The 72,089-nt window shown below is 36.5% G+C and overlaps 3 protein-coding genes across 5 annotated transcripts; all 3 read left to right on the top strand.

Annotated features, from left to right (window-relative positions):
- Positions 1–16,181: 16,181 nt before the first annotated feature.
- Positions 16,182–22,826, top strand: LOC131622401 (nucleobase-ascorbate transporter 6-like). 3 transcript variants are annotated; one of them, XM_058893432.1, is made up of 15 exons: positions 16,182–16,401; positions 16,592–16,747; positions 17,182–17,279; positions 17,375–17,551; positions 18,000–18,100; positions 18,594–18,669; positions 18,763–18,822; positions 18,940–19,124; positions 20,047–20,143; positions 20,994–21,080; positions 21,190–21,248; positions 21,341–21,432; positions 21,539–21,616; positions 22,134–22,294; positions 22,378–22,826. In XM_058893432.1, exons 2-15 carry the CDS (start codon positions 16,630–16,632, stop codon positions 22,594–22,596), a joined length of 1,608 nt encoding a protein of 535 aa, XP_058749415.1. In that variant the 5' UTR covers positions 16,182–16,401; positions 16,592–16,629; the 3' UTR covers positions 22,597–22,826. The 3 variants fall into 3 exon arrangements, with proteins under 3 accessions (XP_058749415.1, XP_058749416.1, XP_058749417.1); XM_058893433.1 differs by having other exon boundaries at positions 16,620–16,747; XM_058893434.1 differs by having other exon boundaries at positions 16,624–16,747.
- A 2,116-nt stretch (positions 22,827–24,942) lies between these two features.
- Positions 24,943–25,860, top strand: LOC131622377 (uncharacterized). The gene has a single exon (XM_058893404.1). The coding sequence runs from the start codon at positions 24,943–24,945 to the stop codon at positions 25,858–25,860; it is 918 nt and encodes a 305-aa protein (XP_058749387.1).
- Positions 25,861–26,192: 332 nt separating this feature from the next.
- LOC131622378 (uncharacterized) lies at positions 26,193–58,191 on the top strand. The gene is made up of 2 exons (XM_058893405.1): positions 26,193–26,922; positions 54,986–58,191. The coding sequence occupies exons 1-2, from the start codon at positions 26,193–26,195 to the stop codon at positions 58,189–58,191; spliced, it is 3,936 nt and encodes a 1,311-aa protein (XP_058749388.1).
- The last annotated feature ends 13,898 nt before the right edge of the window (positions 58,192–72,089 follow it).

Genomic DNA, 72,089 nt, shown 5'->3' on the forward strand with positions numbered 1-72,089 from the left:
GTTTGGATTAGCTTTTTGCCTTTGATTGGATAATACAAAGACTTTTGTCTGGTGTGCAAGCTGACACAGCATATTAAGAGGTTGAGTATGTTAAGAGAGAACAATGAGTTTCTGGTGAATACTAGAAAGGGCTGGAAGTTGGATATGTAATTGGTAAATCTGTTTGTTGTGGGAAATCAGAGTGCGCATCGGAAGCGTGAAATGACGCGGTTCGTAAGTATATGAATTGTTAGAGTTCAAATTATGGACAGTGGATGTGGTAGGAATGATAAGACCACCAGATGTTTTGGTTACATGTTTGACTGCTATGTCTGGGCATGGTTGTTTGGATGTTGTGCGACCGGATTGTTGTCTGTGTCTTGATTATTTCTTGTGTTTTGGTGTTAGTCGATGAGTGCATTGTATGGGCATTGCATCTCGTTGTCGTTGTTGTGTTTTGGTTGTTTTGCTTTTAGCTAGAGTGGTTTGTTGTTTGGCGCTGATTGTGTCGTTGCTTTCGTAGCTTGATAGTTGGTTAGTCGGAGGCGATAGCGTATCCGAGTTTGTTTGTATTTGGGATATTTCCGAGGACGGAAATCTTCTAAGTGGGGGAGAGTTGTAACGCTCGGAAAAATAAGTATATACTTGATTTGGACGTTTGTGACATCTATTGGAATTTTACCGTTTTTGGAGTCATTTCAGTCGGTATTAGTTCAGGATGGCGGACTAATATTTAATTGAAGGTTTTCATATTTTTGGTACTTGAAATATTAGTAAGGTAATATTCCGCGTTTTGGGGCGTTTGAACGATATTTGAGCGTAGGGGCATTTTGGTCATTTCCGCGAGGAAGATATTTTCTTTATAAAGAAAACAAAGATAGAAAGAAGAGAAAGAAAGGAAGAGAGAAAGAAGAAGAGGAAAAGAAGGAAAAAGTGTAGATTGGTGGATTCTCGACCGATTCGAGTTCCGATCGTTGCTATAGCAAGGTAAGGGGGTGAATCTAATTTATCTTGGATGTATGATTCTTATAGTCTTGTTCTTGTTCTTGTTTGTGTTCTTGTTCTCCTTGTTCCAATTTCCACAATTTTCTTATGTGATCTTTGCTTGATCTAAGTTTGTTTGAGAATGATTGTATGATGAATAAATGATATCCTTGTTGTGTTGTGGTGATTGATCATGTTTGTTTTCCTTTTCTATGGCTTGATTGAGTTTGTATAAAAAGTTAGGTTTTGGGATAGATTGGTGAATTAACCATGAAAAGTGTGATAATAGGTTGTTTCTATGGTTTGTATGTGTTGTATTGGTGTTGTAATGATGTTTTGGAGTGGTTTTGGTGGGTATAGGGGGCCTGGAACAGTTCTGGTGCGTTCTGGTTTTTTCTGGGTTTACGCAGGTCCGCTGAGCGGAGGTGGGTCCGCTGAGCGGAGGTCCTGTTGCAGAAAATCCTCTGCCAAGGTCCGCTGAGCGGAGCTGAAGCGGATGACAGTTTTTTCTGTTTTTCCAAAACTTCGAAACTTCGAAACTCTTGAACCGTAACTCCGATTTTGTCGCCGTTCGAAGCGTTAGAAAGCTAACGCAATGAACTATGCTATGATTTAATTAAATGATTCATAGGATGTAGTATCCTATCATCTTTATTAGGATTTAGTGATAGAACTATGTAGGGTTAACTTATGAAGTATGTTTATATTATCCAAACTTTGAAACCTTGTAACTTTTGATCCGTAGCTCCGTTTCGTACGCCGTTCGAAGTGTTAGGAAGCTAGTTGGATGTTCTATATGATAGTATAGGCTTGGTTAGCTTGTTGTTAATTGGTTATGAGGGTTGTTGATGAAAACACATAATTGGTTATATGCGCAATATGATTGGTAAATAATCATAGTGCTTGGTTGCAATTGTTGATGTAGGATGTAGTAGTGGTTGGTTGATTTTCATAAATGGTTTTGTGAACTAGTGCATGATAAATCATGATGATGTGTTGTGTGAATGTTATCGTATTGATACGAGGTATGTGATTAATTATCGATAACATGAGATCATGTTCATATGTGTTATGTATTATTGAATGTTCATTCTTGATATGTGACGATGTTTGGTTGTTTGTTGTTAACATGATGTGTGGCCTTATGGCAAGTAATTGTTGTTATGAGAATGATGTATTGATGGAGTTGTGGGCCAATGTCCAATATTAATTTGATGTGATGCAATTATGCGATCATTTATGCCGATGTGGCTAGTATGTTTTGACGGTGAATGTGTGCTATGTGCTTATTAATGCCTGTGTGGTAATTATGGTGTGATGTAATTGATAACGATGTTATTAATTGGTGATGTATCCTTTTGGATAGAATATAAACGATGTAACGTGAGTGTATGATCGTGTTATATTGTTGATGATGTTGTTGTAGTGTAAAAGAGTCTTATATTTGCACAGCATAACATTTCAATACGTTAATGGCGGAATGCTGTTAACAGATGGCCTGCGGGCACGGTTACCAGTAGGGGCTTAATGCTCGGTAATGGAATGAGCCTTATTGGCAAGAGGTCATCAGTGGGAGCTGCGTGCTCGATGACGACAGCGTGCGCGCTTCCTGAGTGGAATAAAGTCCCAGCATAATGCTCGGCAGGTGTATTTGTCATAATGACAAGGAGGAGTTTTACTCCGGATTTGGTACCACATGCATATGCATAGTTGAGTCTCATTCATCATCGTCTGTCTTTATAGTTATGTTATCATTCATGTGTCACATTACTTATATATGGATTGTGGTTGAATGAGTGGATTACTTTGTTGTATGATTATTGATGATACTTGTTGGCATTACTATAATTGTCATGCTTTCATTATGAATTATATTCTCACCCTTCTGCTGATTTGATGCTTGAGTGGCATCCTGCAGATTAGCCGCTTTGGGAGTCTTTTGGAAGAGGTAGTTCTCCAGTTGGTCTTGTCGGTCGCTCTGATACGTAACACCGGGTAGTCGGGAGTCTGTTGTTATTTATTTGTATATGACTCTTTTGAACATGTATATGTGATGACGTGCCATTGTGTATTGTAAACACTTTATTTTGGAAAACTCCTCTTTGAGAGTGAGAGCTATATGTATATATATATGTTCACATCTTCCGTGTGTTATGTATCATTTTATTGGCAGGTGTGTATGCTTTTGGCATCGTTGATGTCCGTTTGTTTTCTAGGTGTTTGTTTGGTTACTTAGTGTAACATCCTAATTGTGTTGTATGAAATTTTAATACTCTGATGTTTTCTTGCCTAAATGCTTTGGGTAGAATTGGGGTGTTACATTAGTGGTATCAGAGCAGGTCGGTCTGTCCGGCCAGTGTTGTCTAATGTTGTTTAATTCCTCAGTACGTGATAAGTGTGTGGAGCACTGTCAGTACTTGTTGTGCCTCTAGTCGGTTGTGTGCAGGAATGGTTTGAAGCTAAGTGGGGGAGAAGATATGCTTCTCGGATATGTTTCAGTTGCAAGATGTTAGTATGCTATTGAGGGCAGCAGTACTAGTGTTGTTGGACTTTGTTGTTTTCTGAAGTGAAGGCGACTTGGACTTAAGACTTTGGTTGTTAATCAAGTTGGAGTGTCACGGAGTAGATGTTGGTTAATTCTAAGGAACGGAATTTAGAGAGTTGTGATGCTCTAACGCTACTGATGGACTATGAAGTTGTTGTTTGAGTAGCCTTGTGTGAAGTGTCATTGTTGGATCAATGATTAAGGAAAGTTTTGTGGTAGACTTTGTTGTAGGAGTTATTGACGTTGTTGGAAACGTTTTGGAACTCGAGTAAGAATTAGGAGTATGAAGAGATGAGTAGGATCTCAGGTATTTTGTTTTGAGATATTGTTAGAAGTGTTTTAGTACGTAGCTACAAGATGTCGGGTTGGCTGGTTCAGATGATCTTGAGAGATTTGTGAATTATGGAATCATAGTGCTTCTGTGCTATGAGCAAAAGTTGGAAAAGAATATTATTAATGTTGGTACTGATAGTTTATACTCTATTATGATTGTCGGCTACCTATTGACAAATTGAGGACTTGATCACCCTTAATCTCTTGTTGATAGTAGACGGGATCGTATTGGACGTGATAGGCTTATCTGACTAGTTTGATAATATTGGAAGTGAATGAGTTGGTGCAAGGTGGTACGACGTTGTTTATGTTGTCGACGATTTTAGATGTCCTTGAGAAAGAGCAATTGTGGGAATTGCGGATAGTTGTGCATTTGTATAAGTGTTTCTTGAAGGTTTCATCGATTCATCGTCGAAAGGAGGAATTCTGTCTTGGAGTTCTGTTTTGACGGATTTAGTTCCTAGGAATATTGTTGTGTCGAGGATTCCGTGTCGGATGCCATCTTTTGAGTTGAAAGAGTTGAGGAGTCAACTTAAGGATTTTCTTGAGAAGAGGTTTGTTCGTTCAAGTGTGTCGCCGTAGGGTGCATGTGTTTTGTTGGTTAAGAAGGAAGGTTCTATCAGGCTTCGTGTCGATTTTAGACAATTGAGAAAAGTGACAATTAAGGAAAAGTATCCACTTTCGAGGATTGATATTTTGACGGATCGGGTTGGTTTGAGCTTGTTTATTTTGCAAGTTTAATTTGAGGTATGGGTATCATCAGTATGAAGATGAGCATGCTAAGTACTTGAGAATTGTTTTGTCCGTGTTGGGAAGAAGAAGTTGTTTGCTAAGTCTCCTTATGTGAGTTTTTGGTCGAGTGAAGTGAATGTTCAAGGGGTAAGTGATGGTTTATGCTTTTATGCAAGTTAAGATTTTTGAAAGGATTTATCTGTCACAAGATTTAGAGTTGGCAGTTGTTATTTCTGTTTGGGAAATTTGAAGGCACTAATTATTCGGATCGAGATTTGTGTGTGTAAGTGACTACAAGAGTTTGAAGTATTTGTTTGATCAGAACGAGTTGGTTATGAGAAACCATTGCATACGTCTATGTTGATGATTCGAGTATTGTGATTGTTGAAATAGTTGTGAGATTTGAGTTTGGTTCGTAAAGCGACTTCTTCAAGTGTTGAGCTTTTTATGTGAAAGCTTACTTATGGTATTCTTGATGAGATTAGAAAAGGTCAGGAATCGAATTTGAATGGGTTGATAAGATGACATTTATTAGTCAAAGATAAATATGGTGATCTTCGGATTGATAAGAACAATGTCACGGGATGTCATGATCAAGGTTGTATTCCTAATGTTCGGATTTGAAAAGAGGACTTTGGATGAAGTGCGTCATAGTGATTTGAGTATTCATCCTGATGCTACTAAGATGTATCAAGATTTGAGAAGGTCATTTTTAGTGGCAAAGTAATGAAGAAGGATATGAAGGGATTTGTTTATTTGTGTTTGACTTGTCAGGAGTCGTCTGGTTTCATGTAACTGTTATCCATTCCTGAGTAGAAGTGGAATAGCATTTCTATGGATTTTGTTTCTGGTTTGCCGAGGACGTCGAGTAATTGTGAGGTGATTTGGGTTATTATGGATATATTGACGAAGTCTGCTCACGTTATTTCGATAAGAATGGATTAACCGATGGAAGTACTGGTGAGTGGTATGTTGATAAAATTGTTTGTTGGTTTGTTTGTTTGCATGGTGTTTCGAAAGGTATTGTTCAGAATGAGATCCGAGATTTATTTCCGAAAATTTTGAGAAGGTTCGCAAAGTACTTTGGGTACAAAGTTGCGTTGAGTTTGGCGTCTAATCCTCAAACGGATGGTCAGACTGAGAGGACGGTTTGGTCACTTAAGGATCTATGAGGGCTTGTGTTGTGAAACAAGGATGTGTTTGGATTAGCTTTTTGCCTTTGATTGGATAATACAAAGACTTTTGTCTGGTGTGCAAGCTGACACAGCATATTAAGAGGTTGAGTATGTTAAGAGAGAACAATGAGTTTCTGGTGAATACTAGAAAGGGCTGGAAGTTGGATATGTAATTGGTAAATCTGTTTGTTGTGGGAAATCAGAGTGGGCATCGGAAGCGTGAAATGACGCGGTTCGTAAGTATATGAATTGTTAGAGTTCAAATTATGGACAGTGGATGTGGTAGGAATGATAAGACCACCAGATGTTTTGGTTACATGTTTGACTGCTATGTCTGGGCATGGTTGTTTGGATGTTGTGCGACCGGATTGTTGTCTGTGTCTTGATTATTTCTTGTGTTTTGGTGTTAGTCGATGAGTGCATTGTATGGGCATTGCATCTCGTTGTCGTTGTTGTGTTTTGGTTGTTTTGCTTTTAGCTAGAGTGGTTTGTTGTTTGGCGCTGATTGTGTCGTTGCTTTCGTAGCTTGATAGTTGGTTAGTCGGAGGCGATAGCGTATCCGAGTTTGTTTGTATTTGGGATATTTCCGAGGACGGAAATCTTCTAAGTGGGGGAGAGTTGTAACGCTCGGAAAAATAAGTATATACTTGATTTGGACGTTTGTGACATCTATTGGAATTTTACCGTTTTTGGAGTCATTTCAGTCGGTATTAGTTCAGGATGGCGGACTAATATTTAATTGAAGGTTTTCATATTTTTGGTACTTGAAATATTAGTAAGGTAATATTCCGCGTTTTGGGGCGTTTGAATGATATTTGAGCGTAGGGGCATTTTGGTCATTTCCGCGAGGAAGATATTTTCTTTATAAAGAAAACAAAGATAGAAAGAAGAGAAAGAAAGGAAGAGAGAAAGAAGAAGAGGAAAAGAAGGAAAAAGTGTAGATTGGTGGATTCTCGACCGATTCGAGTTCCGATCGTTGCTATAGCAAGGTAAGGGGGTGAATCTAATTTATCTTGGATGTATGATTCTTATAGTCTTGTTCTTGTTCTTGTTTGTGTTCTTGTTCTCCTTGTTCCAATTTCCACAATTTTCTTATGTGATCTTTGCTTGATCTAAGTTTGTTTGAGAATGATTGTATGATGAATAAATGATATCCTTGTTGTGTTGTGGTGATTGATCATGTTTGTTTTCCTTTTCTATGGCTTGATTGAGTTTGTATAAAAAGTTAGGTTTTGGGATAGATTGGTGAATTAACCATGAAAAGTGTGATAATAGGTTGTTTCTATGGTTTGTATGTGTTGTATTGGTGTTGTAATGATGTTTTGGAGTGGTTTTGGTGGGTATAGGGGGCCTGGAACAGTTCTGGTGCGTTCTGGTTTTTTCTGGGTTTACGCAGGTCCGCTGAGCGGAGGTGGGTCCGCTGAGCGGAGGTCCTGTTGCAGAAAATCCTCTGCCAAGGTCCGCTGAGCGGAGCTGAAGCGGATGACAGTTTTTTCTGTTTTTCCAAAACTTCGAAACTTCGAAACTCTTGAACCGTAACTCCGATTTTGTCGCCGTTCGAAGCGTTAGAAAGCTAACGCAATGAACTATGCTATGATTTAATTAAATGATTCATAGGATGTAGTATCCTATCATCTTTATTAGGATTTAGTGATAGAACTATGTAGGGTTAACTTATGAAGTATGTTTATATTATCCAAACTTTGAAACCTTGTAACTTTTGATCCGTAGCTCCGTTTCGTACGCCGTTCGAAGTGTTAGGAAGCTAGTTGGATGTTCTATATGATAGTATAGGCTTGGTTAGCTTGTTGTTAATTGGTTATGAGGGTTGTTGATGAAAACACATAATTGGTTATATGCGCAATATGATTGGTAAATAATCATAGTGCTTGGTTGCAATTGTTGATGTAGGATGTAGTAGTGGTTGGTTGATTTTCATAAATGGTTTTGTGAACTAGTGCATGATAAATCATGATGATGTGTTGTGTGAATGTTATCGTATTGATACGAGGTATGTGATTAATTATCGATAACATGAGATCATGTTCATATGTGTTATGTATTATTGAATGTTCATTCTTGATATGTGACGATGTTTGGTTGTTTGTTGTTAACATGATGTGTGGCCTTATGGCAAGTAATTGTTGTTATGAGAATGATGTATTGATGGAGTTGTGGGCCAATGTCCAATATTAATTTGATGTGATGCAATTATGCGATCATTTATGCCGATGTGGCTAGTATGTTTTGACGGTGAATGTGTGCTATGTGCTTATTAATGCCTGTGTGGTAATTATGGTGTGATGTAATTGATAACGATGTTATTAATTGGTGATGTATCCTTTTGGATAGAATATAAACGATGTAACGTGAGTGTATGATCGTGTTATATTGTTGATGATGTTGTTGTAGTGTAAAAGAGTCTTATATTTGCACAGCATAACATTTCAATACGTTAATGGCGGAATGCTGTTAACAGATGGCCTGCGGGCACGGTTACCAGTAGGGGCTTAATGCTCGGTAATGGAATGAGCCTTATTGGCAAGAGGTCATCAGTGGGAGCTGCGTGCTCGATGACGACAGCGTGCGCGCTTCCTGAGTGGAATAAAGTCCCAGCATAATGCTCGGCAGGTGTATTTGTCATAATGACAAGGAGGAGTTTTACTCCGGATTTGGTACCACATGCATATGCATAGTTGAGTCTCATTCATCATCGTCTGTCTTTATAGTTATGTTATCATTCATGTGTCACATTACTTATATATGGATTGTGGTTGAATGAGTGGATTACTTTGTTGTATGATTATTGATGATACTTGTTGGCATTACTATAATTGTCATGCTTTCATTATGAATTATATTCTCACCCTTCTGCTGATTTGATGCTTGAGTGGCATCCTGCAGATTAGCCGCTTTGGGAGTCTTTTGGAAGAGGTAGTTCTCCAGTTGGTCTTGTCGGTCGCTCTGATACGTAACACCGGGTAGTCGGGAGTCTGTTGTTATTTATTTGTATATGACTCTTTTGAACATGTATATGTGATGACGTGCCATTGTGTATTGTAAACACTTTATTTTGGAAAACTCCTCTTTGAGAGTGAGAGCTATATGTATATATATATGTTCACATCTTCCGTGTGTTATGTATCATTTTATTGGCAGGTGTGTATGCTTTTGGCATCGTTGATGTCCGTTTGTTTTCTAGGTGTTTGTTTGGTTACTTAGTGTAACATCCTAATTGTGTTGTATGAAATTTTAATACTCTGATGTTTTCTTGCCTAAATGCTTTGGGTAGAATTGGGGTGTTACATTAGTGGTATCAGAGCAGGTCGGTCTGTCCGGCCAGTGTTGTCTAATGTTGTTTAATTCCTCAGTACGTGATAAGTGTGTGGAGCACTGTCAGTACTTGTTGTGCCTCTAGTCGGTTGTGTGCAGGAATGGTTTGAAGCTAAGTGGGGGAGAAGATATGCTTCTCGGATATGTTTCAGTTGCAAGATGTTAGTATGCTATTGAGGGCAGCAGTACTAGTGTTGTTGGACTTTGTTGTTTTCTGAAGTGAAGGCGACTTGGACTTAAGACTTTGGTTGTTAATCAAGTTGGAGTGTCACGGAGTAGATGTTGGTTAATTCTAAGGAACGGAATTTAGAGAGTTGTGATGCTCTAACGCTACTGATGGACTATGAAGTTGTTGTTTGAGTAGCCTTGTGTGAAGTGTCATTGTTGGATCAATGATTAAGGAAAGTTTTATGGTAGACTTTGTTGTAGGAGTTATTGACGTTGTTGGAAACGTTTTGGAACTCGAGTAAGAATTAGGAGTATGAAGAGATGAGTAGGATCTCAGGTATTTTGTTTTGAGATATTGTTAGAAGTGTTTTAGTACGTAGCTACAAGATGTCGGGTTGGCTGGTTCAGATGATCTTGAGAGATTTGTGAATTATGGAATCATAGTGCTTCTGTGCTATGAGCAAAAGTTGGAAAAGAATATTATTAATGTTGGTACTGATAGTTTATACTCTATTATGATTGTCGGCTACCTATTGACAAATTGAGGACTTGATCACCCTTAATCTCTTGTTGATAGTAGACGGGATCGTATTGGACGTGATAGGCTTATCTGACTAGTTTGATAATATTGGAAGTGAATGAGTTGGTGCAAGGTGGTACGACGTTGTTTATGTTGTCGACGATTTTAGATGTCCTTGAGAAAGAGCAATTGTGGGAATTGCGGATAGTTGTGCATTTGTATAAGTGTTTCTTGAAGGTTTCATCGATTCATCGTCGAAAGGAGGAATTCTGTCTTGGAGTTCTGTTTTGACGGATTTAGTTCCTAGGAATATTGTTGTGTCGAGGATTCCGTGTCGGATGCCATCTTTTGAGTTGAAAGAGTTGAGGAGTCAACTTAAGGATTTTCTTGAGAAGAGGTTTGTTCGTTCAAGTGTGTCGCCGTAGGGTGCATGTGTTTTGTTGGTTAAGAAGGAAGGTTCTATCAGGCTTCGTGTCGATTTTAGACAATTGAGAAAAGTGACAATTAAGGAAAAGTATCCACTTTCGAGGATTGATATTTTGACGGATCGGGTTGGTTTGAGCTTGTTTATTTTGCAAGTTTAATTTGAGGTATGGGTATCATCAGTATGAAGATGAGCATGCTAAGTACTTGAGAATTGTTTTGTCCGTGTTGGGAAGAAGAAGTTGTCTGCTAAGTCTCCTTATGTGAGTTTTTGGTCGAGTGAAGTGAATGTTCAAGGGGTAAGTGATGGTTTATGCTTTTATGCAAGTTAAGATTTTTGAAAGGATTTATCTGTCACAAGATTTAGAGTTGGCAGTTGTTATTTCTGTTTGGGAAATTTGAAGGCACTAATTATTCGGATCGAGATTTGTGTGTGTAAGTGACTACAAGAGTTTGAAGTATTTGTTTGATCAGAACGAGTTGGTTATGAGAAACCATTGCATACGTCTATGTTGATGATTCGAGTATTGTGATTGTTGAAATAGTTGTGAGATTTGAGTTTGGTTCGTAAAGCGACTTCTTCAAGTGTTGAGCTTTTTATGTGAAAGCTTACTTATGGTATTCTTGATGAGATTAGAAAAGGTCAGGAATCGAATTTGAATGGGTTGATAAGATGACATTTATTAGTCAAAGATAAATATGGTGATCTTCGGATTGATAAGAACAATGTCACGGGATGTCATGATCAAGGTTGTATTCCTAATGTTCGGATTTGAAAAGAGGACTTTGGATGAAGTGCGTCATAGTGATTTGAGTATTCATCCTGATGCTACTAAGATGTATCAAGATTTGAGAAGGTCATTTTTAGTGGCAAAGTAATGAAGAAGGATATGAAGGGATTTGTTTATTTGTGTTTGACTTGTCAGGAGTCGTCTGGTTTCATGTAACTGTTATCCATTCCTGAGTAGAAGTGGAATAGCATTTCTATGGATTTTGTTTCTGGTTTGCCGAGGACGTCGAGTAATTGTGAGGTGATTTGGGTTATTATGGATATATTGACGAAGTCTGCTCACGTTATTTCGATAAGAATGGATTAACCGATGGAAGTACTGGTGAGTGGTATGTTGATAAAATTGTTTGTTGGTTTGTTTGTTTGCATGGTGTTTCGAAAGGTATTGTTCAGAATGAGATCCGAGATTTATTTCCGAAAATTTTGAGAAGGTTCGCAAAGTACTTTGGGTACAAAGTTGCGTTGAGTTTGGCGTCTAATCCTCAAACGGATGGTCAGACTGAGAGGACGGTTTGGTCACTTAAGGATCTATGAGGGCTTGTGTTGTGAAACAAGGATGTGTTTGGATTAGCTTTTTGCCTTTGATTGGATAATACAAAGACTTTTGTCTGGTGTGCAAGCTGACACAGCATATTAAGAGGTTGAGTATGTTAAGAGAGAACAATGAGTTTCTGGTGAATACTAGAAAGGGCTGGAAGTTGGATATGTAATTGGTAAATCTGTTTGTTGTGGGAAATCAGAGTGCGCATCGGAAGCGTGAAATGACGCGGTTCGTAAGTATATGAATTGTTAGAGTTCAAATTATGGACAGTGGATGTGGTAGGAATGATAAGACCACCAGATGTTTTGGTTACATGTTTGACTGCTATGTCTGGGCATGGTTGTTTGGATGTTGTGCGACCGGATTGTTGTCTGTGTCTTGATTATTTCTTGTGTTTTGGTGTTAGTCGATGAGTGCATTGTATGGGCATTGCATCTCGTTGTCGTTGTTGTGTTTTGGTTGTTTTGCTTTTAGCTAGAGTGGTTTGTTGTTTGGCGCTGATTGTGTCGTTGCTTTCGTAGCTTGATAGTTGGTTAGTCGGAGGCGATAGCGTATCCGAGTTTGTTTGTATTTGGGATATTTCCGAGGACGGAAATCTTCTAAGTGGGGGAGAGTTGTAACGCTCGGAAAAATAAGTATATACTTGATTTGGACGTTTGTGACATCTATTGGAATTTTACCGTTTTTGGAGTCATTTCAGTCGGTATTAGTTCAGGATGGCGGACTAATATTTAATTGAAGGTTTTCATATTTTTGGTACTTGAAATATTAGTAAGGTAATATTCCGCGTTTTGGGGCGTTTGAACGATATTTGAGCGTAGGGGCATTTTGGTCATTTCCGCGAGGAAGATATTTTCTTTATAAAGAAAACAAAGATAGAAAGAAGAGAAAGAAAGGAAGAGAGAAAGAAGAAGAGGAAAAGAAGGAAAAAGTGTAGATTGGTGGATTCTCGACCGATTCGAGTTCCGATCGTTGCTATAGCAAGGTAAGGGGGTGAATCTAATTTATCTTGGATGTATGATTCTTATAGTCTTGTTCTTGTTCTTGTTTGTGTTCTTGTTCTCCTTGTTCCAATTTCCACAATTTTCTTATGTGATCTTTGCTTGATCTAAGTTTGTTTGAGAATGATTGTATGATGAATAAATGATATCCTTGTTGTGTTGTGGTGATTGATCATGTTTGTTTTCCTTTTCTATGGCTTGATTGAGTTTGTATAAAAAGTTAGGTTTTGGGATAGATTGGTGAATTAACCATGAAAAGTGTGATAATAGGTTGTTTCTATGGTTTGTATGTGTTGTATTGGTGTTGTAATGATGTTTTGGAGTGGTTTTGGTGGGTATAGGGGGCCTGGAACAGTTCTGGTGCGTTCTGGTTTTTTCTGGGTTTACGCAGGTCCGCTGAGCGGAGGTGGGTCCGCTGAGCGGAGGTCCTGTTGCAGAAAATCCTCTGCCAAGGTCCGCTGAGCGGAGCTGAAGCGGATGACAGTTTTTTCTGTTTTTCCAAAACTTCGAAACTTCGAAACTCTTGAACCGTAACTCCGATTTTGTCGCCGTTCGAAGCGTTAGAAAGCTAACGCAATGAACTATGCTATGATTTAATTAAATGATTCATAGGATGTAGTATCCTATCATCTTTATTAGGATTTAGTGATAGAACTATGTAGGGTTAACTTATGAAGTATGTTTATATTATCCAAACTTTGAAACCTTGTAACTTTTGATCCGTAGCTCCGTTTCGTACGCCGTTCGAAGTGTTAGGAAGCTAGTTGGATGTTCTATATGATAGTATAGGCTTGGTTAGCTTGTTGTTAATTGGTTATGAGGGTTGTTGATGAAAACACATAATTGGTTATATGCGCAATATGATTGGTAAATAATCATAGTGCTTGGTTGCAATTGTTGATGTAGGATGTAGTAGTGGTTGGTTGATTTTCATAAATGGTTTTGTGAACTAGTGCATGATAAATCATGATGATGTGTTGTGTGAATGTTATCGTATTGATACGAGGTATGTGATTAATTATCGATAACATGAGATCATGTTCATATGTGTTATGTATTATTGAATGTTCATTCTTGATATGTGACGATGTTTGGTTGTTTGTTGTTAACATGATGTGTGGCCTTATGGCAAGTAATTGTTGTTATGAGAATGATGTATTGATGGAGTTGTGGGCCAATGTCCAATATTAATTTGATGTGATGCAATTATGCGATCATTTATGCCGATGTGGCTAGTATGTTTTGACGGTGAATGTGTGCTATGTGCTTATTAATGCCTGTGTGGTAATTATGGTGTGATGTAATTGATAACGATGTTATTAATTGGTGATGTATCCTTTTGGATAGAATATAAACGATGTAACGTGAGTGTATGATCGTGTTATATTGTTGATGATGTTGTTGTAGTGTAAAAGAGTCTTATATTTGCACAGCATAACATTTCAATACGTTAATGGCGGAATGCTGTTAACAGATGGCCTGCGGGCACGGTTACCAGTAGGGGCTTAATGCTCGGTAATGGAATGAGCCTTATTGGCAAGAGGTCATCAGTGGGAGCTGCGTGCTCGATGACGACAGCGTGCGCGCTTCCTGAGTGGAATAAAGTCCCAGCATAATGCTCGGCAGGTGTATTTGTCATAATGACAAGGAGGAGTTTTACTCCGGATTTGGTACCACATGCATATGCATAGTTGAGTCTCATTCATCATCGTCTGTCTTTATAGTTATGTTATCATTCATGTGTCACATTACTTATATATGGATTGTGGTTGAATGAGTGGATTACTTTGTTGTATGATTATTGATGATACTTGTTGGCATTACTATAATTGTCATGCTTTCATTATGAATTATATTCTCACCCTTCTGCTGATTTGATGCTTGAGTGGCATCCTGCAGATTAGCCGCTTTGGGAGTCTTTTGGAAGAGGTAGTTCTCCAGTTGGTCTTGTCGGTCGCTCTGATACGTAACACCGGGTAGTCGGGAGTCTGTTGTTATTTATTTGTATATGACTCTTTTGAACATGTATATGTGATGACGTGCCATTGTGTATTGTAAACACTTTATTTTGGAAAACTCCTCTTTGAGAGTGAGAGCTATATGTATATATATATGTTCACATCTTCCGTGTGTTATGTATCATTTTATTGGCAGGTGTGTATGCTTTTGGCATCGTTGATGTCCGTTTGTTTTCTAGGTGTTTGTTTGGTTACTTAGTGTAACATCCTAATTGTGTTGTATGAAATTTTAATACTCTGATGTTTTCTTGCCTAAATGCTTTGGGTAGAATTGGGGTGTTACAGTCCACACTCAATTTCACACCATAATTAAGGCATTGTAATCATATTATGTGAGAGATTTTAAGCCCTTCACCAAGTATCTGCCTGAACTAGTCATCTCTCATAAACTTACTTGTCCTTATACTTCTCACCAAAATAGCATAATAGAAAGGAAACATAGGCACATTATATACATGAGCCTCACATTGTTATCACATGCCTCTATCCCTATACAATATTGGGAACATAACTTTTCCACTTCAATTCATGTCATCAACAAGTTGCCATCCGCATGTCTTCCAATATTTCAGTCCCCTATCATGTATTGTACCACAAACTTTGATATCTTTTCTCTTATTCTCAACGAATTTAGCCTTTTATGCATCAGTTACACCTTAACTAACGCTGGATAACCATCGTTGATGATCTCCAACACATCTTGAAAACTAAACAGTGCTTCCATATGTACATTCCACCTTTTTCAAATTTCACTATCAAATTTTGATATTTGGGCGGAAAAATTCCTTGCATCTTATACTTACCGCAATCATTCTTGATTTTCACTCTCCCAAGATCGAACGGAACCAAAAATCCACTATTGTCAATTTGTTAAAGCACTCTTATGTCGCTTACTTGTGGAGCACACTAAATAATGTAGAGCAATTGAATGATACAAAATGTGATGATTTTATTCACATTGTGTTATGTATTTACACGAATAATTTCTAACTAACAAACTATTAATTAGTTAACAAAACCAACTCACAAATTAGTTACACATCAACTAATTTCAATACCAAATTACAACTAACAACCTTGCACTTGAATTACCAACCAACTATCAATTTGAGAGAGTATTAAAGTGTAAGAAAATTTTACACGGTACCGTTTAGACATGTCACAAGGCTCTATAAACCTAGCTTAGCTTTGGTGAAGATGGTTTCCATTCCACACCCCTTCTTTCACATTTGACTGTATTAATTAATTTAACCTAATGTATTCATTCACTGTCGGTGTATAACTACAATACAAATTAACATATCCAACAACCATCACCGTCATGACTCATCCACGACCCTTTTCTTTCTCTCCTTCTATTGCCACTTCCAAAACCAAACAAATAACAACATCAAAATAATTAAAATAAAATAAAACACCACAAATATTAAAACTAAAATTTTCTCTCAAACTTAATTAGCGCTAATAAGACATAGATGTAACACTAATTGCAGTTAAAAGTTACTTTAATTTAGAATGGATATAGACGAATTTTATTTTAGTAGATGAATAACTGAAAATAAACGTAAAAGGATAGGTTTCCTAATATAATAACTCGAGTAGTTGCATTCAGCAAGAGAGAGAAAAAATAAATTATTATTAAGAGGAGAGAGAGAGAGAAAGAACATTTAGCTCATTCTGTGTACTGGTTTATCATTTTATAGCATTCTTCACACTCTTTGTTTTCATTTCAAGTCTTCTTTACTTACTTCACAGAGTTCACACATTCTGAGTTGTCTTTCACTCAAAACTTTTTATTTTTTATTTCTGACTTTATACAGTTCATTGATTTTACTAGCTGAAACAAACGTCGTTAAAAGGTACTTTTTCTTTTCTTCTCTCTGTTAAACTTTGCAATTATTGTAAATATTACTAATAGTACTTTTCATAACCTAAAGAAACTCTCACTCTCTTTCATAGTTACTATACTCTATCATTGTTTGTTATCTTCTTTTTTTTCTTTGTTTGTGGTTGGTGTTGGATTTGAGTTTGATTAATTGATTTTTACAGTTAATTGTGGAGTTTGTGTGTGTGAAAGTTAGGAAGTTATGGCAGGAGGTGGTGGTGGTGGAGCTCCGGCGCCGAAAGCGGATGAGCCACAGCCTCATCCACCGAAAGATCAGTTACCGAATGTTTCTTACTGCATAACAAGTCCTCCTCCTTGGCGTGAGTTGCTGCATTCTCTTTTTTCTATTTTTTTATTCCTTTTGAACCTGATTCTTAGCTTATTGATAAGGAATATTTTAAAGCTTTTTTGTGATGGTTACTTTATTTGTTTGTGCATGCTAACTTTTTATCCAAGTGTTTAAAGTTTTTTTTTTTTTTTGTAAATTCTTTCCTTTTAGTTAGCTTAATGAGTTTATGAGGAGATACTTTTCTATTTAAATAAAAATTTAACCATTTTTTAAAGTAATTATGATTCGATTATAAGGATGAATTCAATATTGTATCCTGTCATTATGCTAAATAATTTGAGTTTTAGATTTTATGGACCATCCCTATTCTTCAGTGGACTTTATGTTGTTGAAGATATGATTGATACATTTGCTTTTCTTTTCCTTACTAAATTTGATGTGAAATTTGGCTGCATTCTGATGCAGCTGAGGCTATACTTCTTGGTTTCCAGCATTATCTTGTGATGCTGGGTACAACTGTGTTGATTCCTACTTCTCTTGTTCCTCAAATGGGAGGTGGCAATGTAAGCATTCAAAAATTAAACGAAACAATTCTTATGATGATTTGGAGGAAATATTTAGAAGTTTATTATTATTATTGTTTTTTTTTTTTTTGCAGGAGGAGAAAGCAAAAGTTATCCAAACACTTCTCTTTGTGGCTGGAATCAACACATTAGTTCAAACTCTGTTTGGTAGCCGATTGCCAGCCGTAATTGGAGGGTCTTATACGTTTGTTCCAACAACAATCTCAATCATTCTCGCTGGTCGATTCAATGATGAGCCAGATCCTATAGAGGTTTTGCATGAGAACAATTCTTGCTTTTAATTGTGCACAGTTGATACGTCATATGCTTGCTGGGTTACTTTCTTGTATTGAAATGAAATCAGCCATAACCTGAATAGAGACTTCTTTAATTTTTTAAGGAAATTATTCTACGTTATAATCAGAAAACTGGTAACAATGCAGTGTTTTAATCTAATGGAATTCGAAAACAATAAGAGTGTAAATGTATTTATGAATGGAAGTTTGGTTAATCAGTAAAATTGGCACGTCTTAAACTCAAAGATATTGGTTCAATTCCTTGTGGGCTTGTGGCATGCCTGGACATTGGGATCATGAGACAGTGTTAAAAAAGAAATGAAGAAAAAATAATCCAAAAAAGAGCATAAATTTAATCTAACTAGCAGAGTACAGTGTTTGCTCACTTTCTTCCCCAATTTTTTTCTTATTTTCCTCTATTCAGAAATTCAAGAAGATAATGCGGGCAATCCAAGGTGCTCTTATTGTTGCTTCAACTCTTCAAATAGTACTTGGATTTAGTGGTCTTTGGCGTAATGTTGCAAGGTTGGTCTCAAGCTCTTAGTCTTAGTAAGTGACTTTGTTATACTTTGCATGGTCTTCATATGTGGATTGACAATGTCCGAAGTGAAGTATAAGCTTGATTTATGGTGCTGCTGCATATGCACATCTGAAGCATGAGTATTTTACTTATGAAACACTCTTTCTTGTATTTTTGTTTGTTAAATATAATACTTACAAAAGACATTCCATTGTATATTTTTAATGTACCTGTGCCTTAATTTTTCTTAAAACTTATGTATCTTGTACCTGTCCTCAGTACCATATTCCTACCCATGCAACTTAGGCACATTGTCAGTTTAATCTCAACTGCCCTGATGATCGAATTTCATATTTTGATGACATGCTTGAGTGATTTGTGATATGGAATTTGTATTAACTATCTAATCTTCAGTAACTGAGAAAATTAAATTAACTTTATGTTCATGTGATAGATCATAATATTCCTAAATGATGCAAACTCAACTTCTTTCTTCAGGTTCTTAAGTCCACTTTCAGCCGTTCCTTTGGTATCTCTTGTTGGTTTTGGGTTGTATGAGTTGGGCTTTCCTGGGGTAAGCCTAATATTACATATTTAAATTAATTGTCCATGTGCATTGTTAATTGATAAAAAAGTGACTTGACATTGATGCCTGGTTTGGTTATAGGTTGCTCAATGTGTAGAGATTGGATTGCCAGAGCTTATATTGCTAGTATTTGTTTCACAGGTACATATTTTGGAAGTGTCGGACACGTAATATCTCTGTTCATGTTTCTCTATCTTTTGGGCGTGATGGTTTATGTGGATTTTAGATTGCTAACAACAGCTATCTCTTGTCATGCAGTTTGTACCCCATGTGCTCCATTCAGGAAAACACGTTTTCGACCGTTTTTCTGTTTTATTCACAGTTGCAATTGTGTGGTTATATGCTTATATTCTCACTGTTGGAGGGGCATATAACCATGCTAAACATAAAACACAGATAACCTGCCGCACTGATCGTTCAGGTCTAATAGATGCTGCTCCATGGTGAGTTGTGGAATTCGGAAGAATTTCATTAAATTTTTACTCTACATGGTTTTCTTCTTTTGAAACTGATTATTTGATGACAATTATCCAATATCCTTAAGTTGTGGTGTACTCACTATAAGTCTTTAACATTGTATCATTTGAGTTTTCAATTTTTTTTATTTATCCGATTACTTCATAAAACTTTAAATTGCACCTTTTGCCAAAGGGTGTTATAGGGGATTGATTCCCTATGAGTTCCATTTTGGTATTTTCAATGATATGCATTGTGGAGGTGAGAATAAGAGAACATGCAATGTGGTGAGACTCATTTTTGAATATGTATTGAGTCCATCATACATTGTGATGGGAGATAAACAAAGGAATTAACCATTAGATCCACCTAGGATGGATGGAGTGAAAGAATGTTTCAAGTGTGTAGATTGAGTGGCACATTAGGAATTATGAGATGGTGAATGATTGTCACATGAGAAATGCTAGTACCACTTTTAAAAGACATTTTTTAAAATCAGTCCATTTTTAAAAAAAAAAGTTCAATTTACGAGGTAAGTATGTCAACTCGTAAAAAAATGGACTAATCATAAAGTGTGTACCAGTGTTGTTAAATAGCTGCGCTGTAACACAACAGAATTTGAACAAACCAATATCATCCTCAATCCTTGAGATGTCTATCAGTTTTGTCATATATCTAATATATCAGTGTAGAATTTCAACAAGCAACTATTTTATGCAATTTGCTATTGACAACTCAGGCGTGTAGTAAGAGAGTGTTGGTATTCCTATATCATGCTTGAACCTTTTTCATTTTTATGTACAGGTCAATTTTTGAACCTTAGAGCATGTACATGACAAAATTGATATTTTTAAAGCAAAATTTAATTGCATCCTTGAGTACATATTCACTGGGATATTGGGTTTGCAGGATTAGAGTTCCATATCCATTTCAATGGGGTGCACCTTCATTTGATGCAGGCGAAGCCTTTGCCATGATGATGGCATCCTTTGTTGTTCTAGTAGAGGTAAATCCTTTATTTGTATTCTAGCAAAAATAAGGTCACTAATGTGCCGTGTGACCACTTTTCTATTCCGCTTAATTGTTCATATATTTTTATCGCACCTTGTTATATACTACCTCCGTTCCTTTTTATAAGAGACAAGTCATTTTTTAGGTTCGTTGAATAACTAATGTATTTGGTCTCTTTATAGACTAGATACATTGATTATTTAATGAATCTAAAAAGTGAATTTTCTCTTATAAAAAGAAACGGAGGTAGTATTTTATTTTTGCATATACTGCAATCAAATACTTTTGATAAATAAGATCAAAATAAGCTCCCTTTATTAATGTTCGAATATTGTTCTTATTGTAGTGGAATTGTTCCTATTGCAAGAGAATTAACTGATTTTTTAATTAAAGATTTAAATAATATTATCAAAAGAATAAAATTGTAAATTAGGTAGTTCAAATGAAGGTTATGATTGGGATGAGAGTTCCTAAGAAATAACTATTCTATTAATTTCTATTGTTCGTAAGTTTCTTTTCTCTTATGGATATGTTATTAAAGTGTATTGCAGCTAAACATCTAGGATTATTGTTTATTGTTTTTACAGACAACTGACCTTTATTGAAATGATCTTTCTTTTGAAAATAAATTTTACAAATTTGATACCTATCATGGTTGATTATTTTCTGTTGTTTAGAGAAATCCGCTAGGGCTAAATTCAGGTTATCCTGTAAAGTTTTAGCAGTACTCTGGTGTTTGCAATGAAGAGGAAAGGCTGTATTTGTTTTCTTAGTTGCATTTTCATTGAATAATACTGCCTCACCAGATTTAAATTTTACATTCATGTTTGATTTGTTACGAACAGTCCAGTGGAGCTTTTATTGCTGTTTATCGGTTCGCTAGTGCAACACCATTACCACCATCGATTCTTAGTCGGGGTATTGGTTGGCAGGTATGATATTCTTTCATTCAAATATCCACAAATCAATTTAAATGCATTTATAAACTATAGTACTTCATAGTCAACACTGATAATTTTACATTTTGTATCTGCTCTTCAGGGTGTTGGCATTCTGTTATCGGGATTGTTTGGAACCGGGATTGGATCTTCTGTATCTGTGTAAGAATCTAACCATTCTGTTTGTTCACCCCACATTAAGAGAAAAAATCCTTGTTGATGAGAGAATTGTTTTTGTTTTTGTTTTCTTATAGAGAAAATGCCGGTCTTTTGGCTTTAACACGTGTCGGTAGTCGAAGAGTGGTGCAAATATCCGCCGGGTTTATGATTTTCTTTTCAATTCTAGGTAAGATGAAAATCTAAGTGCAAAGTTTTAAACCCGAGTGTTTGCTTTTCCTTAACTTAGTATATTTCTTTCCTTCAACACTTACTATTTTTTCTTTGCTCTGTAGGGAAATTTGGAGCAGTATTCGCTTCCATCCCCCCTTCCATTGTTGCTGCACTATACTGCTTGTTCTTTGCTTATGTTGGTATGTCTGATTTAAGATATTAAGGGTCTGTTTGAAATAGTTTTTGTTTATAGTTTTTAAAAACTGAAAAGTAAAAATCAAAACACAATTTAGCCATTTCAGTTTTTTGCTTTTAAAAACTGAAAAATTGTGAAGAGTTTTTAAAAACACATTTGTAAAATATTATATTCAAACAAATTTTTAGTTTTTAAATTTTCAAAAACTAAAATAGAGTTTTTAAAAAGCCTTTCAAACAGGCCCTAAGTCTGCATGTGTTGATTTATTTGAGCATATCTATTGATCTTAACTTTTGTGATAATGTTTGGAACAGCTTATGAAAACAACTTATGACATGTTCATTAGCTCTCTAGAATAGCTTATGAGAAGGACTTAGTTTGATTTAATATCTCTTATGATAGAAATAATTTACTACGCATATGATAAGCACTTATGCTATACGTGGTTAGTTAAGTTTAACATTCAGGCTTTTCAGTTACTTTGATGCTTACAATAACCATAATTTAACTTTCATTTGTAGGTTCGGGAGGTCTAAGTTTTCTTCAATTCTGCAACCTCAATAGTTTTAGAACAAAGTTTGTATTAGGCTTCTCTATCTTCCTGGGCTTGTCTATCCCACAGTACTTTAACGAGTACACAGCAATTAACGGGTTTGGTCCAGTTCACACTGGAGCAAGATGGGTATGGCTCTATTTTTATATTCCTGTCATGCACTTTTTATGTACACCTTGGTTACACTAACATTTTGATGTATCTGTGTGCAGTTCAATGATATGGTAAATGTGCCATTCCAATCAAAAGCATTTGTAGCTGGAGTTGTGGCATATTTCCTTGATAACACACTACATAAGAAGGAATCTGCTATTCGAAAAGATAGAGGAAAGCATTGGTGGGATAAGTACAGGTCCTTTAAAACAGACACAAGAAGTGAGGAGTTTTATTCACTGCCTTTCAATCTAAACAAATACTTCCCATCTGTGTAATTTAGGCGTTTAATTTCGTCAAATATTTTGCTTCACAAGAGTGTCTAAAATGTCTGATTTGATCTTGTTCTAAAATGAAGTTGTAATCTTATCAAATGATATAAGTTATATCAAGTTCTCAATTGCTATAGAATAGTGAGTCTGTTTTATAATGTAACAAAAAAACATTCGTTTTATTGTTTTTCATTCTGTAAATGCTGACCTGGGAAGGGATTCACAGTATTAGTGTATGCTTTATTTATAACTTATTTGATATTTAATATATATCACCAGTAATCATCATATTTGGTTCAAAGAGAAAGCATAGCCCATAAACTCTATCCTTTATCCTCTAACAGTTTAATTTTTTACTGCAAGTTAGCATTGTATATTTTATTATAGTTTGAGAGCCCAGTTATGAAAAACTGGAGAAAATGAGCTGTATCTCATGAAAGTTAAAGAATGAATTCAACAATCAACAAGTTATATTATATCCCAGTTTTCTCAACTATTTCCAACTAATTGCAACAAAAACAGTTGTAGAAACCAAACAAATGATCAGTGAAACCAAACAACCTTAAGCATACTGACTTGGTCAACTTGGTATCACAATTCACAATAGAGAAAAGAATTGAGTTGGGCTTGAGAGAAGCAAACAGGTGAGGCTCAAACACTGAGAATTTATCTATTGACCCATATATCTTCTTAGGTCCTTTGGCAAAATTCTTTTTTTCTCAGAATTTGGAGATACATCTCCGAAGGCATCAAATTCATAATTTTTGGTAATATCTATTGGAATTTTTTCGATATACATATCCGAAATAATTTAATAATTTAAAAAATTAAAATCAACACAAATCAATACAATTAATAGTATCATTACTTCTATTAATCAAAATATATAATTAAATATATATCATTATAATCAAGATATAATAATAATATCAATTTATTAAATATTTAAATCAACTCATTATTTTCATATAAAATTAATTAAAAAACTAATATAAATTAAAAATTATAATGTTAATAGGAGAATATTTTTAACATGATAATTTCATTAATTATAATGCATAATATTATAGTCATTTAAACAATAATTATTTTTATAATAAAAAAAATTGTGACAAATAAATTATTATAAAATTAATATTTTATTTGATTTCTTTATTTCTTATTTATAAAAATTTGTATTTAAGTTATTCTTTATTAATATTAACTCATTTTAATATGCATATCCGAAAAATTTTAACTTATATCCCAAATTTCTTAGTTTTTTTTTGATATGCATATCCGAAAAAATTCTGACATTTTAAATTCAACGTTTAAATAAATTTTTTTTTTTAAATATGCATATCCAAAACATCTTAAAAATATAAAAATGATACGTTCGAATATTCATATCCAAAAGATATTTTGAAATTTTCATGATATTTTTCAGCGATGAGAAATTTCCTCAAACACTAAACACTAAGTACCATAGCCCAACAATTTTGTTTACATCACAGTCAATAGACTGATGACTTTTCAATCCGCCATTTATTTGATCAAATTTATCAATATACAATATGCCTAAGGCCAGATTGAACAATCATCTAGATTATTAGACGAGAGTTTCGTAATCTATTTGAAACTGAAATCATTTTGAGATGTAAATGAAATAAAATTAAATAGAATTTACCATGATATAGTTCAATTTGGTTGTGGAATGACATAAAACTGAACTGTAAACTAATTACTTATTTGAAATTCTACAACTTGAAAATTGGACATCTTATCAGTATTTTGTTCATAACTTCTATTATGCTACAAAGGTCTTTGAGGATTGATATCTAAACCATAGAAATAAGATATAATTTGTCACGAGTTAGAATGTGAAATGACTTAAATTAATTAGGTATAATGTGAAATATATCGATTGTAAGTTGAACTAAATCTACACTCTACTATCGTAAACTAAAGACAATTTGTTGCTTAGAACTTAGAATCTATTGATTCAAGTACCCTTAAAATTTTAGAATGAATTTTATAAGAGTAGAGTAAAATATTTTTAGTGTATTTTATGTCAAAAGACACTCTTGATAGTGTATTTTTTATAATTGAAAGGTGGATCGAGAAACTCCTTATTAGATAGAGTAATATTTGATTGTAATCCCACGTGTTTTCTAGAGAGAAGTTTGTCCCTCTCTCTCTAAGAAACTTATCGTGTTCCCTCCCTCCAAACTTTAGGGTTTGTGGTGGTTTTTTTTCACCGGCTACTCTGGTTCGTGTCCCCAGGTCCCCTGATTCCCTTCCCACTTTTGTGGGTTTCGCCCTATCCTTGTTTGCTGAAGGGTGTTTGGCTTGTGTCGCATAGTGCTTGACTCTATGGAGCAGTGGAAAAATGTAGCCTTTTCCAAAGAGGAAGAGGAAGGTGTGGTGGTGGCGGAGGAGGAAGTGTGCGAGGAAGAATCTTTTCAGACGACCTTAGCGGGTAGACTCTGGATGGATAGCAGTTACAACGTGAGAGCATTTAAGAGTACTATGATTAATGCTTGGAGATTGAAGAACCATGTTGAAATCCAGGATCTCAGCAAAAACCTCTTCTTGTTCAAGTTTGCATCGAAGAGGGATTTGGAGTCGGTTCTAAAGAATGGACCTTGGAGTTTCGACAGAGCTCTGTTAGTCTTGAAGAGAGTTTCAGGTGAAGAGCAGCCGTCAGATCTGAATATGCATTTTAGCCCTTTCTGGGTTAGAATCTACGAACTCCCGTTGATGCTCCGATCTGAGGCCATGGCAAGAAAGATTGGGTCTATCATCGGTACTTTCGAAGAGATGGATACAAGAGAAGCATGCAGGAACGGGCGTTTTCTGAGAATCAAAGTTACGGTGGACCTAAAACTACCTCTGAAAAGAGGAACAATGGTTAAATTCAAAGAGAAGAACCTGCGGGTGCATTTCAAATATGAGAGGTTACCAACCTTTTGTTTCGTCTGTGGGAGGATCGGACACCAGCTGAAAGATTGTGAGTCACTGGAGGAGCTAACTGAAGCGGGTTTTGAGGAGCTGGAGGAGCAGGATTTATCCTATGGACAATGGTTAAGAGCTTCACCGTTACCCAAGATGAGTGATCAAGTGAAGAAGAAGGAGTCCAGTTCTGGGAATTGCAGCAAGAGTTTGTTCAATGCCCCATCCAGTCAGAGTAGATGTGAACCGAAAGAGAAAGGCTTGCTGGAGGACAATGAAGTGCAACAAGCTCAGGAGGGTGGAGATCCAAAGAGGCTGGTTTCAGTGAACTCAAAGTAAAAACCAGATGGCTTGGACATTGAGACAGTGGCTGAATCCTTGGGCGCCGTTGATCTGTCTGTAGCAGAACCAGTGGAAACAATAGAGAAGCAGGTGGCTACACAACAAAAGAAATGGGTGAGGAAGAAAGGAGAAAGGAAAGCAGGTACTCCTCAGAGACGTATGAAAGGAGGGGAAAATTCGAAAAGGCAACTTATTGATGTTATGATAACTGAAGGTTCTATTGATGATTGTGGCAGTGGAGAAAAGAAGAGGAAAGCTGCTGTTGGAGAAGATATTGCAAAAAACTTTTCACCAGAGGTGGTGTTGGATATCCAACACCGCCTACCCCAATGAAACTCTTGAGTTGGAACTGCAGGGGTTTGGGGCATCCTCGGGCAGTTCGAGCCTTGTCAAGGCTCATCAAACTTGAAAACCCCTTTGTGGTCTTCTTGATGGAGACTAAACTGAAGGTTGATGAAATGGGAAAAATATATTTTAAGCTTGGCTACAAGTTTTCGCAGGTTGTGGATTGTAGAGGGAGTGGTAGAGATAGGGCTGGGGGCTTGTGTCTTCTTTGGAAAGATCCGGTGGTTATTCAGATTCAGTCGTTCTCTCATAATCATATTTGGGGTTTTTGTGAGTCGGAGGATGAAGAAGGCCCTTGGTCCTTCACGGGCTTCTATGGTTTTCCGGAGGAGATGCGCAAACGTGATTCGTGGTTATTGGTTGAAGATCTTTCAAGGAATCTGGGTGGGAAATTGCTGATTTTTGGAGACTTTAATGACACGGTTCAAGAGAATGAAAAGCGGGGTGGTAATTGCAGAACGTCTTCTCAACTTTCGTGGGGCAGGCAAACTTTGGAGAATTGCAGACTTATGGATGTTGGTTTCTCTGGCTACCCTTTTACGTGGACAAATGAGAGAAGGGGTTTGGACAATATTCAGTGCAGATTGGACAGAGTCCTTGCTAATAACGCCTTCTTGGAGTCCTTTCCTCTTACTAAGGTCTTTCACCTTCCCAGGTTTGGTTCGGACCATGCTGTCCTAAGGATTGTAGTAGAGAAGGAGAGTTTCGCGGAACGTAAGCGGCATCTGTTTAGATTCGAAGAGGTGTGGTTTAAAGAACCAAAGTGTGAGAGCTTGGTTAGGCATTTGTGGTCTGAGAAGTCAGGATTTATTTCTGAAAAAACCAAGTCTATTCAAGCCCTCCAGGACGTCTTTAAACATTTGAGGACGGGGAACTGTCATACCCCAAAATTTGCCCATCCTAACATTTAATTTTTTATTTTTTATTTTTTAACTTTGATTTTATGAGAGTTTGGTTTAATTTTACTAACATTAGCCTTTTAAAATAGCTTGTTTAAAATATTTGTTTAGTTTAAAATAAGTTTATCTTTACTAATCCAAATTCATTTATATAATTGTTTGTTCTAAATTATTTTTAAGTTTAGTAATTATTAGTTTGATAATATTTTTATTTCTTATTTTTATAGTTATTATTTCTACTTTTACTTAGAATTGATTTACCTTATTGTTATTATTTTTAGATTCATATTATCATTATATACTATTATTATTATTATACTATGGTTTTTTATTTGTCCATTATAATTATATCAAGAGTTTTTATTAAATAAAAAATGAAAGAGAGACAAATAGTAACGTGAAAAGGATCCAAACATGCCAAAATCCAAACCTGCATCTTCAACTTCTTCAAATCCAATCATTCTAAAAATACAACAAATCCCAATCAGATTTGAATCAGATTCAATCAAGAATTAATTGGGTTAACCTAGGATGCTGTCATATATATGTACAAGAATTGCAGACAGAAAAGAGAGGATTTTGCAGCCAAAAGCCATAGTGGAGTTCTTGGAAATTCAAAGAAAAAAATCAATTTCGAATTCAAAGTGGCAGGCCAATTTAAAGAGTTTCGAGGATTCAAATACATCCCTGGAGCATCCCTGAAGCTGACTCGTCCTCCATAGGCATCCAACAGGTTCAGAGTCATCTTACATAGGCCACGGTGTGTGTGCAATAGTAACGATATCGCGAAGAAGAAGAAGCTTGCAGCTCCGCGCGCGTCCTTTTTTTATTTTGATTTTTGTTCGTTTCTTTTATATATTTAGCATTGGAATCATAAAATGAACAGCAAGGATATGGTGTCCCAGCGGAGGCGTTTGTGTTTATGACCCATTGAGTCACCGGTTCGATCCCTGGCTAGGGATCTCTTATTTTTTATTTTCTTGTGTTTCAATTGCCATAAGTTTCAGTGTGCATGCCCAAGTGTGGCTCACGGTACATCCTCGTCATCCTGGCCATTGGATCGTATCCGGATCAGATCAAACGCACCAAAATGTGCATGCTCATCATGGAGCCTCAAAGACTAGTAACATGGGATCACAGCCAGGTTCTTTTATACATTGTTTTTATTTTTTATTTAATTATTTGGATTACTAGTTATTTAATTATGATTAGATTTAATTAATTAATTCAATTAAAAATTAGAATAATATAAGTTAGAATTAGGACTATTAGGGTTTTTCCGATTATTTTCCCGATTTGTTCGATTTAATTAATTTTAATTAACTTTAACTATCACAAATCACAAAAAAACCCTAGAAAGTCATAATGCATTAGGGTTCGCTCAATCCCATTTGCCCTTGGCCAAATAGTAGGATTTAAATTATTATTCGTTCCGACTAAATTTATTGGTCGCGATGATTAATAATCGATTAAGTTAATTAATCAAATCCTATAAATTAAAATAATTTATTTTGCTAAATGGTTTTAACCAAATCTATTGGTTATGATGATTAGCACTTCCTCTTTATCAAATTTGTTATTATTTGTAATCAAATCTATTGATTATGAGGGGTAACGATAATAATTAAATTCTAAAAAACACATCTATTTGCTATTAGTGATAATCGAACCTATCGATTAAAATTGTTAGCAATCCCCACTAATCTATTAATTATGGTGATCAAACCTATTGATCATCGCGATTAATAGTACAAATCAAATCAGGGTTGTACGCCCAAACATCTAAAAAACATTCAAAACACTTCAAATCAAATTACGGATCTTCATCCTCTACGACAGGCCATTCAAAAAGCCTTCAAACAACTTTCAAACAGTTTCAATTCAAATCCTAAGCGTACAACTGTTGGAGCGGTAAAGCGGCAAGCAACAAAAGTTTTGGAAATATTCATCCGGGATTTATCGTGTCCACAGAGATTGGTGAGAAGAACTGCCGTTCGACTATCTCGCGTTCTAAGTTTCATGATTTGGGTGCGGAAAGGTAAATGCGGGAAAAGTAAATAAAAGCAGATAAACAATCTCAATAGCCTAAAAGAAATAGTTATGGAATTGCATTTCGTTCTACCCGTCGAATACTTAAATCTGAAGATCTATCGCTCGACACTCACAATACGCATCAACATCACCGGGCATCACTCGAGATGCCACATCGGTGCCCATGTCTGCAACACCGACGAAAGCTCAACTGTACTATTCACATCAGCGATTTCTCCACCGACACAAACAACAAGGAGGCATTATACTTGATACCCACTAAGATTGTTAGTCCTAAATCCATGTCTGCAACCCAGAAACTAACAGTTATCATTCCTAATCAAGATCTATGGTGTCCATGTCTGCAACAACACAAATCCAGAGCATTTAAGCAAAAAGATCAAGAACAACAACAATGATGATTTGTAAAGCGAATATATAAACGATCCCAAGATCCACAAATGTACATACAATAAGAGTAGAAATATACATACAACACCCACCATTGGAATGAAACAAAGGGAAGAGAGAAGATGAACCGGAAAGATCTCACCGGTACAATGAAATCGAGTCAGATCCATGATCAATCCACATGACGTCGCACCCAATGGTGTTTCCTAAGCCTCTAAACTACCAAAAAAGGATCAGAGCTCAACTTGTCAAGAAGAGGTGATAAAAAACCTAAAAAATCTGTTATTAACAATTTATACAAAACTGAGTTTCGCAGTGGGCGCGACGCGCCCTACTTCAGTGCGACGCGCCCTGTATAAGTTTACCAAACCGCCCTAGCGCGCGGAGCGCCCTAATCCGGCGCGACGCGCCCTAACTTCTGCCAGACTATGTTCTTCAAACTCAAAGAGGGCGCGACGCGCCCTACAGCGCGCGAAGCGCCCTGCACCAGAACAGCAGAATTATTTTCTCTTTGCTCTCGCAGCCGTGTCTTCGACACTTTATTCCTCAAGGCTCCGAAAACGCAAGAATACCTACAAAAATACAACAAAACTATCAAACGGTATAAAAGTATATGAAAATACAAGTATTCGTAAAGTAAACGTAATTACACAAAAACGGGGGATTATTCAAACGGTATTAACAAAAAGCATTGATAAGTGCCACTATTTACATACACAAAATAACTACAATTTGGCACTTAACAACTCTCCCCAACTAGAATCTGTTTGTCCTCAAACAGGGCCAAACACTCAAATCGCAAAAGTAAAAATCCAAAGAATCAAGAATCGACAAGATTTGGAAAAACAAAACAATTGTACGGTTCAAACAAAAACGCACAAACAAAGTAAATACTTACCACTATCCTACAACGACAACATGAAAACGAAACGAATCCTAAGTACAAAAATTCATACAAAACATCCTAAAACAAAACAAACTCAATAATGAATCACGCCTAGCAAAAACTCATCGGTAGATGAAAAACACCGAAAGGTGAGGACTTTGAACACTCATCCAACAATCTTGCAAACAATAGACAAAATTATGCATTCATCTAAAAATAGTATTGAAAATGCAACGGCACGAATCACAAGGGCTTTAAAGGTTGTAATGTGGCTCGGTTAACAAACAAGTGATAAGTCCTAAAGCTAATCGAAACAAAAACTTGCCTAAACCTAAGGGAGCGATCAATCCACAAAGTTTCACGCACCAAAATCTCGATCAAACTTCTTCTTTATCACAAATTGTCAAACCAAACACAAAACTTATTAACACAAATCTTTATTCCAAACTCTTTTTTGTTATGTTCTTTTTCAAACCTTTTCTCTTTTTTTCTTTCTTTTTCTTTTCTTTCTTTCTCACATATTTTCTTTTTCTTTTTCTTTTCTTTCTCACATATTTTCTTTTTCTTTTTCTTTTCTTTCCACTACCTCATATCAATCACATCATAAAGAGGCAAACACCTTCTCCCCAACTTGAATTCAACCATAACATAAAGTGAATACTCCCTACTTTCTAAGGCAAGGTAAAAATCCATCTAAACATCATAGGTGCGGGTTCAAGAAAACAAAGAATCAAACATCCATACACAAATGAAAACCAAATGCTCATAGACAAGCACTAAGCAAAAACAGTATGGAGATTGACAAAAAGGATAAAAGGGGTTACTAATGATCACACACTCACAAGGTGAATTGAATATTTGGCTATGGTAGTTGTGCTCAAAATCAAACAAGTGCCTTGATCACTTTCGTGCATTCACAAAATCAATACAGACGAAAGATTAAACATAATAATATCCAGTTAAAACAAGAAATGTCGGTCTCTCACATATATACACAATGGAAAGCCACCTCACATTTATGGTAAAAAGGGTAAACTAATTGTGATTCAAGTCATGAGCAAGTTATGCAAAAAGAATGATTAATATGAAATTTGTACAAATGAAAAGTCTCCTAAACATGCTATGCTATAGAATGCGATAAACGAGTACCTTGCTATGTACAAATTCGATCAATCATTATCGCACAACCGGCTTGTTGAATCAATTAAAATCGGAGAATTACCGAATGCGACTCCAAGTAATCGGGCCAAAATTTGAGTCTAAACACAAACAAAAGAATTAAAAATAAATCGATAAAATACTATACTATAAAGCCTTGGTGTAAGTGGGAAAAAGGTAAGTCGAGTGACCCGTTAAAAAGAGGTCACTGGCCAAAAGATGCCCAGCGCGCGACGCACCCATGAGCGCGCGACGCGCGCTACACCAGAAAAACCAGACCAGTCTAAAAAGACAGATTTTTCAGTGAGCCACCACTTAACACCTACACAACTCAATTACAGAAAAACAGAAAAATAAAACCGTTGGGGTGCCTCCCAACAAGCGCTCGTTTAACGTCGTTAGCTCGACGCCTTTATTGTTTCGCGAATGGTAAGAAACTTCCTCGCGGTACGCCAATGCTTTCGCCTCAAACGCAACCTAAAGAAAATGACCTGCCCAAACACTTAATCAAAACTATACGAAACTTAAAACATAAAACCATCGCAATGCGATTAATCTCAACCAATCCCCGGCAACGGCGCCATTTTGTTGGAGCGGTAAAGCGGCAAGCAACAAAAGTTTTGGAAATATTCATCCGGGATTTATCGTGTCCACAGAGATTGGTGAGAAGAACTGCCGTTCGACTATCTCGCGTTCTAAGTTTCATGATTTGGGTGCGGAAAGGTAAATGCGGGAAAAGTAAATAAAAGCAGATAAACAATCTCAATAGCCTAAAAGAAATAGTTATGGAATTGCATTTCGTTCTACCCGTCGAATACTTAAATCTGAAGATCTATCGCTCGACACTCACAATACGCATCAACATCACCGGGCATCACTCGAGATGCCACATCGGTGCCCATGTCTGCAACACCGACGAAAGCTCAACTGTACTATTCACATCAGCGATTTCTCCACCGACACAAACAACACGGAGGCATTATACTTGATACCCACTAAGATTGTTAGTCCTAAATCCATGTCTGCAACCCAGAAACTAACAGTTATCATTCCTAATCAAGATCTATGGTGTCCATGTCTGCAACAACACAAATCCAGAGCATTTAAGCAAAAAGATCAAGAACAACAACAATGATGATTTGTAAAGCGAATATATAAACGATCCCAAGATCCACAAATGTACATACAATAAGAGTAGAAATATACATACAACACCCACCATTGGAATGAAACAAAGGGAAGAGAGAAGATGAACCGGAAAGATCTCACCGGTACAATGAAATCGAGTCAGATCCATGATCAATCCACATGACGTCGCACCCAATGGTGTTTCCTAAGCCTCTAAACTACCAAAAAAGGATCAGAGCTCAACTTGTCAAGAAGAGGTGATAAAAAACCTAAAAAATCTGTTATTAACAATTTATACAAAACTGAGTTTCGCAGTGGGCGCGACGCGCCCTACTTCAGTGCGACGCGCCCTGTATAAGTTTACCAAACCGCCCTAGCGCGCGGAGCGCCCTAATCCGGCGCGACGCGCCCTAACTTCTGCCAGACTATGTTCTTCAAACTCAAAGAGGGCGCGACGCGCCCTACAGCGCGCGAAGCGCCCTGCACCAGAACAGCAGAATTATTTTCTCTTTGCTCTCGCAGCCGTGTCTTCGACACTTTATTCCTCAAGGCTCCGAAAACGCAAGAATACCTACAAAAATACAACAAAACTATCAAACGGTATAAAAGTATATGAAAATACAAGTATTCGTAAAGTAAACGTAATTACACAAAAACGGGGGATTATTCAAACGGTATTAACAAAAAGCATTGATAAGTGCCACTATTTACATACACAAAATAACTACAATTTGGCACTTAACAACAACCATGTCCCCGAACTACGTAGACTTTGATCCTCCATAAGGAGGTACGTAGGCACTTGGCAACAAGGCGAGTCCCCCTCTTCCAAACTCTAATCATGTTCAAATAATTAGCCTTTAACTCTTATTACTCTCTGTCACCTTTCTTTATAAACCTTGCCATAAACCTTTATCTTTGAGATGTTAGCCTTTAGGAAAGGGTTGAGGGTGCCTAACACCTTCCCTCGACCTGAATATAGTATCTTACCCTGATCTTTATACTGCGTAGGGTTTCCTATTCGCCCTTCAGAATAGGTGGCGACTCTAAAACTATAATTTTTAGGGCAGGCTGCTACAGCTGGCGACTTTGCTGGGGACAACTTAATAGTGAATACTATGCTCCTATAGGTTTTAGGTTTTGGCAGGGTTTAGGTTTGACAACTTTTTAGGGTTTGGCTAATTCGCCTTTTTTAGGGTTTGTAATTATTTTTTTTATTTTTATTTTTTTTTAAAAAAAAAAATTTGTTTATTTGTTTTTTATCTAAAAAATATTTAATTGTTTATAATATGTTTATATTTAATTATTTATGTTAATATATTTATATCTAATTGCCTGTTGTTATATTTTTATATGCATTGCTGGTATTTTCTATGTTGTGTTAAACCCTAAGTGTGGGAGTTAACTTTGAGATCAATAGGGGAGCATGAATCGCCTACGAGTCTCATTGATAACTCCACTCGGAGTGGGTTGAATATTCGGAAATGTTCAAAACGAGGCTTGACTTTGTTGAGGGCAGGACGGGATATTTGGCTGATCTCTCCGGGAACCTACCCCAAAAATTCGAACCTCATGGATAAAATGAGTTGTTCTAAAATCCGAAGAGACAAAAAAGTCTCGGAGGCTACGAACGACCCCATGAGACCTTCTAGAACCCCCCTATAATAAGGTTGGCTCCCAAGAGCCGCTACGTCGGACCTATGAACCTATGTGATTATGTGCTATATGTATATATATGTGTTGATCATTTTTTTATTATTTCTTTTTCCATTCATCATACATCAGGGGCATTCTTGCATCATATCCTATTCAAAAAAAAAGAAGGAAAAAAAGATATCATACATATCATGCATGGCATACACATCATTTTTATGACATTGAGAGAAGATTCCTCTTCTATCTCCAGAACAGGGGACCATTGGGAAGGATAACCTAACATCCCGACCATATTATCCAACAAGATTTCAGAAAAAGAAATCAATGGATCAGCTAGAACAGAATCAAGCCGCCCTTCGTGAGGAAGTGGATCAACTGAAGGTTAGTATGGAGGAAGTTAAAGGAGGTATGACTCAGGTGCTAGAATTCATGAAGGCCCTCCTGGATAAACAAGAAAAAGCAAAAGAGGTTCAGTCTAGGGATACCCTGGTTCAGGATGAGATCCCCGATGACGAAAACCCGCCGCTAGGATTTGTTTCAGGCTTCGGCCCGGCTAAGGACAGACCTCAGGCCCGCTCTGTTAGGAGAGCTATCCAATTCCAAGAGAAAGGAGAAACCTCCCAAGAAGGATTTGTCCCCACTCTACAAACGAACGGGACAACCCGCACAGTTCGCATTCCTACTGACGATGTCCCTAAGGACGAAGATTACCTGGATCTATAATACGGAGTGCAAGAGGTGGACAACTCAGACCAAGCACCTCAGACACAACAGTCTATTCCTAACCCTGAGGAAGACTCCAAGGACAGTGAACAAATCAAGGCGCTGGAGGAGAGACTAAAAGTGGTAGAAGGATATGATGTCTTCGATGTGGATGCTTTCGAAATGAGTTTGGTCTCAGACTTGACTATCCCTCGCAAATTCAAGATTCCTGACTTCGAGAAATACAAAGGACTCACATGTCCGAGGAATCACTTGCGCATGTATGTGCGAAAAATGGCTGCCTACGCCCACGATCAAAAGCTAATGATACATTTCTTTCAAGAAAGCTTAAGCGGAGCGTCCCTTGACGGGTACATGCAATTAGAGAAGTCTTCTGTCCGAAGCTGGAATGATTTGGCCAACACCTTCTTAAAGCATTACAAGTACAACTTGGACATGGTGTAACACCCCTTTTTACCCCAAAAAATATTGAGCATATAATCAGAGAATAAGCATGCATATAACTCAAAAGGGCGTCACATCGATGTTTTCAAAAACTAAAAAGCTTTTAAAACCGACAGCATTTATCCATAAAATACAATACACCTGGTCATTTCAAGTAACACCTGACATATAATCATAATTCATCCAGAATATGCATTAACAGCGGAAAGTAATACTCATGTGTTTCATATAAATGATACATGTCCCATACCATGATCATAATATTTGGCCTAAAGCCTCTCAACAACAAGTAACCAATTAAACAGGTTCGCAAGTTATAACAAAATACATAAGTAAATAGAACATGAGTTCAACATCTAAGCTACCCAGTGTTACATGACCAGAGCATTGACTCACTACTTAATTACCAAGCAACTCGGACGAAACTCCGACTAGATCACACACCAGCTACTAATCGTCAAACCTGCATGTCGCCAAACGAGGGCAACATTAAAACAGAAGGGTGAGAATACAAACCATTATGAAGAAAGTATAATGAGGTACAATGGTTAAATCAACAATTATAGGAATACATTACACCTTGCCTAATCATGTAAATTAATACTAATCAATATAATCACATACATTAAACGTACAACAAGTATAAGAGTATAATATCCCAATACTATATTCTCAATTATACACATAGTCATTAATTATCACATATTCCCGCATTTAACCAATTACGTATTCAAACATCATCCATTCTCAATTATCAACTAATACAAATATCACCACAACACCAAGTGTACATAATCAATTACCAAACTCATACACATAGAATTATGACATCAATGCACATAATCAATTGTTCACTCGTACACTTATCACAACAACATAATGCACATAATCAATTATCACAACCATGCACATATCATGACAACATAATGTACATAATCAACTATCACATAACTCTAATGTGACTCAATGAAACATGTGACACTATGCATGTGGTACCAATGTGAAATTCTAAGTTTCACCGACCTCCGATTCATATCTCTAGAATCTAAGCCACACTTCCGATCCGGACAAGACCAAAGTCCACCAAGTGTAAACATATAGTTTACGGCTTCCGATTCACTCTAGAATCCAAGCCCGCTTGTGTTTCAAAGCAAATCCACCTGTGTTTCAAGGCACACTATGATATGAATGTATGTACAATATCACAAATATATACAATTAAGATCATCTCTACCATCTTAACTTTCCGCATATCACAATAATTCAACTCTATGAATTATCCACCAATTGTACACCACATTCACAGCACACACACATCATTCACATGCAAGAGGCCAATTAATCAATTACGATTCACACAACCCAATTAACACTAGTAACCACACTAGCTCATTTTAATTCTCATTTTGCCCATTATACATGAACACACACTTTCAAAATCAAGCAATTAATCATTAGAATTAATATTAACCAACTACTCACAGAGAATCAATATTAGCACAACATCATTAACATGTAAATATATATTTCTCAACATACATATTCAAGACAAAACACAATTACGGACAAATCCTCAAAATACCGTAATTTACCGACAAATCGAATAATTGATCTAATTCCAAATTTATTCCAATTAATTGAACTCATTGAAATTAATTCAACTATTAATTAAATCAACTAATTAATAATTATATTACATTAGTTCCAATTTACTCTATTATTTTCTATTACCAAAACCAATATTTAATATAAAAAATATTCAAATTTACCCAATTTCGGTCGGTTCGTAAAACATCACAATTTCAACAAAATAACACCACCACATTATTCTACTAATTAAACTTGGCTACCACGTAAATTTTCATTAAATTCCGGACAACTAATTATACCACTTAATTCGACTATTTTGACCAAACGGGACTGTTTTTAATGTATTTTGTTCTACTTCTTAATTAGTTTTAATTTCCATTTCCATTCCTTGCTAACAACTCTTATCATACTAATATATGTATCCTAAGTAACAATTGTACATGGTATGAAACAGAATAAAATATTGGAACAACAACATGAATTAAAAGTGAACAATTTTGGTACACAGGCGGCACTAGTTGGAAAATGTAAACACCATGGCCAAGTGGGGTGGGTCTTCATTTCTAGTATCTCATTATCTATATATGTATACTCTTAATCAAATATGGTATATCAAACAAAGACACAGCAAAATAAAATGGAAACATGTCATTAAAAAAAACTGCCGACCATCACAGGCACATCGTGCCGTCTGCCGAAACCTCTATGGCTCAGTTTTCTCATAATTCCAGTAAGCTCACAACATCTCACATTATTTCAAATTAAATTATAATTTCTACACAATAATCAATTGATGTTAATCTACCCATTAACCCAATCATACTAACCCATAATAATAAGGATTCTCCCCCTTACCTTGAATCAATCTCCTTCAATCTTCTAGTTTCTCCCCAAATCCTCTTCTCTTCTCCTCTTTCTCCTCTAGCCTCTTTTTTCTTCTTTTTCCCCAAATGAGTTATAACCTCTAAAACCCTATTTTCCTTACTATATTCATTTTTAATGGGCTTAACCCACAAATCAATTTCATATTTTATTTCTACTACTTAGGCCCAATTAATTATATCTCTCTAATAACTTAATTAACTCATTAAACTCAATAAACACAATTATACACAAAATTAATTAATTCAATTAATTATTATATCTCATAACAATTAAGTAATTATTTAACACACCAAGTAAAATAAAATAATATAATAAAATAAATACGGATAAAATCCTCTAATAACACAATGTCTCATATTTCCGGTCTAATCTTAATTACTCGGAAAATTTCCAAAACGCTAAATATCAACTCATTGATATTTTTAATACTAAAAATATTAAAATTTTCGATTAAATATCGACCCGTTATCCCGAACCGATACCGACTAAAATCGTCCCAAAACGCGAAAATTTCAATAAACATCAGAAATGACTAAATTAAGCAAATAATTATTAAAACACCAAATAATATAATTAATAAAAATATTAATAAAAATCCGGATGTTACAACTCTCCCCCACTTAGAATATTTTCGTCCTCGAAAATTCAGTCGACACAACCATCTCAACACCAAAACCACATCCACTCCCTCTCTCGATTCATACCGATACAAAACGTTCTACACTTACGACCACACAAAGCTTCAAAAGATGTCATTCCAATATCCGAAGAAAATACCATGCAAACACACAATCCTTTCGATGCACAACTTAGCAAGTCTCTTATTGAATGATCCATCTTCATTGGAATAAAACGAGCACATTTCGTCAACTATCCACATTGACCCAACTCACTTCACAATTATTCGATGTCTTGGCAATCTCGAAACAAAATCCATAGAGATACTATCTCACATCCACTCGAAAGTAGATAACTGTTGCACCAACGAAACGGTTCCTGACAAATCCAACTCAAATGTACAATTCCGGTATAGAACCCTTCATACTTTACCACTACACATTCCCTCAATTCTCTATATATCATTAACACCATAATTAATACTCAAATCATTACGATGTTCCGCATCCAAATTTCTCTGTCCAAATTCAAACCATCAGGAATACAAACTTGATCACAATCATCTCATGACACCATTCTCGACAATCCAAAAGTTACCACTTCTTCCTTGATTAATCAATTTTATCTTGTCAATCAATTGTAAAATCCGATTTATAACCTTCTCTAATCTTGTCAAAATATCACAAGTAGGCTTCAACATACCAACTTAACACACGAAGACGTCGCTTCACAACCAAACTTAACTCTCTAAATCATTCCAACGATTTCCAATTCTTGAATTCTCAACATAACTTATATAAAATTATTTCCTACTCGATGCATCGTCCACAACCTTCACTTTTCCAGGGTGGTAATTCAAACCAAAGATTAAAATCCTTCGAAATTCTACTCGTCTTGTTTACCTCATATTCAACTCTTGTGATCACTTAACACATCAAACCTTGATCCAAACAACAATGCCTCTTACATTCCAAAACAAACACAACGGTAAACAACTCTAATACATACATCGAATAATTCCTCTTATGTACTTTAAGTTACCTTGAAGCATAAGCTACCACTTATCGATATCTGCATCAACACACCTCAACTCGAAATCCCATATCCAATAAAATTCACTTCTTCCAAGAAAAACTCACATTCAGAAATCTTTACATAACCTTCTTCTCTTTCAGCACCGATAACACAATCCTTAAATGTTCAACATGATCATCGTCGCTCTTAGAATCAAATATCCTTAAGAAACATTACCTCATAGAACCTTATTTCTTCTTACTCGACGAACAGGGGTAACTCTACGACTATACACTCAGACAATGAACCTCCTCTCAAACAATTCCTCAAATCTACTCTTCAACTTCTCCTTAGTCGCTTTACACGCTACCAAGTTAGTAAGACAAGTCTATCTCGTTCAATATGATATCGTCTCCTATCAACAATAGATTAAGGGTGATCAAGTCCTCAATTTGTCAATAGACAGTCGACAATCATAATGAAACATAAACCACCGTCACTAAACTATAATAGTGTTCCTTCAGAAATCGCACTCGAAATCACTTACCACACCGAGATCCACAATCTCTCTTACAGTTACAATTACTTAGTTCAGCTCCAAACAGTTCACACCAAAATTCATCAACTTGGTCTAACGGAAAACAAATTACATCAATTCTCAAAATCTCTACCAAAGATGATCAACGGATAATTCAAACACGCAAAAGAAGTAGAAACAAAGCCACAGCAGTTGTATCAATAACTACACTTCCATGCATAACAGATAAAACATGATCCAATCTTATAGCACAATCCAAAGAATAAAATAATGCGTTGCACCATTATCAATAATAAAGCACGTACCTCAGATTAACTTATCCTTAGAAGTAGTCTCAGCACCAGACAACGCAAATGCTTTTCCTTTCGCTTGATCCTTCTCTGGCGTATCGCACATGGCACAATTGTGTCCTTGCTCACCACAACTGTAGCAAATCCTACTCGAATCAACTCCACAATCAACAGTTTTGTGACCCGTCTCGCCACACCAGTAGCACTTAATCGGAGTAGAAGCTCCTCCTCTACTTGGCTTCTTGCCCAGACCAGATTGTTCCCTCATGTCATCATACGATTTCCCACGGAACTGTTCTCCTCCTCGTTTTGATTGTAGAAACCTCACTTCTTTCTTTCCACGCATATCTTCTGGAAAATAGTTTCCCAAAAATGCATCACGGAAAAGATTCCAAGTAACTTCAATACCTTCTCTTTCAAATCTCCGCACAATATTACTCCACCAAACGTCAGCTTCTTCTATCAGCGTGTGAGTACCAAACTGTACCTTCTGTACATCAGTACAACTCACGACTTGAAATATCTTCTCAATCTCTCTCATCCATGCACGCGCTTTGTCCGGTCCATACCCTCCTTTAAAGATCGGCGGGTTGCACCTTTGAAAGTATCCAAAAGCACGTAACTCATCCTTTCCTCCATAACCTACATTCTCTTGCGGCGCTTGTCCAATCGCACCAGTCCACCTCATCATTGCCTTAACATTAATGTCAACATTCCTTCCTGTAGCCATCGTCCTAAACAACCAAGCAACCAGACAAAACAGTATCGATCGTGTCAGGTACACGAATCAAATACAACAGGATAAAAGACATTAATAACCTTGACCAACTGGTCGACCAGGCTCTGATACCAGTAATGTAACACCCCTTTTTACCCCAAAAAATATTGAGCATATAATCAGAGAATAAGCATGCATATAACTCAAAAGGGCGTCACATCGATGTTTTCAAAAACTAAAAAGCTTTTAAAACCGACAGCATTTATCCATAAAATACAATACACCTGGTCATTTCAAGTAACACCTGACATATAATCATAATTCATCCAGAATATGCATTAACAGCGGAAAGTAATACTCATGTGTTTCATATAAATGATACATGTCCCATACCATGATCATAATATTTGGCCTAAAGCCTCTCAACAACAAGTAACCAATTAAACAGGTTCGCAAGTTATAACAAAATACATAAGTAAATAGAACATGAGTTCAACATCTAAGCTACCCAGTGTTACATGACCAGAGCATTGACTCACTACTTAATTACCAAGCAACTCGGACGAAACTCCGACTAGATCACACACCAGCTACTAATCGTCAAACCTGCATGTCGCCAAACGAGGGCAACATTAAAACAGAAGGGTGAGAATACAAACCATTATGAAGAAAGTATAATGAGGTACAATGGTTAAATCAACAATTATAGGAATACATTACACCTTGCCTAATCATGTAAATTAATACTAATCAATATAATCACATACATTAAACGTACAACAAGTATAAGAGTATAATATCCCAATACTATATTCTCAATTATACACATAGTCATTAATTATCACATATTCCCGCATTTAACCAATTACGTATTCAAACATCATCCATTCTCAATTATCAACTAATACAAATATCACCACAACACCAAGTGTACATAATCAATTACCAAACTCATACACATAGAATTATGACATCAATGCACATAATCAATTGTTCACTCGTACACTTATCACAACAACATAATGCACATAATCAATTATCACAACCATGCACATATCATGACAACATAATGTACATAATCAACTATCACATAACTCTAATGTGACTCAATGAAACATGTGACACTATGCATGTGGTACCAATGTGAAATTCTAAGTTTCACCAGCCTCCGATTCATATCTCTAGAATCTAAGCCACACTTCCGATCCGGACAAGACCAAAGTCCACCAAGTGTAAACATATAGTTTACGGCTTCCGATTCACTCTAGAATCCAAGCCCGCTTGTGTTTCAAAGCAAATCCACCTGTGTTTCAAGGCACACTATGATATGAATGTATGTACAATATCACAAATATATACAATTAAGATCATCTCTACCATCTTAACTTTCCGCATATCACAATAATTCAACTCTATGAATTATCCACCAATTGTACACCACATTCACAGCACACACACATCATTCACATGCAAGAGGCCAATTAATCAATTACGATTCACACAACCCAATTAACACTAGTAACCACACTAGCTCATTTTAATTCTCATTTTGCCCATTATACATGAACACACACTTTCAAAATCAAGCAATTAATCATTAGAATTAATATTAACCAACTACTCACAGAGAATCAATATTAGCACAACATCATTGACATGTAAATATATATTTCTCAACATACATATTCAAGACAAAACACAATTACGGACAAATCCTCAAAATACCGTAATTTACCGACAAATCGAATAATTGATCTAATTCCAAATTTATTCCAATTAATTGAACTCATTGAAATTAATTCAACTATTAATTAAATCAACTAATTAATAATTATATTACATTAGTTCAAATTTACTCTATTATTTTCTATTACCAAAACCAATATTTAATATAAAAAATATTCAAATTTACCCAATTTCAGTCGGTTCGTAAAACATCACAATTTCAACAAAATAACACCACCACATTATTCTACTAATTAAACTTGGCTACCACGTAAATTTTCATTAAATTCCGGACAACTAATTATACCACTTAATTCGACTATTTTGATCAAACGGGACTGTTTTTAATGTATTTTGTTCTACTTCTTAATTAGTTTTAATTTCCATTTCCATTCCTTGCTAACAACTCTTATCATACTAATATATGTATCCTAAGTAACAATTGTACATGTTATGAAACAGAATAAAATATTGGAACAACAACATGAATTAAAAGTGAACAATTTTGGTACACAGGCGGCACTAGTTGGAAAATGTAAACACCATGGCCAAGTGGGGTGGGTCTTCATTTCTAGTATCTCATTATCTATATATGTATACTCTTAATCAAATATGGTATATCAAACAAAGACACAGCAAAATAAAATGGAAACATGTCATTAAAAAAAACTGCCGACCATCACAGGCACATCGTGCCGTCTGCCGAAACCTCTATGGCTCAGTTTTCTCATAATTCCAGTAAGCTCACAACATCTCACATTATTTCAAATTAAATTATAATTTCTACACAATAATCAATTGATGTTAATCTACCCATTAACCCAATCATACTAATCCATAATAATAAGGATTCTCCCCCTTACCTTGAATCAATCTCCTTCAATCTTCTAGTTTCTCCCCAAATCCTCTTCTCTTCTCCTCTTTCTCCTCTAGCCTCTTTTTTCTTCTTTTTCCCCAAATGAGTTATAACCTCTAAAACCCTATTTTCCTTACTATATTCATTTTTAATGGGCTTAACCCACAAATCAATTTCATATTTTATTTCTACTACTTAGGCCCAATTAATTATATCTCTCTAATAACTTAATTAACTCATTAAACTCAATAAACACAATTATACACAAAATTAATTAATTCAATTAATTATTATATCTCATAACAATTAAGTAATTATTTAACACACCAAGTAAAATAAAATAATATAATAAAATAAATACGGATAAAATCCTCTAATAACACAATGTCTCATATTTCCGGTCTAATCTTAATTACTCGGAAAATTTCCAAAACGCTAAATATCAACTCATTGATATTTTTAATACTAAAAATATTAAAATTTTCGATTAAATATCGACCCGTTATCCCGAACCGATACCGACTAAAATCGTCCCAAAACGCGAAAATTTCAATAAACATCAGAAATGACTAAATTAAGCAAATAATTATTAAAACACAAAATAATATAATTAATAAAAATATTAATAAAAATCGGGATGTTACACATGGCACCCAACCGAATGCAATTACAAAACATGTCACAGAAGAAGGATGAATCATTCAAGGAGTATGCCCAAAGGTGGAGGGAAATGGCTTCTCGAGTCCAACCTCCCCTAATGGAAAAAGAACTGGTGGACATATTTATGAGCACCTTGCAAGGACCATACTACGACAAGATGGTCGGAAGCATATCTTCAGGGTTCTCGGACTTGGTAGTCATTGGTGAGAGGATTGAAGATGGAATCAAAAGTGGGAAGATACAAGGGGCATCCCCAGGTTCCTATCACACCAAGAAGTCATATGACGGAAAAAAGGAACCCAACACTGTTGGGGCAATCCTGGTTAATCAGACACCAACACTACAACAGAAGGATCAGCAAAAACAACAGGGTGGCCAACGCCCCTGGAGGTCCAAGCCAAAACGATCATTCACCCCGTTGTACATGCCACTGTCTCAAGCTTTGCAACGTTTGCTCAGTCAGAACTTGGTAACTCTGCTACCTCCATACTCAGCTCCAGCTAACCCCGCTCCCGGGTACAAGCATCATGCTAGATGCGCTTATCATTCAGACAGTCCTGGTCATGATACAGAGGATTGGGGGCCGTTGAAACACAAGATACAAGATTTGATTGAAGAAGGGCTCATTGAGTTCGAAGATCCTAGCAAGTCTAAAGCCATAGGTGGCTAGAAGGAGGATTTCTCAGATCATTAGTTTTGTTTTCATTCGCAATTTCTTTCCGTTTGTTTAAACATTAGTCTTATGACATATGCTATGTACTTTACAAACAATCATTAATGCATTGCTTACGTTTGTCTTGATTCATTCCTAGTGTTCTCACTATATTCAAAACTGTGTTTTTACTTGGTTTTCTCCTTTGTGATATTCAACTCTCGATTAAAGTCGTACACCTTTAGAGGGAGAATGACGAAAACGATACCATAATTTCATACATTATGCTTTCGAACAGACCGTGTTGACGATGTGCAGGCATTTGTTCAGTTCCTAAATAATGGAGATATAAGGATGTTAATCCCTCGTCAACCCCTTTGAGCCCAAAGAAGTAGGAGTTTTCCTTCATACAAAATAAAACCCTTAACATATAACCTGGGGGTAGGGTAGCTGCTCAGTTAACTTAATTATTCCAAACTTTTCCTTTGAACATAACCACCGATGGTTCTCCGTCATGATTAGGCCTGGCAGTCAATATCCTCAAAGAAAAGAAAGCAATGCAAGAGCCCGCTAAGTCAAAACCTATTAAGGAGACTTAGGCAAAATTGGGGCATCCCGCTGACTGTAGTTTTAAAACAAACAGTTCAGGAAAAAGTTAGGGATAACAAAGTCGGAAAAAAGGTTACTATGTACCTTCGACAAAAGGAAAAAATTACAAAAAAAGGAGGATGACTGCCTTTGCAGATAAACCTTTGGTTTTTGAACCATCATAAATGTCAATGTCATAATTCCCCAAATTCTTTTGGAGACTAAACACATAGCTAACTGAGCATAGGACTGGAGAACATCACGAAGATTGGGATGGGTACAAATAAACTTTGAGCCTCCATCTTTTGTTTCTTTAAACCGTGAACCAGGCCACGTTACAACCCTTAAAAGTCCTAACTGAAGCATGGTTAGTTCGAAAGCGTACCGTTACCAAAAGGTATCCCGACTCCTTAAGGTCTACTATAACTCTTGAGTTGATATCACTTTCTTACAAAAAAACTTTGTTTTACTCAAAAATGTTTTTAAACTTTCAAGACAGACATATGCATTCGCATTACATTATAAAGTACATTTGTCTATATAGATTTAAATGTTAACATCAGGGAGAAGTTGCATGGAGCATGGCTAATGACTAAAAATCCTACCGACAGATGAAATAGCTTCCAAAAAGAAGCTTATCAAAAGAAGAAACATCTCTTACACATGACTGAGATAGCTGGGGTGCACACGGGGCATAACCCGTCATTATCCCATTTATATGGGGCAATCTAATCGATACCCATGGAGTCTCTCAAGGACGCTGAATAGCCCATGGGGCAAGTCCATTACCTGGGGCATGTTGCAAAGGTCACTCAGTATCAGATGGTGTCAATACCACTCTCACATCCTTTCCAGGAACCTTTATAGGATACTTCTCAATCCGTCCATATAGTCTTCTTCAAGACATGTTCAAATACTTCTCACCCTTTCTAGGAGCCTTTTCCAGATAGTCTTTTTAAGACCCATCTTCTTATCCTTTCTATTTTCAAACCCTTTCAGACAGTCTCCTCTAAGACATATTCCTCTCTAAGAACCTTTTCTAGGTAGTCTTCTGTAAGACATCTCTTAACTTTTTCAGTTAGTCTTTTGTAGACATATTCAAACTTCTCTTATGCTTCCAAAAACCTTGTCAAACTTTGTTTAAATTATGGAGTCTTCTCTAAGACAGTTCACCATCCTTTCTAGGGTGACCTTCTTCAAGATGTTTTTCCTCAGTTTTGTTTAAAACCCCACACTCCTTAAAAACAGTCTCTATCCGCTATAGGAATATTTTGACCCTCTGCACAAACACATCCCTTTGAGCTTTGTTTAAAGCGCGATCTTATTTAAGACAATCTCCCATTTCTTTCCAAGGACCTCTTCAGGTAGTCTTGTAGAAGACATCATCTCACTCTGAGTACTCAGCAAGTCACTGTCCGTCGGACGCGATCGAAATGCATGACTCATTCTGAAAAGCATCTACTTCACATTCAAATCAACACTTAGCATCAAGGAGACCTCAAAATTGGTCTAATCAAAGACGATCATTCCTGATAAAGACTCTTGAATGGGGAAACCACATCCAGAGGGTTTTCCTAAAATAGGGGCATACAATCAAGGACCCTATTAACTAGGGGCATATCTTTCAAGAATTCAAACACTGGGGCAAGGCATATCAGGCAAGACATGGTGAAACTCGAGTTCTCTCTAAAGGTCCCTCCTTCAGATTAAGGGGCACGTCTCTCAAAATTTCTGATATTCGGGAAGTCACACTGGTATCATACAAGGAACATTCTTGCATAATTGATCTTCCCACGCCTGTACTATTTACATCCCACAGTGTGGGATAAGCATACATGCATAATTCTCATTTATTTTGAGAATCTCATTACATGACACATGCATCATGACATTGCATAAAACTAACGCTGCCTTTTCAGGTCACTTCATGTTCAAAAGGATGTTATCATCCAATTACAGTGCAAATACGATCGTATCAATGATTCAATCTTAACAGATACAATTCTAATACCTCATTCCAAGTCTTTCTTCAAAGGCAATCCAGAAGCAATCAAACAGTTTCTTACCTTTCCAGGTAGTCTTGTCCAAGATAACTATCCTAACCTTCCCAAGCAGTCTTGTTTAAGACATATCCCAAACCTTTCTAGGTAATTCCGTTTAAAACGCTCGCATCCTTTATAGGAATCTTTTTAGACAGTTTTGTTTAAAACGTTTCATATCCTTTATAGGAATCTTTTTAGAGAGTTTTGTTTAAAACGTTTCGCATCCTTTATAGGAATCTTTTTAGATGGTTTTGTTTAAAACGTTTCATATCCTCTATAGGAATCTTTTTAGATATTTTGTTTAAAACATTTTATATCCTTTATAGGAATCTTTTTAGATAGTTTTGTTTAAAACTCATCATTCCCTTTATAGAAACCTTTCTAGTTAGTTTTGTTTAAAACATATCTTATCCTTTATAGGAACCTCTCTAGGTAAATCTTGTTTAAGATATCTCGTATCCTATCTAGGAGCCTTTCCAAGTGAGTCTTGTGTAAGACGTATTACATCCTTTTCAAAAAAAACCTTTTCTAGGTTAGTCTTGTGTAGGACATATCATACCTTTCTAGGTAATACTGTTTAAGACGTTTTCATTTCCTTTCCAGGAACCTCTTTAGGTTAATCTTGTTTAAGATATCCCATCTCCGTCTAAAAACCTCTCCAAGTGAATTTTGTTTAAGACACATCTCAGCCTATCTAGGACAGTCTTGTTAAAGACACACCATGCCTTTCTAGGTAGCTTTCTTAAAATGTTTATCCAATCTTTTCTAAGATATACCTAGTTCTTTTATAGAACTCCTCAGTTAGTCTTATCCAGGACATTCTGCCTAAGCATTGTTCAAAAGCCTAAGCTCCTTCGCATCAACCTTCGATATACCCTATTCAGGAACCTCTTCAGGTAGTCTTAGGTAAGACATTACTTCCTCTCTCCGCAGATGCAATCAAATGATACAGGTCTGAAAAGCATATGCTTTAGACAAGTGCCCTGCCAGGCAAACATGTGGCATCTATAAATCCATCTCCCACAGAACTCCTTCTCTACGCAAGCAAATTTCAGGGCATTTCAGTGTCCAATCATCTTCTACCTCTTCAGGTTCAAGAAGATTGAACAGGGGCAGCTGTCATACCCCAAAATTTGCCCATCCTAACATTTAATTTTTTATTTTTTATTTTTTAACTTTGATTTTATGAGAGTTTGGTTTAATTTTACTAACATTAGCCTTTTAAAATAGCTTGTTTAAAATATTTGTTTAGTTTAAAATAAGTTTATCTTTACTAATCCAAATTCATTTATATAATTGTTTGTTCTAAATTATTTTTAAGTTTAGTAATTATTAGTTTGATAATATTTTTATTTCTTATTTTTATAGTTATTATTTCTACTTTTACTTAGAATTGATTTACCTTATTGTTATTATTTTTAGATTCATATTATCATTATATACTATTATTATTATTATACTATGGTTTTTTATTTGTCCATTATAATTATATCAAGAGTTTTTATTAAATAAAAATGAAAGAGAGACAAATAGTAACGTGAAAAGGATCCAAACATGCCAAAATCCAAACCTGCATCTTCAACTTCTTCAAATCCAATCATTCTAAAAATACAACAAATCCCAATCAGATTTGAATCAGATTCAATCAAGAATTAATTGGGTTAACCTAGGATGCTGTCATATATATATGTACAAGAATTGCAGACAGAAAAGAGAGGATTTTGCAGCCAAAAGCCATAGTGGAGTTCTTGGAAATTCAAAGAAAAAAATCAATTTCGAATTCAAAGTGGCAGGCCAATTTAAAGAGTTTCGAGGATTCAAATACATCCCTGGAGCATCCCTGAAGCTGACTCGTCCTCCATAGGCATCCAACAGGTTCAGAGTCATCTTACATAGGCCACGGTGTGTGTGCAATAGTAACGATATCGCGAAGAAGAAGAAGAAGCTGTGCAGCTCCGCGCGCGTCCTTTTTTTATTTTGATTTTTGTTCGTTTCTTTTATATATTTAGCATTGGAATCATAAAATGAACAGCAAGGATATGGTGTCCCAGCGGAGGCGTTTGTGTTTATGACCCATTGAGTCACCGGTTCGATCCCTGGCTAGGGATCTCTTATTTTTTATTTTCTTGTGTTTCAATTGCCATAAGTTTCAGTGTGCATGCCCAAGTGTGGCTCACGGTACATCCTCGTCATCCTGGCCATTGGATCGTATCCGGATCAGATCAAACGCACCAAAATGTGCATGCTCATCATGGAGCCTCAAAGACTAGTAACATGGGATCACAGCCAGGTTTTTTTATACATTGTTTTTATTTTTTATTTAATTATTTGGATTACTAGTTATTTAATTATGATTAGATTTAATTAATTCATTCAATTAAAAATTAGAATAATATAAGTTAGAATTAGGACTATTAGGGTTTTTCCGATTATTTTCCCGATTTGTTCGATTTAATTAATTTTAATTAACTTTAACTATCACAAATCACAAAAAAACCCTAGAAAGTCATAATGCATTAGGGTTCGCTCAATCCCATTTGCCCTTGGCCAAATATTAGGATTTAAATTATTATTCGTTCCTGTCATACCCCAAAATTTGCCCATGCTATTTTTCATACACAAAACCAAATCAAAAGACAAAGCTCCAAAACACAGTCTCCCACACAGAAGTTCTAAACTAGGGTTTGAATAATTCAGAGGAAAATCATTGAATCAATGGCTCAAGGTGGTTCCATAGGGTCACTAACATCCCAAAGTATCTCCATATAAAGTTTCAAGTCAAACAGAGCAAATTTAGTCCCTCAAATCCTGATTAGGTCAACAGTCGACTATCTTAACCTAAAAGTCAACTGTGGTCAAAGTAAAGTCAAAACCCCTGAATTTTTGTCAAGATCCTCATATTGAAGTATCATTCACCATTTGATCAAGAATTGATCATGTTTCATCAAAGGAAAGAACAAAAATCAATAAATCAAAAAGTTTCTAAATTAGGGTTTTGCATAGGAAAAGTCAACTAAACTTTGACCAGCCATAACTCCTACATGGAACATCAGAAATTTTCCATCCAAAGCTCATCTTGAAGGAAATTGAATTCTCTACAATTTTGTCTCTCACATGCCAAGTCTAAAAACGCTTCATTTGAGAGATATGGATCAAAAGATTATAGGTCCTCTTTCGAAAGTCAACCGAAAGCAGTTTTTTGTCAAAGCCAATATCATCAAGATAAATTCTTCAAACGGGAAAAAGCTTCCAAATTGGCTTGTAGAGGACATCTTGAGGTTTCCAAAAGTCCTAGAACTCATTCACAGCTTAAAAATTGAGAGAGATATGCCTTGTCAAAGTTGGGCGATTTTGAAGAAAAAATATGAAGTAAAAAGGGTTCAAATTGGATTTTCTTGTAAATGGGCCTAACTTTTTAAGCTTCAATCTTGGTCCACAAGTTATCTAAGTTATCAAGACCAATTTCCACGAATTAGTAAATTTTACTTGATTTTATATGGTTTTTTATTCATTTAAATAATGATTAAAAGTTATATAAATCAATAAAAATCAAATGTTTGGCCATGGGCTTTGTAATTATCAATTCCAATCAGTATTTACTCCATATTATCTCACAAATTTCGTGAACAAATGATTGGCACAAGATTGATGCAAATTTGGCCAATTTTGGAAAATTTGAAAGATGATTTGTGATCAAATGCAATCTCTAGATTCAAGGAGATTTGGTTCAGTTATGTTGACCTAATTCAACCTCTATATATGCCTGAACAAGACCAAATGCAAGGGGTTGGTTTTTCTGCACCTTAAGAGGCCGTATCAAGAACAAAAAAACAAGGAAGAAGCCAAACGCGTTTTTGCAGTTGGAGCTTGTTGCGAGGCATTCTGAGTATTCTAATCGACTCCCTAGGGTGTTCTGAACGTGAACCAATCTTCCTCATCGACCAAAACGCACATCAACGCATCTCCATAGCCACGGTTTGCTTCCAAAAATTTTGAATCCGAATTCGCTCATATGCACTTCATACATCGTATTTAAATCCGTGGTTATGTTTATAATCTTGTTAGGAAGCTATCTGTACCGTTTGATTCGATTTTGATTGCAGATAAAGGGATCCGCCATTGTTAGGTTTCAAAGCTTCTAAATTGGGGCTTTGCAAACCGAGCAAAATTAGACGAAACTATGACTCTAGCCATGATCAGGAGGCGAATCCGATTCGTTCTATGCATTTATCTTGAATTTATATTATGTATTGTGGATTTTCAATGGTTACAGGTCTAAGGGAACACGTGAAAAACCGTGGCCTAAAACACGTCTGTTGCAGAAAATTCCCAACGAAGAAGAAGATAAGTCCCTGGCGCGAATTCTGTTTTAAAATTTTGATCAATTCATCTTTGAATATGTTACTTGCGCGTCGTTTCGTTAACAGGAACTGAAGCATGGCCTAGTGGTTAAAGCGTTACCTCAAGCTGTTGACTCATAAGGCAGGGGTTCGATCCCTGCTCTTTACATTATTTTTGTGATACTTTCTTGAAAACACCTACAAACGGATCCAGCGCATCCATCCTATACTGGCCTACGTTACTCCCCACACCATCAGCCGTCTGATCATCAGCGTCCAGAATCCAACGCATCCAGAGCTGACGGTGCATCATGGATCTCAAGACACACCACACTGAATCAAGATAAGTTCTAATTTCTTTTTCTTTTTTTTTAATTACATAAAATCCTTTTTTGTATATTTATATATATAAATTTCATATAAATATTTTCTTTTTCTTTACAAAATCCTAAAAAACCTTTTTTTAAATAATAAGTGTCGATTCCTCGATTTTATTAAAAAATAGTAATAATAATAATAATAGTTTAAAATGTATTTAAATTGTTTTAATTCATAAATTAATTTTGGTTTAATCAATTAAAATATATTTTGACCTTTTAAAAATCTATATTTTCATTTTTGATCGATTTAATTAATTAGCTCGAAGACCAATAATTAATTAAATCCGATTGTTATTCAATTCAATTTTCACCCGATTTAATATTTACAAGAATTTGCTATACACTGAAGAATCTTTTCTTTGTGTATTTTCTTTTTAGGGTTAGCAACAGGGTTTCCTCCGACGACGCGCCACACCCTTCACAAAGCTAAGTACCCTATTTATTTTTAAAAGTCTATTTTGTTTCCTTTGATTTTAGGGTTTGCCCTTATATTTCTGAACTGTGCATACACTCACTCCATCTGTTTTCTGTCTTTGCCTTGCTACTTTCAGGGTAACTTCGAGGCTTCCTCCGACTGTCAACCATGTCAGATCAAATTCGAATCGAAGCTAAGTATTATTTATTATTCATTATTAATTTATTTATCTTTTATTTTATTAGGGTTAGCCCTAATTGTCCCCGAACCGATAATGCACTCACCCTCTTTTATTTGCCATTTTTTCTTTCTTTCAGGGTTTGTCAAATGCCAAAGCTACGTCATTGGTAACCCTAAATATTTTCTTCTTTTATTTTATTTTATTATTACTTATGCCAAACCCTATTAAGGGATCCGCTGGTAACAATTCCCCTCTCCTCCGCTGGTTTCATTTTCCCCCTTCCCTTTATTGCTTTATATACTGCGTGGTTAGTAATCTTAGGGAGTGCAAGCCTTAAACTGAATTAGAATAACTAATTAAAAGATAAATATATGAATATAATCACGTGAATGTTGCACACACGCACCCTTTTGGGGTAACCTCTTTGTTGCCTTGTTGCCTGTTGCCTGTTGCCTTTGTGTTTTTTGCAGAATAAGCCACGTCCCTCGAATATGAGGATACCTCAGCCATGTTGCCTCGATAAAAAGGTCACGACCCTAAATGATGCTGTCTTCGATACACAAATGACCTCGACCCTCGGAAGTTGCCTACGAAAAAAGGCTGAGGTATCTTCTGGCTGCCTACTAAATGGCTTATTCTGATCCTTGCCTTAGACTACCTGCCCTTCTATGGCATGGGACAGTCTTATGGCAAAGGATGCTTCGATGACCCTTCAACCTCCAAACGAAAGGCTTCCTGCCCTCTTATGGCAAGGATAGACCCTTTCATTCTGAAAGGCAAAAAGAGACCTATCATCTGAGTTTAAGGTAATTGCCCCTAATTGCCTTGCAATGCTCAAACCTTTTTATTATATTCTTTCTCATAATTTTTCAAAAGGGCAACGCTTATTCGCAAGCTAAAATCCCTATCTCTTTCATCTACACTTTCTAAACAAATGAGCAAGCAAAGCAATTAAGAGCCCATGGAAAACCATGGATGCAAAGGGTGCCTTACACCTTCCCTTTGCATAAATTACCCCCCGAACTCAGATTTCTTAAAAGGTTTTTTTCTGTTTCTTTTTGCCTTTCCGAATATAGTTTGGATAAAATAAAAGTCGGTGGCGACTCTTGCTTACCGCGACATTCCGATTATTAAAAAGTCAGTTCACCGTATTACAGTTCCGACTAAATTTATTGGTCGCGATGATTAATAATCGATTAATTTAATTAATCAAATCCTATAAATTAAAATAATTTATTTTGCTAAATGGTTTTAACCAAATCTATTGGTTATGATGATTAGCACTTCCTCTTTATCAAATTTGTTATTATTTGTAATCAAATCTATTGATTATGAGGGGTAACGATAATAATTAAATTCTAAAAAACACATCTATTTTCTATTAGTGATAATCGAACCTATCGATTAAAATTGTTAGCAATCCCCACTAATCTATTAATTATGGTGATCAAACCTATTAATCATCGCGATTAATAGTACAAATCAAATCAGGGTTGTACGCCCAAACATCTAAAAAACATTCAAAACACTTCAAATCAAATTACGGATCTTCATCCTCTACGACAGGCCATTCAAAAAGCCTTCAAACAACTTTCAAACATTTTCAATTCAAATCCTAAGCATACAACCATGTCCCCGAACTACGTAGACTCTGATCCTCCATAAGGAGGTACGTAGGCACTTGGCAACAAGGCGAGTCCCCCTCTTCCAAACTCTAATCATATTCAAATAATTAGCCTTTAACTCTTATTACTCTCTGTCACCTTTCTTTATAAACCTTGCCATAAACCTTTATCTTTGAGATGTTAGCCTTTAGGAAAGGGTTGAGGGTGCCTAACACCTTCCCTCGACCTGAATATAGTATCTTACCCTGATCTTTATACTGCGTAGGGTTTCCTATTCGCCCTTCAGAATAGGTGGCGACTCTAAAACTTTAATTTTTAGGGCAGGTTGCTACAGGAATATAGCAAAAGAGCTCAAGCGTATTGAAGAGTTGCTTCAAGAAGAAAGAAGGTGGTCTGAGGATCCTAGAGAGATGGACAATTACAAAGCCCTTGAAGCTCAAAGAAACAAGCTCCTGATTTTAGAAGAGACCATGTGGAGGCAACGGAGTCGAGCGGTGTGGCTCAAAGGGGGAGATAGAAACACAAAGTTCTTCCATTACAAGGCTAATCAACGGAGGCAAACTAATAGGATTAAGAAACTCATGGATGCAAGAGGTAAATGGTGGAGTGGCCCGGTGCACTGTGAAAGGATCCTGCTTGAATATTTTGGAGGAATTTTCTCTTCCTCTGATCCCTCAAATATTCTTGAAACGTGCGGTAATTGTCAAGGTAAACTTTCTGAGGATCAAAAAGCTTGGTGTGATCTGGTCTTCACTGCTGAAGAAGTTAAGAGGGCCGTTTTCCAAATGCATCCTAACAAAGCCCCTGGTCCTGACGGATTACCGGCTGTGTTCTTTCAAAGATTTTGGAACATTGTTGGCTGTGAAGTCACTAATGCTGTCCTGGGTATTCTCAACAACGATCAAGACCCCACTTTGATTAATTCGACCTTCATCGCTCTTATTCCGAAGATTAAACATCCTAGGCTCCCTCAGGATTTCCGTCCTATTAGTCTCTGCAATGTCGTGATGAAAATAGTCACGAAAGTTATTGCTAATCGCTTGAAGGAGCTGCTGCCTGGAATTGTCAGTGAGGAGCAAAGTGCTTTCGTCAAAGGCCGGTTGATTACTGACAACGCTCTTATTGCCATGGATTGCTTCCATTGGATGAAGAACAAAAAATCTGGAAAAAAAGGGGTTATGGCGTTGAAGCTGGATATGTCCAAGGCCTATGATCGTATCGAGTGGGACTTCGTGGTTGGGACCCTAGAAGCTTTTAATTTCCCTACGGGGCTGATTCAGATTATCAAGCGTTGCATCTCCTCTGTGTCTTACCAGATCCTTGTTAATGGCCATCCGAGTAGGAAGTTCACTCCGGCAAGGGGTCTCCGTCAAGGGGATCCGTTGTCACCGTATTTGGTTATCCTTTGTGCTGACATTTTTTCAGGTATGATACATAAAGCTGCTACCTCAAAGGACCTCCATGGTATTCAGGTGGCAAGGAAAGCTCCGGTTATTTCCCACTTGTTTTTTGCGGACGACAGCCTTCTCTTTTCTAGAGCCAGTGAGGAGGAAGCGGACAGAATTCTCCAACTTCTCCAAACCTATCAACAAGCTTCAGGGCAGGTTGTCAATTTCGAAAAGTCTGAAGTTTCTTTCAGTAGCAACGTCAACGAAGCGGCTAGGGAGGTTATCCGTAGGAAGCTGGGATTCAAAGCCGTGGACAGCCATACGAGGTACTTGGGGCTCCCGGTAGTTTTTGGTCGATCTAAAAAAGTTGTGTTCTCTTTGGTTGTGGAGAAAGTGTGGAAAAAGGTTAAGGGGTGGAAAGAAGGTTTTTTGTCCAAGGCAGGGAAGGAAGTTCTTATCAAGGCTGTGGCACAAGCGATTCCGACTTTCATTATGAGTTGTTATAAACTCCCTGATTGTGTCTGTGATGAGATTGAAGCAATGATATCCAGGTTTTGGTGGGGAGCTAAAGAAGGTGAGAGGAAAATTCACTGGATGAGTTGGGACAAGATGGCTCGATCAAAAAGTGACGACGGTATGGGTTTTCGTGGCTTCAGGGATTTTAATACCAGCCTCTTGAGTAAACAATTCTGGCGTCTTTGGCAGGGAGATGGATCTCTAGTGGAGCGGTTTTTCAAAGGAAGGTATTATCCTCGTAGTTCTATTGCGGAAGCAGGCTTGGGTTACAAACCAAGCTACGCCTGGAGGAGTATCTATAGCTCTAGAGATGCCGTTTTGAGGGGTCTTAGATGGCGCATAGGGAACGGAGAGCGGGTGAAGGTTTGGACCGATAATTGGATTCCTACTTTACCAAGTTTCAAGCCCCTTAGTCCTTTGGTTCCGCTAAACAATGAGATGATGGTCAGTTCCCTTATCGATAGTGACCTTTGCTGTTGGAAGATGGACTCCTTGAAAGAGTTGTTTGGAGAGAGTGATGTTGCTCATATTGCCTCTATTCCCATCTCTAGGGTGGTGTTGGAAGATAAGCTAGTGTGGAACGCTGAGAAACACGGAGATTTCTCGGTCAAAACGTCGTATCACCTCCTGGGAAATGCCAGACGGAGCAACAGCCCTGGACCTTCAGCTCGTGATGAAGATGGCTTTTGGAAGTTGCTTTGGAAAACGCCTATTGGGAATAAAATTAAGGAATTTTTGTGGAGGTTGGTCAAAAACATCTTACCGTTACGGACGAACGTTTGCAAGAAAGGTATCTCTCTAGACCCCTCTTGCCCTCTTTGTTTTGAAGAGGCTGAATCGGCTGCTCACCTTTTCCTGCGTTGTGATTTTATTAAAAGAATGCTCTTCGCGCCCCCGTTGGGAATAAGGATCCCGCCTGTTGATGATGTTATGGTTTGGTTGTTGAGGACTTTTAGGTACAAGGACACCAGGTTGTGCCAAGTGCTTTGTATTGGTCTGTGGAAGGTTTGGAAAGCCAGGAATGATGCCGTCTTCAACAAGGTTCGGCCTTGTTCTATGCTTGTTGCCAAAGATGTGTGGCTCTCTGTAACTGAGTTTGATTGCAGCAGGTCTGTTACTATGGATCGTCTAATGCCGGCGCTGGTTGAAAATTCGTATGGTAATGCGTGGATTATCCAAACAGATGCAGGCTGTTTTGAGGGAGGGACAGTTGCTCTTGGTTGTGTCATTAAGTCTGCCAAGCATGGCATTTTGCTTGCTGCGACTCAGAGGTTTCCCAGTTTCGTCAATCCGGATGCTGCTGAAGCGCTTGGAATTCGGTGGGGAATGCAGCTAGCTAATGATTTCAACCTCGAGGAAGTGATGTTCCAGTCGGATGCGCTTGGGGTGGTTGACTGCGTTAATGGAGTGTGCTCCTTGCCGGATATTGAGCCCATTGTCTTAGATTGTTGTTTGCTTTGTAATCATTTTAAGTTTTCTTCTGTCATGTTCATTGGTAGAGAGTCTAATACTGATGCTCATAATATGGTGGGCATTGGGAAGTTGGTTGGATCTCGCACGTGGTTAGGTGTTATCCCTCTGATTGAGAAGATTCGTGTATCTTTGGCCAATTCGGTCCTTTCTTAATATATCTTTGTGTTTCCATAAAAAAAAATATTTGAATGTAGCACTCTTGTCTGATCGGAGGATATTTCAATATTGTGCTCTATAAGCCGAAGAAAATGGTGATGCCTACATTCATTTTTTTACATGTTTTTAGTAGATTTGACAAAGTTTACAAAAGAACACTGAAAGATGGCTAAAAGGAAAATAAAAAAATTTTGTTAGAGGCAGTACATGGATGAGCCACGTGGCAATAATAGAGTGGAGAGAGAATCTAGATCTAGGGAAATAAATGCAAGGCTAGATTCAGTGTGTAAGTATGCTTGATTTGGTATTGAATTCCTTGGAGACTTAAGACCTCTTGAAATTGCCTACCCACTTTTCTCTCTTCAATCATTATTTCATACTATCTATATTGTATTTACCAGATCCCATATGAAATATAGTAGATTCTCATAATAATCATCTATTTTTTATCCTAATTTCTGGGTGCTGTTGTTATTATTCCTTGAATATGCTAAATTGATCTTATCAATTTGGTATCTAGAGTCTTGGTTGCGTGTTAGTGAATGGTCATTACACGCAACATCATGGAAAATAAAGTAGATATCATGGAGCAGAGGATGAGCTATTTTGAAGGAACGATGGAACACATTCGCCAGCTGGTGGTGGAGCAACAATCACGATCATAAGTCACGGTGGAGCAGATTCGTCATTTGATTCAAGAGCAACCAGCGCAAAATCAAGGGAGACATGGTCGTTCAAGGGTGAGAGGTGATGACGATGATGGAGAGGAGGAATGGAGCGATCATAGTACGATTTTGCACGACTCGCGACAACACTATTTCCATCACGGGGGTGGAGTTCATGCACGATTCTTTGGGAGTATGCGAAGGCTGGAGATTCCGTTGTTGGAAGGAGATGATGCGTATCGGTGGTTGGTACGCATAGAACGATATTTCTAGTTGAACGGAGTCAGGGTACAAGAAAAAATGGACGTAGTGGTGTTAGCGTTGGAGGATAAGGCGTTGAACTGGTATCAATGGTGGGAAAAGCAAGCACCATTGAGAATATGAGACAAATTTAAGATAGCAGTGATGCGCCGTTTTCAACCATGGCTTCTACATAATCCCATGGGACCTTGTTGAGTTTGAAATAATGGTAGCACCATTAAGGAGGGAGGAAAGAGTGATGTTGGATTCCATATTTTTGAATGGATTGAAGGAAGAGATCCAGGCTGAATTGAAGCTTCATAAGAGCCAGGATTTAGCTGAGTTGATGGACAGAGTTTTGCTCATTGAGGAAAAAAATGACGTGCTCACGAAGAGGAATAGTTCATGGAGGGAAAAGGGTGGCACCCTTAGGATCAAGTATCTTGGGGAGCTTGGAGGAACTAGAAAGGAGAATTAAAAGGGGAATGAAAGATTCAAAGAGAGGAGGTTAGAACCTGCAAAACTGGAGGAAAGGAGTAAAAATGAGATGCGTTTCAAATGTGGAGACAAGTGGAATAGGGAGCACATTTGCAAGTTCAAATACACGAGCTTGAAATTATGTGAAGATAGTAGTGGTGAGGAGGAAGAAGGGGAGGTAGTAGAGGAGACACTAGAGATGATTAGAGAGGTATTGGAGGGATTGCAGACTTTGCAATTGTCTATGCAAAGTAGAAATGGATTTACCTCTAACAAATCTTTCAAAGTATAAGTGACTGTGGAGGATAGAGAGCTATTAACATTAATTGACTTAGGGGCAACTAACTATTTTATTGTTTCTAAAAGTACAATAGATTTGGCCTTGAATGTTGTGGAAACACCACTTATGTTATTGAAGGGGGGAATGGAGAGAGTCAAGAACCAAGGGATATGTGAAGGGATGGAATTCCATATACAAGGGGTGGACTTTAGTGAACATTTTTTCATGATGCAGGTGGGAGGAACCGACATGGTGTTGGGGATAGACTGGTTGGCCAGCCTAGGGAGCATAGAGGCAAACTTTGGGGAACTTTAACTGAAATGAGAGTAAAGAGGTCAGAAACACGCCATACAGGGTGACCCTGTACTATGTACTAGACATACCTCATGGAAGGCTATGATTAAGGCCCTCAGTGATGAATGTATGGGGTCTATATGCACTCAATGGAGAGTGACACAATTAAAACACCAGGGAAACTAACAAAGTGGGAAGAGATTTTGATCCCTTTTGAGAAGGTTTTCAATCTACCTTCAGGGTTACCACCAAGGAGAGAGCATGATCATGCCGTCAGGATCAAGGATGATGCTGAGATCCAAATCTCAGGCCTTACAGGTGCATTTTTTACTAAAAGAATGAGATAGAGAAGATAGTGGGAGATATATTGCAGGTTGGGATCATTAGGCACTACACAAGTCCTTTTTCCACTCTAGTACTTTTGGTGAAAAAATGGTTGACGGAGGTTCTGTACTGATTATAGGGCTTTGAACAAGGTTACTATACCTAAAATATTCCCTATACCTGTCATTGAGGAGTTGCTTGATGAATTAGGAGGGGCTTGATATTTTTTAAACTAGATATGAAATCTGGTTATTGTCAAATCAGAATGAAGGAGGATGATGTCATACCCCAAATTTTGACCTAAGATACCACCTCATATCATAACATATGCATCATTTGCATCTCTAACAAATTGTATAGCCTGTGTTTGTTACTTGTGACTCAGCAGGATTTAATCAGGAAATCACTCATCAGTACAAGTAACAATCAATTAGGGTTTTGTTCTCCCTTCATCTCAAAAGAACTATCTTCATCAACAATCAACATTTGGTCCTCAGAGATTCATTTCAACAAGCTCAAAGACTTTGAATCAACCAGATTAGGGTTTTGACTGAAGACAGTATACTCTTGACTTTTGCTCAGGATTTGACCTAATGACTTGGGACATGACCTCAAGACCCCAAGTGCATTATTTTGACCTAATCCATTGGCTTAAGACATCTCCTACACAAGGATTGATCAACAGTGAAATTTCAAATCATCAGATTAGGGTATCTTAATTCAAGACCTACAGGCATCAATTTCATCTGGTCGACAATTAGGGTTTTTGACCTAATTCACTGAACAACTGCCTTTTTAATCAGGACATGGTGTCACAACTCAAACTATGATTCAATATCCTCCAACACCTCAATATGATTCATTCATACCACTCATTGGATGAGGATAGCTTGATTCATTTGAAATCTCCAGAAACGCGATTCGTCGGAAAAAGTCAACTGTACAAGATCACCATTGACTTTTGGGGAATTTTGGTCAACCATGACTTTTGAAGTTTCAAATCATCAATATATGATATATGGAGTCATTTGATCAAGAAAAATCAAGAAAATCAATCAAGAATCAAAAAGTCAAAAGTTTGACTTTCATACTTAGAAAAATTTCTAAGTGTTTTTCAATGGTTTTTTCCAAACTTTGGAAGGGAATAACTCAAAATTTCACCTACAAACTGAAAAAAACTTCCAACATGAAAGTTGTATATTTTGATCCAATGAACAACTTTGTCACATATAATTTTTTTCCAAAAGATCAACCATTTAAGAGATATGGAGCTTCAAAGTTGGTATCTTTTGAAAATTTCACTTAAAACTTCATTTTCTTCAAAGTTCATGGATCTTTTTCACCCATTTCCTTAAAGGTCTTGAAGAAACTTTCAACTAGGGTTTTGAAGTGTGTAACATGAGCTTTCCAAAATGTCCAAGAGCATGAAAAAATATGGAGCATAACTATGGTTTTGAATTTTGTCATTAGAGGTCATTATGCATGAAATTACAAGCCATTTTTACCAAAGTTATGCACTATTCCACCAAATGATCCAAGTGATGACACATAGATGCAATAATTGGAAGATATTTCTGGTTTAAGATCAGATAGGAAGGAGATAAGAAGCTTGGCAAAATAACCATGGTTAAGTCACTTTTAACCATTTGCATTTAATGCAAAAGATGCTAGTTTATCTCTTAAGCCAAGTCATCAAACTTTGGGCAACTTGCAAAGGTTCTGCATTCAGAACTCATGGCCTATAAATAGAGGTTCAAAACACTCTTCAAATCACACCAAAACCTCACAATTATAGGTTTTCTCTCTTCTTTCTTAGAGTGCAAGTTTCAAGTTTCAAAAAGAGGTAAAATTCTCAACCTCTAAACCTTGCAAGTTCTGAGCAAAGTGATGTTTCCCACAACTCATAAACATCATATGGGATATGTTTGAATCACTCATACACCCCAAAACACCTCAAATCACAAAATCACTACCTCACTTCCATATTTGCATATATTGAACCTTATCACGCCAACATCAATTCCAGGCCAATTCTGTCCAAGCTAATCATCCAAACACACTCCATATACCATATATGAACTATTCCAACCATCATCCATGATCTGAAACATCAAAATCAACAAGCTTGATCCTCACTTGAGTCTTACTGCAGATCGAGCATCACCAACTGGTCCAGAGGTTTTCAATTCACTCCAAGCATCCAGACATGTTCTATAAGGTCCATTGAAGCTGTCCAGATCGAGCAACAACATCTGTAACACCTCCAGATCAAAATTCAATTCTCAGTTTGGCCGTTTTTGAGGTAAGTGCTCATGAACTTCAAACTCTATCATGCACGCATCATAAATGAAATATTGATATACCATCTTGTTTCTGCACCTATGAGGATCATTAGCCCTCAATCAATTGCAACTTATCATGCACATACACGATTTCAGATTGAAATTCAAAATTAGGGTTCTTCGTGTTCATCACGAAATTAATAGCCTTAGAGTGAAAATAAATGAAATTAAAGACCACCATCATGTTCCTCGTGAAAAACCAAGTGGAATAGACCCTTTACTTGATCAAAACAACACAGATTTGAAGAAATTCAAAATTCAGTTAGGGTTGTGTTCTTGGCGCATTTTTTGGTTTGGAAATTTCAAATATTTGTTTGAAAATATAATTGAATGGAAGCGTATCATAAACAAGCTGCACGCGCAGCTCAGTTGGTTGTTGTTTTGAGTGGTGAACCTCAGGGCGTGGGTTCAAGCCCTAGTGGAGACAAAACCCAATTTTTTATCACTTTTTTTCCATTTTTCTCCACAACTTCATCATTTAATTTAACCATTCAAATCAACTTATTTTTGCTTCATTTTTTACACACCTCTTATTTAATATACATATTTTATGAATATAAAAAAAAATCACAAAAAAGGATTTATTTAATACTGTAATACGGTGAACTGACTTTTTAATATCGAAAATGTCGCGGTAAGCAAGAGTCGCCACCGACTTTTATTTTATCCAAACAAATTCAGAAAGGCTAAAAGAACAGAAAAAAAACCTTTTTAAAGAAAACTGAGTTCGGGGGGTAATTTATGCAAAGGGAAGGTGTAAGGCACCCTTTGCATCCATGGTTTTCCATGGGCTCTTAATTGCTTTGCTTGCTCGTTTTCAGAAAATGTAGATGAAGGAGAAAAATGGACTTTAGCCTGTAAATGAGCGTAGCCAGTTTTTGAAGAATTTTGAGAAAGAATATAGAAAATAGAGCATGGCAAGGCAATTAGGGGCAATTACCTTAAACTTAGATGATAGGTCTCTTTTTAGCCTTTCAGAATGAAAGGGTCTATCCTTGCCATAAGGGGGCAGGAAGCCTTTCGTTTGGATGTTAAAGGGTCGTCGAAACATCCTTTGCCATAAGACTGTCCCATGCCATAGAAGGGCAGGTAGTCTAAGGTAAGGATCAGAATAAGCCTTATTCGTAGGCAACCAGAAGATACCTCAGCCTTTTTTCCGTAGGCAACTTCCGAGGGTCGAGGTCATGTTAATGTATCGAAGGCAGCATCATTAGGGTCGCATGACCTTTATTTATCGAGGCAACATGGCTGAGGTATGCTCGTATTCGAGGGACATGGCTATTCTGCAAAAAAAACACAAGGCAACAGGCAACAGGCAACAAGGCAACAGAGAGGTTACCCCAAAAGTGTGCGTGTGTGCAACAATCACGTGATTATATTCAGTTATATTATCTTGTAAATTAAGTCATTCTAATTCAATTAACAAGACTTGCACTCCCTAGGATTATTAACCACGCAGTTTGATATAAAGCAATAACAATGGGGAAGGGAAATTGTAACCAGCGGGCTTGACATAAGTAATAATAATAAGAAAAATAGAAGAGGTTAGAGATTTAGGGTTACCGACTATCTGAGCTTTGGCGGTTGGCAAACCCTGAAAAGGTGGGAAAAATAGAAACCAAAGGGCAGTAAGTGCATTATCAATTCAGACGATAATTAGGGTTAACCCTAATTTGATAAATAAAATAAAATAAAATAGATGTTTGAAATAAAAATAGAACTTAGCTTTTGATTTGATCTGATATGGTTTGTAGTCGGAGGTTGCCTCGAGCTTTGACTCTGATCATCTGAGAATTGACAGAAAAATAACAGACAGTGAGTGTATGACAATTCTTTATTAACAGGGTAGAACAAATATTTAAAAAGAATGAAGGAAAAATAATATTGTATTAAATATAAGGGAAAGAAAAAGAAAATAGTAAAGGAATTTAATCGGGACTTAGCTTTGTGAAAGGCGTGGCGCGTAATCGGAAGATGTCTGATGACAACCCTGAAAAATGCACAGAAGAAAAAGAAAAAGAAAATCTTTCAGTGTAGATGACCCTCGTAAACCCTGATTAGGGCACAAGTTAACCCTAGTTAATAGAATAAATAGCAATCAAATGTAAAAGTAAAACTTCGATTAAATTGTCTAATCCTGATCTATTAAGAAATATTGACCAAATTAATTATTTAATTATTTTTTAAATCAAATAAGAAATATTATTAACAATTAAATCAATTAATCATTTAATTATAAAAGAAATCAAAATAAATAATTTTATGGAAAAGGAAATTTAAAAGAAATTTTAGTTAAAAGAAAATTTAAAAGAAAGTTTATTAAATAAATATGTAAACAATATATAAAAGAAATAATTTAAACAAAAGAAAATAAAAAGAAATATGTAATAAAAGAAATAAATAATAAAATAAATTAGAAATATCACTTAGCTGAGATTCTATGTGGTTGTCTGAGAGGGTCTATGGTGGACTAGCACTCCCAAGGGCGTTGGATTTGCTGGCATAGCGAACGGACGGCTGGAATTGAGAGGAGTATCGTGACCTCGTTTGCATAGCACGTATGGGATCTGAATGTTAACTCTTTGATGAAAAAAATATTGCAGGAGTGAAGGTTCGAACCTTCACCCCGTAAGTCACGCGCTATGCACCTTACCACCACACCAACTCTGTTTCGCTGTTTAACATATATCTCGCAAATAATAAAAACAAACACTAGAATCCTGAAACAGAAAGCGCGCGCGCCCAGCCAATTTGAATCGCACCAATGAAACCCTGCCACCTAGTCATCTTCTTCATCTTTTATGCCCAGAGAATTCGCTACGTTTTTAACTATGGTTTTGCTACGAAATATCCATAGCCAAATCTTATGACCATGAAACCTGCACGAAAACAAACCAAAACAAAGAAAAGCAGACCCGATCGATTCTAAACAGTCATACGAATTCAATGGAACCTCTAATTATGCTTGGCATAGCCCTTAGCCAAAACCCCCATTCTTGAAGCATTCAAACCCTAACAATGGTGTATAATGGTCCCTGCACTTAAACAACGATTGAACCATACGAAAAGCTTCGCAATAACATCCAGAATAGGAATATGCAACCAAATTGTATTGAATATGAACAAATTAATGAAAACGAATTCTAAATCGTGAGTGCAAACCGTGGGCGTATAGGCTTTGATTCGGACGCTTTTAAGCTTCGATAATGGTCGGGGAAGGATCAGGAATGACTCAGGAACACGACTGAATTTCTGGAACGCCTTGAATGGGCTTCAATTGTTGAATCCGAAACTGAATTTTCCTTGATTTTTAAGCTTTTGTGAGAGTCCTGGCAGCAGAGTTTTTCGTCCAAAAAAAATCCCTTAGGGGTCTGGAATGAATCAGTATATATAATGTGATGAATTAGGGTAACAAAATTCTGAAAAATCCAAGTGAATCTTTTTATTTGATGTGTGGGAAATTTGATTGGAACTATGGAAGAAATCTTTCTATTTTTGTCCCAAATTGCCTCAATCTTTTCCAATTACCCTATGCACGAAATTAGCATCCAATATTACATATTTTGATGAGTGATTATGGTTAAAAATAAAAACAAATCAAATCCTTTATTATCCTTCTCAATTATTTGGTTTATATCATATTTTTAATGAATTAAATTCAATAAAAAATAAGATATAAATCAATAATTCATGGTTTTGAATATGGGCCACCTTGATAACTTGAGTAGCAAGATTGGGCCAAAAAAGATTGGGCCTCTTTGTAAAAAATTCATTTTGAAGCTCTTTTGTTCACATTTTCCCCTCCAAAATAGTCCAACTTTGGCAAGGTCTATCTCTCTCAATATTTGAGGTATGGAGGCGTTCTAGGACTTTTTAGAAACCTTAGAGAGTCCTCTAACCAGTGTCTTTGGTCTCATATCAAATTGATTTTTCATGCTCCTTGTGTGTCCTTTTGAAAAAAGTGACTTTTTGTTGACTTTGGAAAAGGACCTATAATGTTTTAGTCCATATCTCTCAAATGAAGCATTTTTAGACTTGGCATGTGAGAAACAAAATTGTAGAGAATCAAATTTCCTTCAAAATGAGCTTTGGATGGAAAATTTATGATGTTCCATGTGAGAGTTATGGCTGGTCAAAGTTCAGTTGACTTTTTCTTTAGAAACTTCTTGATTTGTTGATTTTTGTTCTTTCCTTGATGAACAATGATCAATTCTTGATCAAATGGTGAATGCTACTTCAATATGAGGATCTTGATAAAAAATCAGGAGTTTTGACTTCACTTTGACCACAGTTGACTTTTAGGTTAACTTAGTCGACTATTGACTTTTTGAACAATTGAGTGACCAATTCTTTGAAATGAGCCTTGATACTTGTCATAGAGATAATGTGAGATGTATTGAGCCATATGAGATGTCTTGGAGCCATTGATTCACTGACTTTCCTTTGAATAAGTCAAACCCTAGTCTTAGAGTTTTTGTGCAGGAGAATGTGTTTAGGAGCATTATGTTCTGATTTGAACTTGCATATGAGAAATAGTATGGGCAAATTTTGGGGTATGACAAATACATTTTTAATTAGGTTTAAAATGACATATTTTTAAGTGTTTTAAAATACTTTAAATATTGTTTTTATTATTTTTTTTAACCTAATCATTTGTAAATACTTTTGTGATCAAACCCTAATTACTTAGGTCTTAATTAAGCATTAAAACTTGTTTTAAACTTAATTAAGTTGATTTCTTTCAAATTCAAATCGTTTTAAAACGAGCGATCGCGATTCTTTTCAAAACGATAAACCACCTCTTTTTGATTAAATCTTTTTTGACTAATCAAATGATTTTCAAAATGAAGTGGGGCCTCTCGAATATTAGAGAGTGTAAGTCCCATTTCTTTTCTTTTTGTACAGTTTTTTTTAAAAAATATAAAACTTCTTCAAAATAAAACTTTCAAACAGTTTTCAAACGACGCATCTTTTAAACAATCAACCATGTTTTATAAAATAAAACAGGGGCCTCCACATAGGTATAAGTCTCATTCCTGTACATGAAATTAGGTATTTCATTGTACACACACCTTTCTGTATATATCTCGATCAGTTTGATTTTTAACCTCGAATAACAAATCAAAAAATGAAGGTTTTCTTTAAATCTTCCCAAAAATACCATGGGCCTCCATGTAGGTATAAGTCCCAAGCCCTTTTGTGAATACCTGTTGTCATACCCCAAAATTTGCCCTCATATGTTTGCAAATGTCATTTTTATAATTGACATAACACAATTGGTAAGAATTTGGGCGTTAAAGGTACAAGAGCGAGAGGTCTCAAGTTCGAATCTCACTTCTAACTATTTTGTTGGTTTCCAACTCAGTTTTTAATTTTTCTATTTATATTCAAAACAAAAAAAAAGTTTTTAAGTATTTAATCTTTAATTTTTGTTTAGCACGTTAAAAAAAAAATCTTTTATAGATCTAAAAAAATAAATAAAAAAAGGAAGTTTAATTTTAGCATTTTTTTAGGGGATAAGTCAATTTCTTTGAATTATTTGATTTAATTTCTATTCAGAATAAAAACAAGTAATTTTTGGGCTTCAACTTGGTCCATAGTTTTATCTATCATTTAACCTAATTCTTTTAGTATAAATAAAACCAACAACTAACCCTGATGGGGGGACCGATACGTACATATTTTTGATTCTCTCACAAACTAACAAATCCTAACCTAGGGGAGAGGCACATGATCCACCAATTTCATCTACACAGAAACTATGCCTTTTCTTACGAACAAAAACCAGATTGTCATGAATAAGGCACCTTCATCATACACAAACAATAAACAACACATTATTTCATGTTCTTCTCTGTCACTGTACATAAATTGACTCCAAAAGGCAACTTTGGGCAACACCGTTCACAAGTTCACGCAAACAATACAGCTCAGAACCGAGTCATCCGCGAAATCAATCAACAACATATCTTCTGCGGGATCGAACAACAAACACGCAAACAATACATGAGTTTTACAAATTGATTTCACTAATGTTTCCACATCCCAATATTGTTGTTGTCTTGTTTATTTCACAGGTGTTGAAGGAATACGAATAAAAAAGAAAATGGCAGATGTTACTTTCGATAACCACCAGCCAAACCGCACAACATCAATAAAACAACAATATCTCAGCCACCAGCGAAAGCTCCGATCAGCCATCACTACCGCGAAGCAACACCAGAGACCGCACGCGAACATCTCCGTCGAAGCAAATCACGCAGCCTCGTCCCTCCGCCTTGAATCTCATCACCGTTCTGACGAAGCGTCGACACCGTCGCCACGCGTTTGGTCGCCCCAACCGCACATCACTGGTTCCGTCTCACTCCGGCGAACCACAACGACCGGAGCACCACGGATCTGCCACGATTTCCACCACCTTCCGTCGATCCGCCGCACCTGATTCGATTTAGCCACATGATTTCGCCGCCACGCGTTGCCGGTAAGTCCATTCTTTACGTTTTGTTCTCTAAATTTCATGATTCTTGGGATTTTGCTTGTTGTTTGTTTTTTTAGAAAGTGATGGGGAAATGTTATTGTGAGAGAAATTATAGAACCGAAAGATAAAGTTGTTCTGGTATGTTTACTGATGCTTCTAACTATGCTGTTAATCTTTCTTTATTTTATTTTTATATATATATATATATATATCTACCTGCCATGTGTTTGATTTTTAATGGTTGTCTCTTATATTGAAAGATCCACTTGCTTGGTTATCATGGTACCTATATAAAATAAAACGTGAAGGATATCAGTAGAGATATAAGTGTTGTCTTCTTATTTATTTCTTGTTACCACACTTACTTTTGCACTTAAACAAAAAATACAAACAAGAAGATTTAATTCATTTTATTTAAGTTAGATAATTAGATTTAACTAATTTAATTTCTTAAAGATTTTCATCAAGATATTCAAAAATACAAAAAAAAAATGTTTGTTTTAATTTTCTTTCAAAATTTAGTATGGATTTATAGTTTTTCTTTTGCTATTTTTTTTATATCATTATTCATCTATATGTTTATGTTATTCATATATCATTTTATGCCTTGTTATTTTGCTACCCATTTTCTTTTATTGCGAGGTACATTCGAGTTGCTTATCTATTCTTGCGAATATTCGCAAATTCATCCTCAATCTCCTACCATCCAGATCTAACGCACACAAAGCGGTTTACCATGCACCCTTAAAGGCTGCCACAAAGGCTGCCACAATGAACCAAAGTTTTTCAGGGTTATCATCATGGTTCGTCCGACTACGCGCCATGTCAGATCAAAAGCTAAGTCCTGACTCTATACTTATTTCAATATTTGTTATTTTGCCTCTTTTATTTAAAATTATGGATTTATTCTTAAATGCCGATGAACTATGCATACACTCACTTCCTATTATTTTCCTTTCAATTCTCAATGGTCAGAGTCAATGCTTCAGGCAAACCTTTGCCCACCAACCCTGGCAAGGCAAACGCCAAGCTAAGTACACTTTATTCATTTACTTTTAATTTCTTTATTCTTTTGTTTTTAGAGTTAATAAAGTTTGCCTTCGAACCTGATAATGCACTCACTCTATTTTGCCTTCTTATTTTATCCACCTTTTCAGGGTTTGTCAATTGCCAAGGCTGCGAATAATTGGTAACCCTAAACTCAAATCTTAATTATTACTTATGTCAAACCCTATTAAGGGATCCGCTGGTTACAATTTCCCTTCCCCATATTTGTTAATTATTTCTGTTAAACTGCGTGGTTAGTAATCTAGGGAGTGTAACCTCGAATCGAACATAGAATCACTAAATTTACAAGATAATATATTTGAATATAATCACATGATTGGTGCACACACGCACGCTTTTGGGTAACCTCTCTGTTGCCTTGTTGCCTTGTTGCCTGTTGCCTTGTTGCCTTGTATTTTTGCAGAATAAACCATGTCCCTCGAATACGAGGATACCTCAGCCATGTTGCCTCGATTAAAAGTCATGGTCCCTAATGATGCTGCCTTCGATACACTAACATGACCTCGACCCTCGAAAGTTGCCTACGGAAAAGGCTGAGGTATCTTCTGGTTGCCTACGAAAAAGGCTATTCTGATCTTTCCCTTTAGACTACCTGCCTCTCTATGGCATGGGTCAGTCTTATGGCGAACGATAAAGCGATGACCCTTCTACCTCCAAACGAAAGGCTTCCTGCCCTCTTATGGCAAGGACTGACCCTTTCATTCCGAAAGGCTAAAAAGAGACCTATCATCTGAGTTTAAGGTAATTGCCCTTAATTGCCTTGCCATGCTCTATTTTCTATATTCTTTCTCAAAATTCTTCAAAAACTGGCTATGCTCATTTACGAGCTAAAGTCCATTTTTTCCTCTTTCATCTACACATCTACATTTTCTGAAAACGAGCAAGCAAAGCAATTAAGAGCCCATGGAAAACCATGGATGCAAAGGGTGCCTTACACCTTCCTTTTGCATAAATTACCCCCCGAACTTAGATTTCTTTAAAAGGTTTTTTTCTGTTTCTTTTAGCCTTTCTGATTTAATTTGGATAAATAAAAGTCGGTGGCGACTCTTGCTTACCGCGACATTTTCGATAAAAAGTCAGTTCACCGTATTACATCTGTTTACATTGCTTTGAATAAATACAAGTGGACCTCTCCCCGAGTATGAGTCCCGAGCCCCGTGTATACAAATGGATCATGCTTACAGGTATATTTCCTTCATAAACTGCATTATATACACACACACTTTGTCATATATATAATTGTTCATACCTGTTCATGTTTGTTCATACTTGTTCGTGTTTGTTCATATATGTGATATGCGTGCTTGTTCAACTTAGTACAACACTAGGTTCCCCATAGCCTCCTATTGGGCTTCGTGCAAAGAATCTCCACTAGTTTAGGTTAGGACATAGAGTATGGTTTCCCGGTGAAATCACTCTAAGAGCTCAAACCAACTATACCATGCCTCCCCTTGGGCTTTGTACAAACGAGTGACCCTCCCATAGCCTCCTCTTGGGCTTACAATGCAAGGACCCTCGGATAGCCTCCTCTTGGGCTTCGTACAAGGACCCACGGGCTTCTTATAAGCATCCCCAATATCCAAATCAAATACCCTAGGAGATTAGACATTTATCATCTCTATGATAGGAGTATCTCTTCTATATCATCACAAACAATCAATCAATCAATCAATCAAATTTATCAAACTTTTTTGCCACAAGGCTGGCTAATCAATCAAACCTTTTGC

This window comes from Vicia villosa, unplaced genomic scaffold, assembly GCF_029867415.1.
Source record: "Vicia villosa cultivar HV-30 ecotype Madison, WI unplaced genomic scaffold, Vvil1.0 ctg.000029F_1_1_3, whole genome shotgun sequence".
In the NCBI taxonomy this organism is placed as follows: domain Eukaryota; kingdom Viridiplantae; phylum Streptophyta; class Magnoliopsida; order Fabales; family Fabaceae; genus Vicia; species Vicia villosa.

Excerpts from the sequence above, each read along its gene's own strand:
- LOC131622401 (XM_058893432.1), top strand. The coding sequence starts at position 16,630 with ATGGCAGGAGGTGGTGGTGGTGGAGCTCCGGCGCCGAAAGCGGATGAG. Across the intron at positions 21,081-21,189 it reads GTCGGGGTATTGGTTGGCAG|GGTGTTGGCATTCTGTTATC; the intron begins GTATGATATTCT and ends TCTGCTCTTCAG. Across the intron at positions 21,249-21,340 it reads ATTGGATCTTCTGTATCTGT|AGAAAATGCCGGTCTTTTGG; the intron begins GTAAGAATCTAA and ends GTTTTCTTATAG.
- LOC131622377 (XM_058893404.1), top strand. The coding sequence starts at position 24,943 with ATGGAGCAGTGGAAAAATGTAGCCTTTTCCAAAGAGGAAGAGGAAGGT.
- LOC131622378 (XM_058893405.1), top strand. The coding sequence starts at position 26,193 with ATGAAACTCTTGAGTTGGAACTGCAGGGGTTTGGGGCATCCTCGGGCA. Across the intron at positions 26,923-54,985 it reads GAAGGAGAGTTTCGCGGAAC|GTTGCTACAGGAATATAGCA; the intron begins GTAAGCGGCATC and ends TTTTTAGGGCAG.